Genomic DNA, 72,089 nt, shown 5'->3' on the forward strand with positions numbered 1-72,089 from the left:
ACCTGTGGTGATAGACACTGCAATGCTGGGATTTGTAGTGCCTTTGATAGATCCTGCAATGCTTGGACTTGTTGTGTCATTTCAGAGAAACCTGTGGTGATATATCATGCAATGCTGGGACTTTTAGTCCCTATGATAGATCCTGCAATGCTGGGACTTGAAGGGCCTATTCAGAGCAACAAGTGGTGATAGACCCTGCAATGCTGGGACTTGCAGTGCCTTTGATAAATCCTGCAATGCTGGGACTTGTTGTGTCTTTCCAGAGCAACCTGTGCTCATAGATCCTGCAATGCTGGGACTTGTAGTGAATATGATAGATCCTGCAATGCTGGGACTTGAAGGGCCTATCCAGAGGAACAAGGGGTGATAGACCCTGCAATGCTGGGACTTGTAGTGCCTTTGATAAATCCTGCAATGCTGGGACTTGTAATGCCTTTCCAGAGCAACCTGTGATGATAGATCTTGCAATGCTGGGACTTGTAGTGCCTATCCAGAGTAACAAGTGGTGATAGACCCTGCAATGCTGGTACTTGTAGTGCCTTTGATAGATCCTGCAATGCTGGGACTTGTAGATCCTTTCCAGAGCAACCTGTGGCGATAGATCCTGCAATGCTGGGACTTGTAGTTCCCTTCCTGAACAACCTGTGGTGATAGATCCTGCAATGCTGGTACTTGTAGTGTCTTTGATAAATCCTGCAATGCTGGGACTTGTAGTGCCTATCCTGAGCAACCTGTGGTGATTAATTCCTGCAATGCTGGGACTTGTAGTGTTTATCCTGAGCAACCTGTGGTGATAGATCCTGCAATGCTGGGACTTGTAGTGCCTATGATAGATATTGCAATGCTGGGACTTGTAGTGCCTATGATATATCCTGCAATGCTGGGTCTTGTAGTACCTATCCTGAGCAACCTGTGGTGATAGATCCTGCAATGCTGGGACTTGTAAAGCCTATGATATACCATACAATGCTGGGACTTGGAGTGCCTATCCAGACCAACCTGTGGTGATAGATCCTGCAATGCTATGACTTGTAGTGCCTATGATAGATGCTGCAATGCTGGGACTTGTAGTGCCTATCCTGAGCAACCTGTGTTGATAGATCTTACAATCCTGGGACTTGTAGTGCCTATTCTGGGCAACCTGTGGTGATAGATCATGCAATGCTGGGATTTGTAGTTCCTTTCCTGAGCAACCTGTGGTAATAGATCATGCAATACTGGGAATTGTATTGCCTATGATATATTATGCAATGCTGGGACTTGTAGTGCCTATGATAGATCCTGCAATGCTGGGTCTTGTAGTGCCTATGATAGATCCTGCAATGCTGGGAATTGTAGTGCCTATCCTGAGCCACCTGTGGTGATAGATCCTGCAATGCTAGGACTTGTAGTACCTATAATATATCCTGCAATGCTGGGCCTTGTAGTGCCTATCCTGAACAACCTGTGGTGATAGAAACTGCAACGCTAGGACTTGCAGTGTCTATGATAGGATCCTACAATGCTGGGATTTTTAGTGAATATCCTGAGCAACCTGTGTTGAGAGATCCTGCAATTCTGGTACTTGTACTGCCTATGATAGATCCTGCAAAGCTGGGACTTGTAGTATCTTTGATAGATCTTGCAATGCTGGGACTTGTAGTGCCTTTCCAGAGCAACCTGTGGTGATAGATTCTACAACGCTGGGAATTGTAATTTCTTTTCTGAGCAACCTGTGGTGTTAGATCCTGCAATGCTAGGAATTGTAGTGCCTATGATATATCCTGCAATGCTGGGACTTGTAGTGCCTATCCTGAGCAACCTTTGGTGATAGAAACTGCAAAGCTGGGACTTGCAGTGCCTAAGATAGATCGTACAATGCTGCGACTTGTAGTGAATATCATAAGCAACCTGTTTTTGATATATCCTGCAATGCTGGGACTTGTAATGCCTTTGATAGATCTTGCAATGCTGGGAATTGTAGTGCCTTTCCAGAGCAACCTGTGGTGTTAGATCCTGCAATTCTGGTACTTGTATTGCCTATGATAGATCCTGCAATGCTGAGACTTGTACTGCCTGTCCAGAGTAACAAGTGGTGATAGATCCTTCAATGCTGGGACTTGTAGTGCCTTTGATAGATCCTGCAATGCTGGGACTTGTAGTGCCTTTCCTGAGCAACCTATGTTGATATATCCTTCAATGCTATGACTTGTAGTGCCTATGATAGATCCGGCAATGCTGGGACTTGTAGTGCCTATGATACATCCTGCAATGCTGGGACTTGTAGTGCCTATCCAGAGCAGGCTGTGGTGATACATCCTGCAATGCTATGACTTGTAGTGCCTATGATAGATGCTACAATGCTCGGACTTGTAGTGCCTATCCTGAGCAACCTGTGTTGATGGATCTTGCAATGCTGGGACTTGTAGTGCCTATTCTGGGCAACTTGTGGTGATAGACCCTGAAATTCTGGGACCTGTAGTGCTTTTGAGAGATCCTGAAGTGCTGGGACTTGTTGTGCCTTTCCAGAGCAACCTGTGGTGATAGATCCTGCAATGCTGGGAGTTGTAGGGCCTATCCAGAGCATCAAGTGGTGATAGATCCTGCAATGCTGGGACTTGTAGTGCCTTTCCAGAGCAACTTGTGGTGATAGATCCTTCAATGCTGGGACTTGTAATGCCTATCCTGAGAAACCTGTGGAGATAGATCTTGCAATGCTGTGACTTGTAGTGCTTATGATAAATCCTGAAATGCTTGGACTTTTAGTGCCTATCCACAGCAACCTACGGTGATAGAAACTGCAATGCTGGGACTTGCAGTGCCTATGATAGACCCTACAATGCTGGGACTTGTAGTGAATATCCTGAACAACCTGTGTTTATATATCCTGCAATGCTGGGACTTGTAGTGCCTATCCTGAGCAACCTGTGGTGATAGACCTTGCAATGCTGGGACTTGTAGTGCCTGTGATAGATCCTACAATGCTGGGACTTGTAGTGCCTATGATAGATCCTGCAATGCTGGGACTTGTAGTGCCTATTCTGGGCAACTTGTGGTAAGAGATCCGGCAATGCTGGGACTTGTAATGCCTATGATTGTTCCTGCAAAGCTGGGACTTGTAGGGTCTATACAGAGCAACAATTGGTGATAGACCCTGCAATGCTGGGACTTGTAGTGCCTTTGATAGATCATGCAATGCTGGGACTTGTAGTGCCTTTCCAGAGCAACCTGTGGTGATAGATCCTGCAATGCTGGGATTTGTAGTGCCTATTCAGAGCAACAAGTGGTGAAATAGCCTGCAATGCTGGGACTTGTAGTGCCTATGATAGATCCGGCAATGCTGGGACTTGTAGTGCCTATGATAGATGCTGCAATGCTGTGACTTGTAATGCCTATTCTGAGCAACCTGTGTTGATAGATCTTGCAATGCTGGGACTTTTAGTGCCTATTCTGGTAAACCTGTGGTGATAGATCCTGCATTGCCGGAACTTGTAGTGCCTATGATAGATCCTGCGATGCTGGGACTTGTAGGGCCTATCCAGAGCAACAAGTGGTGATAGACCCTGCAATCCCGGGACTTGTAGTGCATTTGATAGATCCTGCAATGCTGGGACTTGTAGTGCCTATGATAGATCCTGCAATTCTGGGACTTGTAGGGCCTTATCCAGATACCTGTGCTGATATAACTAGCAATTCTTGGACTTGTAGTGCCTATGATAGATCCTGCAATGCTTGGACGTGTAGTGCCTATGATAGATCCTGCAATGCTGGGACTGGTAGTACCTACACTGAGCAACCTGTGGTGATAGATATTGCAATTCTGGTACTTGTACTGCCTATGATAGATCCTGCAATGCTGGGACTTGTAGTGCCTATTCTGAGCAACCTGTGGTGATAGAAACTGCAATGCTAGGACTTGTAGTATCTATGATATATCCTGCAATGCTGGGACTTGTAGTGCCTGTCCTGAGCAACATGTGGTGATAGAAACTGCAATGCTGGGACTTGCAGTGCCTATGATAGATCCTACAATGCTGGGACTTGTAATGCCTATCCTGAGATACCTGTGGTGATAGATACTGCAATGCAGGGACTGTAATGCCTAAGATAGATCCTGCTATGCTTGGACATGTAGTGTCTATGATAGATCCTGCAATGCTGGGACTTGTAGTGCCTATCCAGAGCAACCTGTGGTGATAGATCCTGCAATTCTAAGACTTGTAGTGCCTATGATATATCCTGCAATGCTGGGACTTGTAGTGCCTATCCTGAGCAAACTTTGGTGATAGAAACTGCAAAGCTGGGACTTGCAGTGCCTAAGATAGATTGTACAATGCTGGGACTTGTAGTGAATATCCTAAGCAACCTGTGTTGATATATCCTGCAATGCTGGGACTTGTAGTGCCTATCCCGAGCAACAAGTGGTGATACCTCCTGCAATGCTGGGACTTGTAGTGCCTTTGATAGATCTGGCAATGCTGGGAATTGTAGTGCCTTTCCAGAGCAACCTGTAGTGTTAGATCCTGCAATTCTGGTACTTGTATTGCCTATGATAGATCCTGCAATGCTGAGACTTGTAGTGCCTGTCCAGAGTAACAAGTGGTGATAGATCCTGCAATGCTGGGACTTGTAGTGCCTTTGATAGATCCTGCAATGCTGGGATTTGTAGTGCCTATCCTGAGCAACCTGTGGTGAGTGATCCTGCATGCTGGGACTTGTAGTGCCTATCATAGATCTTGCAATGCTAGGTCTTGTAGTGCCTATGATAGATCCTGCAATGCTGGGAATTGTAGTGCCTATCCTGAGCCACCTGTGGTGATAGATCCTGCAATGCTAGGACTTGTAGTACCTATGATATATCCTGTAATGCTGGGCCTTGTAGTGCCTATCCTGAACAACCTGTGGTGATAGAAACTGCAACGCTAGGACTTGCAGTGTCTATGATAGGATCCTACAATGCTGGGATTTGTAGTGAATATCCTGAGCAGCCTGTGTTGGGAGATCCTGCAATTCTGGTACTTGTACTGCCTATGATAGATCCTGCAAAGCTGGGACTTGTAGTACCTTTGATAGATCTTGCAATGCTGGGACTTGTAGTGCCTTTCCAGAGCAACCTGTGGTGATAGATTCTACAATGCTGGGAATTGTAGTTCCTTTTCTGAGCAACTTGTGGTGTTAGATCCTGCAATGCTAGGACTTGTAGTGCCTATGATATATCCTGCAATGCTGGGACTTGTAGTGCCTATCCTGAGCAACCTGTGGTGATAGATCCTGCAATGCTGGGATTTGTAGTGCCTGTCCTGAGCAACATGTGGTGATAGAAACTGCAATGCTGGGACTTGCAGTGCCTATGATAGATCCTACAATGCTGGGACTTGTAATGCCTATCCTGAGAAACCTGTGGTGATAGATACTGCAATCCTGGGACTGTAATGCCTAAGATAGATCCTGCAATGCTGGGACGTGTAGTGTCTATGATAGATCCTGCAATGCTGGGACTTGTAGTGCCTATCCAGAGCAACCTGTGGTGATAGACCCTGCAATTCTAAGACTTGTAGTGCCTATGATATATCCTGCAATGCTGGGACTTGTAGTGCCTATCCTGAGCAACCTTTGGTGATAGAAACTGCAAAGCTGGGACTTGCAGTGCCTAAGATAGATCGTATAATGCTGCGACTTGTAGTGAATATCCTAAGCAACCTGTGTTGATATATCCTGCAATGCTGGGACTTGTAATGCCTATCCCGAGCAACAAGTGGTGATAGCTCCTGCAATGCTGGGACTTGTAGTGCCTTTGATAGATCTGGCAATGCTGGGAATTGTAGTGCCTTTCCAGAGCAACCTGTGGTGTTAGATCCTGCAATTCTGGTACTTGTATTGCCTATGATAGATCCTGCAATGCTGAGACTTATAGTGCCTGTCCAGAGTAACAAGTGGTGATAGATCCTTCAATGCTGGGACTTGTAGTGCCTTTGATAAATCCTGTAATGCTGGGACTTGTAGTGCCTATCCTGAGCAACCTATGTCGATATATCCTTCAATGCTATGACTTGTAGTGCCTATGATAGATCCGGCAATGCTGGGACTTGTAGTGTTTATGATAGATCTTGCAATGCTGGGACTTGTATTGCCTATCCAGAGCAGGCTGTAGTGATACATCCTGCAATGCTATGACTTGTAGTGCCTATGATAGATGCTACAATGCTCGGACTTGTAGTGCCTATCCTGAGCAACCTGTGTTGATGGATCTTGCAATGCTGGGACTTGTAGTGCCTATTCTGGGCAACTTGTGGTGATAGACCCTGAAATTCTGGGACCTGTAGTGCCTTTGATAGATCCTGAAATGCTGGGACTTGTTGGGCCTTTCCAGAGCAACCTGTGGTGATAGGCCCTATAACTCCCAGCATTGCAGGATCTATCACCACAGGTTGCTCTGGAAAGGCCCAACAAGTCCCAGCATTTCAGGATCTATCAAAGGCACTACAGGTCCCAGAATTTCAGGGTCTATCACCACAAGTTGCCCAGAATAGGCACTACAAGTCCCAGCATTGCAGGATCTAGCACCACTTGATGCTCTAGATAGGCCCTATAACTCCCAGCATTGCAGGATCTATCTAGAGCATCAAGTGGTGCTAGATCCTGCAATGCTGGGACTTGTAGTGCCTTTCCAGAGCAACTTGTGGTGATAGATCCTGCAATGTTGTGACTTGTAGTTCCTTTCGTGAGCAACTTGTGGTGATAGATCCTTCAATGCTGGGACTTGTAGTGCCTATCCTGAGAAACCTGTGGAGATAGATCTTGCAATGCTGGGACTTGTAGTGCTTATGATAGATTCTGAAATGCTTGGACTTTTAGTGCCTATCCACAGCAACCTGCGGTGATAGAAACTGCAATGCTGGGACTTGCAGTGCCTATGATAGACCCTACAATGCTGGGACTTGTAGTGAATATCCAGAGCAACCTGTGGTGATATATCCTGCAATGCTAGGTCTTGTAGTACCTATCCTGAGCAACCTGCAATGCTGGGACTTGTAGTGCCTTTGATAGGTCCTGCAATGCTGGGACTTGTAGTGCCTATCCTGAGCAACCTGTGGTGATAGATCTTGCAATGCTGGGTCTTGTAGTGCCTGTGATAGATCCTGCAATGCTGGGACTTGTAGTGCCTATGATAGATCCTGCAATGCTGGGACTTGTAGTGCCTATTCTGGGCAACTTGTGGTGAGAGATCCTGCAATGCTGGGACTTGTAATGCCTATGATAGTTCCTGCAAAGCTGGGACTTGTAGGGTCTATACAGAGTAACAATTGGTGATAGACCCTGCAATGCTGGGACTTGTAGTGCCTTTGATAGATCATGCAATGCTGGGACTTGTAATGCCTTTCCAGAGCAACCTGTGGTGATAGATCCTGCAATGCTGGGATTTGTAGTGCCTATCCAGAGCAACAAGTGGTGAAATAGCCTGCAATGCTGGGACTTGTAGTGCCTTTGACAGATCCTGCAATGCTGGGACTTGTAGTGCCTATGATATATCCTGCAATGCTGGGTCTTGTAGTACCTATCCTGAGCAACCTGTGGTGATAGATCCTGCAATGCTTGGACTAGTAATGTCTATGATATAACATACAATGCTGGGACTTGTAGTGCCTATCCAGACGAACTTGTGGTGATAGATCCTGCAATGCTATGACTTGTAGTGCCTATGATAGATGCTGCAATGCTGGGACTTGTAGTGCCTATCCTGAGCCACCTGTGTTGATAGATCTTGCAATGCTGGGACTTGTAGTTCTTTTCCTGAGCAACCTATGGTAATAGATCATGCAATACTGGGAATTGTAATGCCTATGATATATTATGCAATGCTGGGATTTGTAGTGCATTTGATAGATCCTGCAATGCTGGGACTTGTAGTGCCTTTCCAGAGCAACCTGTGGTGATAGATCCTGCAATGCTGGGACTTGTAGTTCCTTTCCTTAGCAACCTGTGATGATAGATCCTTCAATGCTGGCACTTGTAGTGCCTGTCCAGAGCAACCTGTGGTGATTAAATCCTGCAATGCTGGGACTTGTAGTGCCTATGATAGATCCTTCAATGCTGGTTCTTGAAGTACTTATCCTGAGCAACCTGTGGTGATAGATCATGCAATGCTGGGATTTGTAATGCCTATGATATATCATACAATGCTGGGACTTATAGTGCCTATCCTGAGCAACCTATGTTGATATATCCTTCAGTGCTATGACTTGTAGTGCCTATGATAGATGCGGCAATGCTATGACTTGTAGTGCCTATGATAGATGCTACAATGCTCGGACTTGTAGTGACTATTCTGAGAAACCTGTGTTGATGGATCTTGCAATGCTGGGACTTGTAGTGCTTATTCTGGGCAACTTGCGTTGATAGACCCTGAAATTCTGGGACCTGTAGTTCCTTTGATAGATCCTGAAATGCTGGGACTTGTTGTGCCTTTCCAGAGCAACCTGTGGTGATAGATCCTGCAATGCTGGGACTTGTAGTTCCTTTCCTGGGCAACTTGTGATGATAGATCCTTCAATGCTGGGACTTGTAGTGCCTTTCCTGAGCAACCTGTGGAGATAGATCTTGCAATGCTGGGACTTGTAGTGCTTATGATAGATCCTGAAATGCTTGGACTTTTAGTGCCTATCCACAGCAACCTGCGGTGATAGAAACTGCAATGCTGGGACTTGCAGTGCCTATGATAGACCCTACAATGCTGGGACTTGTAGTGAATATCCTGAACAACCTGTGTTGATATATCCTGCAATGCTGGAACTTGTAGTGCCTATCCTGAGCAACCTGTGGTGATAGATCTTGCAATGCTGGGACTTGTAGTGCCTATGATAGATCCTGCAATGCTGGGACTTGTAGTGCCTATGATAGATCCTGTAATGCTGGGACTTGTAGTGCTGATCCAGAGCAACCTGTGGTGATAGATCCTGCAATGCTAGGACTTGTAGTGCCTATGATATATCCTGCAATGCTAGGTCTTGTAGTACCTATCCTGAGCAACCTGCAATGCTGGGACTTGTAGTGCCTTTGATAGATCCTGTAATGCTGGGACTTGTTGTGCCTTTCCAGAGCAACCTGTGGTGATAGATTCTGCAATGCTGGGACTTGTAGTGCCTATGATAGATCCTGCAATGCTGGGAGTTGTAGGGCCTATCCAGAGCATTAAGTGGTGATAGACCCTGCAATGCTGGGACTTATAGTTCCTTTGATAGATCCTGAAATGCTGGGACTTGTAGTGCCTTTCCAGAGCAACCTGTGGTGATAGATCTTGCAATGCTATGACTTGTAGTGCCTATCTAGAGCAACAAGTGATGATAGACCCTGCAATGCTGTAACTTGTAGTGCGTTTGATAGACCCTGCAATGCTGGGACTTGTAGTGCCTTTCCAGAGCAACCTGTGGTGATAGATCCTGCAATGCTGGGACTTGTAGTTCCTTTCCTGAGCAACTTGTGGTGATAGATCCTTCAATGCTAGGACTTGTAGTGCCTATGATAGATCCTGCAATGCTGGGATTTGACGTGTTTATGATAGATCCTGTAATGCTGGGACTTGTAGTGCCAATCCAGAGCAACCTGTGGTGATAGATCCTGCAATGCTACGACTTGTAGTGCCTATGATATATCCTGCAATGCTGGGTCTTGTAGTACCTATCCTGAGCAATCTGTGGTGATAGATCCTGCAATGCTGAGACTTGTAGTGCCTATCCTGAGCAACCTGTGTTGATATATCCTTCAATGCTATGACTTGTAGTGCCTATGATAGATCTGGCAATCCTGGGACTTGTATTGCCTATGATAGATCCTGCAATGCTGGGACTTGTAGTGCCTATCCAGAGCAAGCTGTGGTGATACATCCTGCAATGCTATGACTTGTAATGCCTATGATTATGCTGCAATGCTGGGACTTGTAGTGCCTATCCTGAGCAACCTGTGTTTATAGATCTTGCAATGCTGGGACTTGTAGTGCATATTCTGGGCAACCTGTGGTGTTAGACCCTGCAATGCTGGGACTTGTAGTGCCTTTGAGAGATTCGGCAATGCTGGGACTTGTAGTGCCTTTGAGAGATCCTGCAATTCTGGGACTTGTAGTGCCTTTCCAGAGCAACCTGTGGTGATAGATCCTGCAATGCTAGGACTTGTTGTGCCTATCAAGAGCAACAAGTGGTGATAGACACTGCAATGCTAGGACTTGTAGTGCCTTTGATAGATCCTGCAATGCTGGGACTTGTAGTGCCTATCCTGAGCAACCTGTGGTGATAGATCCTCCAATTCTGGTACTTGTATTGCCTATGAAAGATCCTGCAATGTTGAGACTTGTAGTGCCTATCCAGAGCAACAAATGGTGATAGATCCTGCAATGCTGGGACTTGTAGTGCCTTTGATAGAGCGCGCAATGCTGGGACTTGTAGTGCCTATCCAGAGCAACCTGTGGTGATAGATCCTGCAATGCTGGGACTTGTAGTGCCTATCCTGAGCAACCTGTGGTGAGAGATCCTGCAATGCTGTGACTTGTAGTGGCTATTATAGATCCTGCAATGCTAGGACTTGTAATGCCTATGATAGATCCTGCAATGCTGGGAATTGTAGTGCCTATCCTGAGCAACCTGTGGTGATAGATTGTGTAATGCTGGGACTTGTAGTGCCTATCCTGAGCAACCTTTGGTGAGAGATCCTACAATGCTGGGACTTGTAGTGCCTATTATAGATCCTGTAATGCTAGAACTTGTAGTAACTATGATATTTCCTGTAATGCTGGGACTTGTAGTGCCTATCCTGAGCAACCTAAGGTGATAGAAACAGCAACACTGGTACTTGCAGTGCCTATGATAGATCCTACAATGCTGGGTTTTGTAGTGAATATACTGAGCAACCGGTGTTGATATATCCTGCAATGCTGGGACTTGTAGTGACTATCCTGAGAAACCTGTGGTGATTAAATCCTGCAATGCTGGGACTTGTAGTGCCAATCCTGAGCAACCTGTGGTGATTAAATCCTGCAATTCTGGGACTTGTAGTGTTGATCGTGAGCAACCTGTGGTGATAGATTCTGCAATGCTGGGACTTGTAGTGCCTATGATAGATCCTGCAATGCTGGGACTTGTAGTGCCTATGATAGATCCTGTAATGCTGGGACTTGTAGTGCTGATCCAGAGCAACCTGTGGTGATAGATCCTGCAATGCTGGGACTTGTAGTGCCTTTGATAGATCCTGTAATGCTGGGACTTGTTGTGCCTTTCCAGAGCAACCTGTGGTGATAGATTCTGCAATGCTGGGACTTGTAGTGCCTATGATAGATCCTGCAATGCTGGGAGTTGTAGGGCCTATCCAGAGCATCAAGTGGTGATAGACCCTGCAATGCTGGGACTTATAGTTCCTTTGATAGATCCTGCAATGCTGGGACTTGTAGTGCCTTTCCAGAGCAACCTGTGGTGATAGATCTTGCAATGCTATGACTTGTAGTGCCTATCTAGAGCAACAAGTGATGATAGACCCTGCAATGCTGTAACTTGTAGTGCGTTTGATAGACCCTGCAATGCTGGGACTTGTGGTGCCTTTCCAGAGCAATCTGTGGTGATAGATCCTGCAATGCTGGGACTTGTAGTTCCTTTCCTGAGCAACTTGTGGTGATAGATCTTTCAATGCTGGGACTTGTAGTTCCAATCCTGAGCAACCTGTGGTGATTAAATCCTGCAATTCTGGGACTTGTAGTGCCTATGATAGATCCTGCAATGCTGGGACTTGTAGTGCCTATGATAGATCCTGTAATGCAGGGACTTGTGCCGATCCAGAGCAACCTGTGGTGATAGATCCTGCAATGCTAGGACTTGTAGTGCCTATGATATATCCTGCAACGCTGGGTCTTGTAGTACCTATCCTGAGCAACCTGTGGTGATAGATCCTGCAATGCTGAGACTTGTAGTGCCTATCCTGAGCAACCTGTGTTGATATATCCTTCAATGCTATGACTTGTAGTGCCTATGATAGATCTGGCAATCCTGGGACTTGTATTGCCTATGATAGATCCTGCAATGCTGGGACTTGTAGTACCTATCCAGAGCAAGCTGTGGTGATACATCCTGCAATGCTATGACTTGTAGTGCCTATGATTATGCTGCAATGCTGGGACTTGTAGTGCCTATCCTGAGCAACCTGTGTTTATAGATCTTGCAATACTGGGACTTGTAGTGCATATTCTGGGCAACCTGTGGTGTTAGACCCTGCAATGCTGGGACTTGTAGTGCCTTTGAGAGATTCGGCAATGCTGGGACTTGTAGTGCCTTTGAGAGATCCTGCAATTCTGGGACTTGTAGTGCCTTTCCAGAGCAACATGTGGTGATAGATCCTGCAATGCTAGGACTTGTTGTGCCTATCAAGAGCAACAAGTGGTGATAGATCCTGCAATGCTGGGACTTGTAGTGCCTATCCTGAGCAACCTGTGTTGATATATCCTTCAATGCTATGACTTGTAGTGCCTATGATAAATCCGGCAATGCTGGGACTTGCAGTGCCTATGATAGATCCTGCAATGCTGGGACTTGTAGGGCCTATCCAGAGCAACAAGCGGTGATAGACCCTGCAATCTTGGAACTTGTAGTGCCTTTGATAGATCCTGCAATGCTCGGACTTGTATTGCCTATCCAGAGCAAACTGTGGTGATATATCCTGCAATGCTGGGACTTGTAGTGCCAATGATAGATCCTTCAGTGCTTGGACTTGTAGTGCCTATGATAGATCCTGCAATGCTGGAACTTGTAGTGCCTACCCTGAGCAACCTGTGGTGATAGATACTGCAATTCTGGTACTTGTACTACCTATGATAGATCCTGCAATGCTTGGACTTGTAGTTCCTATCCTGAGCAACCTGTGGTGATAGAAACTGCCATGCTGGGACTTGCAGTGCCTATGATAGATCCTACAATGCTGGGATTTGTAGTGAATATCCTGAGCAACCTGTGTTGATATATCCTGCAATGCTGCTACTTGTAGTGCCTATCCTGAGCAACCTGTGGTGATAAATCCTGCAATGCTGGGACTTGCAGTGCCTATCCGGAGCAACGTGTGGTGATAGATCCTGCAATGCTGGGACTTGTAGTGCCTATGATAGATCCTGCAATGCTGGGACTTTTAGGGCCTTATCCAGCAACCTGTGGTGATAGATCATGCAATGCTGGGACTTGTCGTGCCTATGATAGATCCTTTAATGCTGGGACTTGCCGTGCCTATGATAGATCCTACAATGCTAGGAAATGTAGTGTCTATCCAGAGCATTTATGCATGTACCTCCACTGTGGGGACACTCATATTTTAGTGTTAGGATCACAGATATCAGGGTGCCGTGACAAGGCTCTGTGGCTTACGCATGCATTTGCAAATACATGCGGACTAAACCCTTGTTTTTAACGCATACTGTTAGACAGGTTACTTTGGTTGTCTGCGAGCTGGTGGTAAGTAGGCTTGGAATTTTTTCCTGGGTATTCCCCAAGCCTTGTTATATCTGTTTGTAACCCTCCAATGCCGCTTACTGCAATAGCCTGCCATAAATGACTGTGGTGGCAAGTTTTTTGAGATCACCTTGGTGTGTGTATTGGTGCAGCAATGCACCAGCACCTTTGCAGCCATTGTGCTATTTGCTGGGTGTCTGGTGTGCTCCTGTACCTTTAAGAAGGGGTGGGCTGCCCTTCAGTCCACCTGCTCTCATTTATCCATCAGATTGCATGTGCCTCCACTGTAGGGACACTTATATTTTAGTGTTAGGACCACAGATATCAGGGTGCCGTGACGAGGCTCTCTGGCTTACGCATACGTTTGCAAATGCGTGTGGACTAAACCCCTGGTTTTAATGCATACTGTTAGACAGGTTAATTTGTTTGTCTGTGAACTGGTGGTAAGTAGGCTTGGAATTTTTTCCTGGGTATTCCCCAGGCCTTGTTTATATCTGTTTGTAGCCCTCTAATGCTGCTTACTGCGATAGCCAGCTATAAATGAGGGTGGTGGTAAGTTTTTTTTAGATCACCTTGGTGTGAGTATTGGTCCAGCAATGAAGCAGCACCTTTGCAGCCATTGTGCTATTTGTTGGGTGTCTGGTGTGCTCCTGTTACCTTTTAAGAAGGGATGGGCTGCCCTTCAGTCCACCTGCTCTCATTTATCCATCAGAATGCATGTGTCTCCACTGTGGGGACACTCATTTTAGTGTTAGGACCACAGATATCAGGGTGCCGTGATGAGGCACTGTGGCTTACGCATGCATTTGCAAATGCGTGCGTTCTAAACCCCTGATTTTAACTCATACTGTTAGAAAGGTTAATTTGGTTGTCTGTGAGCTGGTGGTAATAAGACTTGGAATTTTTTCCAGGGTATTCCCCAGGCCTTGTTTATACCTATCCAGAGCAACCTGTCATGATAGATCTTGCAGTGCCTATGATAGATCCTACAATGCTGGGACTTGTAGTGAATATCCTGAACAACCTGTGTTGATATATCCTGCAATGCTGGGACTTGCAGTGCCTATCCTGAGCAACCTGTGTTGATATATCCTTCAATGCTATGACTTGTAGTGCCTATGATAGATCCTGCAATGCTGGGACTTGTAGTGCCTATGATAAATGCTGTAAAGCTGGGACTTGTAGTGCCCATCCTGAGCAACCTGAGTTGATAGATCTTGCAATGCTGGGACTTGTAGTGCCTATGAAATATAATGCAATGCTAAGACTTCTAGTGCCTGTCCTGAGCAACATGTGGTGATAGAAACTCCAATGCTGGGACTTGCAGTGCCTAAGATACATCTTACAATGCTGGGACTTGTAGTGAATATCCTGAGCAACCTGTGTTGATATATCCTGTAGTACTGGGACTTGCAGTGCCTATCCAGAGCAACAAGTGGTGATAGATCATGCAATGCTGGGACTTGTAGTGCTTTTGATAGATCCTGCAATGCTGGAACTTGTAGTACCTATCCAGAGCAACCTGTGGTGATGGATCCTGCAATGCTGGGACTTGTAGTGCCTATCCTGATCAACCTGTGGTGGGTGATCCTGCAATGCTGGGACTTGTAGTGTCTATTATAGATCCTGCAATGCTAGGACTTGTAGTACCTATGATATATCCTTCAATGCTGGGACTTGTAGTGCCTATCCTGAGCAACCTCTTTTGATAGACCATGCAATTCTGGTACTTGTACTGCATAAGATAGATCCTGCAATGCTGGGACTTGTAGTGCCTATCCTGTGCAACCTGTGGTGATAGAAACTGCAATGCTGGGACTTGCAGTGCCTATGATAGATCCTACAATGCAGGGTCTTGTAGTGCCTATACTGAGCAACCCGTGTTGATATATCCTTCAATGCTATGACTTGTAGTGCCTATGATAGATTCGGCAATGCTGAGACTTGTAGTGCCCTTCCAAAGCAACCTTTGGTGATAGATCCTGCAATGCTGGGACTTGTAGTGCCTATCCAGAGCAACCTGTGGTGATAGATCCTGCAATGCTATGACTTCTAGCGCCTATGATAGATGCTGCAATGCTGGGACTTGTAGTGCCTATCCAGAGCAACCTGTGTTGATAGATCTTGCAATGCTGGGACTTGTAGTGCCTATCCTGAGCAATCTTTGGTGATTAAATCCTGCAATTCTGAGACTTGTAGTGCCTATGATAGATCCTGCAATGCTGGGACTTGTATTGCCTATGATATATCATACAATGCTGGGACTTGTAGTGCCTATCCTGAGCAACCTGTGTTGATATATACTTCAATGCTATGACTTGTAGTGGCTATGATAGATCCGGCAATGCTGGGACTTGTAGTGCCTATCCAGAGCAACAAGTGGTGATAGACCCTGCAATGCTGGGACTTGTATTGCCTATGATATATCTTACAATGCTATGACTTGTAGTGCCTATCCTGAGCAACCTGTGTTGATAGATCTTGCAATGCCTATTCTGGCCTACCTGTGATGATAGATCCTGCAATGCTGGGATTTGTAGGGCCTATCCAGAGCAACCTGTGGTGATAGATCCTGCAATTCTGGGACTTGTAGGGCCTTATCCAGATACTTGTGGTAATATATCCTGCAATGCTGGGACTTGTAGTGCCAATGATACATCCTGCAATGCTGGGACTTGTAGTGCTTATGATAGATCCTGCAATGCTGGGACTTGTAGTGCTTGGAAGATCCTGCAATGCTGGGACTTATAGTGCCTTTCTAGAGCAACCTGTGGTGATATATCCTGCAATGCTGGGACTTGTAGTTCCTTTCCTGAGCAACCTGTGGCGATAGATCCTGCAATTCTGGGACTTGTGGGGCCTTATCCAGATACCTGTGGTGATATATCCTTCAATGCTGGGAATTGTAGTGCATATGATACATTCTGCAATGCTGGGATTTGCAGTGAATATCCTGAGAAACCTGTGTTGATATATCCTGCAATGCTTGGACTTGTAGTGCCTAATCTGAGCAACCTTTGGTGATAGAAACTGCAATGCTGGGACTTGTAGTGTCTATGATAAATCCTGCAATGCTAGGACTTCTAGTGCCTATGATAGATCCTGTAATTCTGGGACTTGTAGGGCCTTATCCAGATACCTGTGGTGATATATCCTGCAATGCTGGGACTTGTAGTGCATCTGATACATCCTGCAATGCTGATACTTGTAGTGCCTATCTTGAACAACCTGTGTTGATAGATCTTGAAATGCTGGGATTTGTAGTGCCTATTCTGGGCAACTTGTGGTGATAGATCCTGCAATGCTGGGACTTGTAATGCATATGAAAGTTCCTGCAAAGCTGGGACTTGCAGGGTCTATCCAGAGCAAAAATTGGTGATAGACCCTGCAATGCTCCGACTTGTAGTGCCTATGATAGATCCTGCAATGCTGGGACTTGTAGTGTCTTTCCAGAGCAACCTGTGGTGATAGATCCTGCAATGCTGGGACTTGTAGTGCCTATCCAGAACAACAGGTGGTGATAGACCCTGCAATGCTCCGACTTGTAGTGCCTATGATAGATCCTGCAATGCTGCGACTTGTAGTGCCTTTCCAGAGCAACCTGTGGTGATAGATCTTTCATTGCTGGGTCTTGTAGTGCCTATGATATATCCTGCAATGCTGGGATTTGTAGTGCCTATACAGAGCAAACTGTGGTGATAGATCCTGCAATGCTCAGACTTGTATTGCCTATGATAGATGCTGCAATGCTGGGACTTGTAGTGCCTTTGCAGAGCAACCTGTGGTAATAGATCCTGCAATGCTGGGTCTTGTAGTGCTTTTGATAGATCCTGCAATGCTGGGACTTGTAGTGCCTTTCCAGAGCAACCTGTGGTGATAAATCCTGCAATGCTGGGACTTGTATTGCCTATACAGAGCAACCTGTGGTGATATAACCTGCAATGCTGGGACTTGTAGTGCCTATGATAGTTCCTGCAATGCTGGGACTTGTAGTGCCTATCCAGAGAAACCTGTGGTGATAGATCATGCATTACTGGGACTTGTAGTGCCTATGATATATCATGCAATTTTGGGATTGTAGTGCCTATCCTGAGCAACCTGTGTTGATATATCCTTCAATGCTATTACTTGTAGTGCCTATGATAGATCCGGCAATGCTTGGACTTTTAGTGCCTACAAAAGTTTCTGCAATGCTGGGACTTGTAGTGCCTATCCTTAGCAACCTGTGTTGATATATCCTTCAATGCTATGATAGATCTTGCAATGCCGGGACTTGTAGTGCCTATTCTGGGCAACCTGTGGTAATAGATCCTGCAATGCTGGGACTTGTAGTTCCTTTCCATAGCAACCTGTGGTGATAGATCCTGCAATGCTGGGACTAGTAGTGGCTATCCTGAGTAACCTGTGGTGATTAAATCCAGCAATGCTGGGACTTGTGGTGCCTAACCTGAGCAACTTGTGGTGAAAGATCCTGCAGTGCTGGGACTTGCAGTGCCTATGATAGATCCTATAATGCTGGGACTTGTAGTGCCAATCCTGAGCAACCTGTGGTGATAGATCCTGCAATGCAGGGGCGTGTAGTGGCTATGATAGATCCTATAATGCTGGGACTTGTTTTGCCTATCCAGAGCAACAAGTGGTGATAGACCCTGCAATGCTGGGACTTGTAGTGCCTTTGATAGATTCTGCAATGCTGGGACTTGTAGTGCCTTTCCAGAACAACTTGTGGTGATAGATCCTGCAATGCTAGGACTTGTAGTGCCTATGATATATCCTGCGATGCTGGGACTTGTAGTGCCTATACAAAGCATCCTGTGCTGATAGATCCTGCAATGCTTGGACATGTAGTGCATATCCTGGGAAACCTGTGGTGATTTAACCTGCAATGCTGGGACTTGTTGTGCCTATGATAGATCCTGCAGTGCTGGGACTTGTATTGCTTATCCAGAGCAACCTGTGGTGATATAACCTGCAATGCTGGGACTTGTAGTGCCTATGATAGTTCCTGCAATGCTGCGACTTGTAGTGCCTATCCAGAGAAACCTGTGGTGATAGATCATGCATTACTGGGACTTGTAGTGTCTATGATATATCATGCAATGCTGTGACTTGTAGTGCCTTTCCTGAGCAACCTGTGGTGATAGATCCTGCAATATTGAGACTTGTATTGCCTATGATATATCATGCAATGCTGGGACTGGTTGTGCCTCTCCTGAGCATCCTATGGTGATAGATCTTGCAGTGCTGGGACTTGTAGTGGTTATGATAGATCCTGAAATCCTTGGACTTTTGGTGACTATCCTCAGCAACCTGTGGTGATAGATCTTGCAATGCTGGGCTTGCAGTGCCTATGATAGATCCTAAGATGCTGATACTTGTAGTGCCTAGCCTGAACAACCTGTGTTGATAGATCTTGCTATGCTGGTACTTGTAGTGCCTATTCTGCGCAACTTGCGGTGATCGATCCTACAATGCTGGGACTTGTAATGCATATGATAGTTCCTGCAAAGCTGGGACTTGTAGGGTCTATCCAGAGCAACAATTGGTGATAGACCCTGCAATGCTGGGATTTGTAGTGCCTTTGATAGATCCTGCAATGCTTGGACTTGTTGTGTCATTTCAGAGAAACCTGTGGTGATATATCATGCAATGCTGGGACTTTTAGTGAATATGATAGATTCTGCAATGCTGGGACTTGTAGTGCCTTTGATAAATCCTGCAATGCTGGGACTTGTAGTGCCTTTCCAGAGCAACCTGTGATGATAGATCCTGCAATGCTGGGACTTGTAGTGCCTTTGCAGAGCAACCTGTGGCGATAGATCCTGCAATGCTGGGACTTGTAGTTTCCTTCCTGAACAACCTGTGGTGATAGATCCTGCAATGCTGGTACTTGTAGTGCCTTTGATAGATCCTGCAATGCTGGGACTTGTAGTGCCTATCCTGAGCAACCTGTGGTGATTAATTCCTGCAATGCTGGGACTTGTAGTGCTTATGATAGATATTGCAATGCTGGGACTTGTAGTGCCTATGATATATCCTGCAATGCTGGGTCTTGTAGTACCTATCCTGAGCAACCTGTGGTGATAGATCCTGCAATGCTGGGACTTGTAAAGCCTATGATATACCATACAATGCTGGGACTTGTAGTGCCTATCCAGACCAACCTGTGGTGATAGATCCTGCAATGCTATGACTTGTAGTGCCTATGATAGATGCTGCAATGCTGGGATTTGTAGTTCCTTTCCTGAGCAACCTGTGGTAATAGATCATGAAATACTGGGAATTGTGTTGCCTATGATATATTATGCAATGCTGGGACTTGTAGTGCCTATGATAGATCCTGCAATGCTGGGTCTTGTAGTGCCTATGATAGATCCTGCAATGCTGGGAATTGTAGTGCCTATCCTGAGCCACCTGTGGTGATAGATCCTGCAATGCTAGGACTTGCAGTGTCTATGATAGGATCCTACAATGCTGGGATTTGTAGTGAATATCCTGAGCAACCTGTATTGAGAGATCCTGCAATTCTGGTACTTGTACTGCCTATGCCTTTCCAGAGCAACCTGTGGTGATAGATTCTACAATGCTGGGAATTGTAGTTTCTTTTCTGAGCAACCTGTGGTGTTAGATCCTGCAATGCTAGGACTTGTAGTGCCTATCCTGAGCAACCTTTGGTGATACAAACTGCAAAGCTGGGACTTGCAGTGGCTAAGATATATCGTACAATGCTGCGACTTGTAGTGAATATCATAAGCAACCTGTGTTGATATATCCTGCAATGCTGGGACTTGTAATGCCTATCCCGAGCAACAAGTGGTGATAGCTCCTGCAATGCTGGGACTTGTAGTGCCTTTGATAGATCTTGCAATGCTGGGAATTGTAGTGCCTTTCCAGAGCAACCTGTGGTGTTAGATCCTGCAATTCTGGTACTTGTATTGCCTATGATAGATCCTACAAATGCTGAGACTTGTAGTGCCTGTCCAGAGTAACAAGTGGTGATAGATCCTTCAATGCTGGGACTTGTAGTGCCTTTGATAGATCCTGCAATGCTGGGACTTGTAGTGCCTATCCTGAGCAACCTATGTTGATATATCCTTCAATGCTATGACTTGTAGTGCCTATCCAGAGCAGGCTGTGGTGATACATCCTGCAATGCTATGACTTGTAGTGCCTATGATAGATGCTACAATGCTCGGACTTGTAGTGCCTATCCTGAGCAACCTGTGTTGATGGATCTTGCAATGCTGGGACTTGTAGTTCCTTTCCTGAGCAACTTGTGGTGATAGATCCTTCAATGCTGGGACTTGTAGTGCCTATCCTGAGAAACCTGTGGAGATAGATCTTGCAATGCTGGGTCTTGTAGTGCTTATGATAAATCCTGAAATGCTTGGACTTTTAGTGCCTATCCACAGCAACCTGCAGTGCTAGAAACTGCAATGCTGGGACTTGCAGTGCCTATGATAGACCCTACAATGCTGGGACTTGTAGTGAATATCCTGAACAACCTGTGTTGATATATCCTGCATTGCTGGGACTTGTAGTGCCTATGATAGATCCTGCAATGCTGGGACTTGTAGTGCCTATGATAGATCCTGTAATGCTGGGACTTGTAGTGCCTATGATAGATCCTGCAATGCTGGGACTTGTAGTGCGTATTCTGGGCAACCTGTGGTGATAGATCCTGAAATGCTGGGACTTGTAGTGCCTATGATAGATCATGCAATGCTGGGACTTGTAGTGCCTATTCTGGGCAACCTGTGGTGATAGATCCTGCAATGCTGGGACTTGTAGTGCCTATGATAGAACCTGCAATTCTGGGACTTGTAGGGCCTTATCCAGATACCTGTGCTGATATATCTAGCAATTCTTGGACTTGTAGTGCCTATGATAGATCCTGCAATGCTGGGACTTGTAGTGCCTATTCTGAGCAACCTGTGGTGATAGAAACTGCAATGCTAGGACTTGTAGTATCTATGATATATCCTGCAATGCTGGGACTTGTAGTGCCTATCCCGAGCAACAAGTGGTGATACCTCCTGCAATGCTGGGACTTGTCGTGCCTATTCTGGGCAACCTGTGGAGATAGATCTTGCAATGCTGGGACTTGTAGTGCTTATGATAGATCCTGAAATGCTTGGACTTTTAGTGCCTATCCACAGCAACCTGCGGTGATAGAAACTGCAATCCTGGGACTTGCAGTGAATATCCTGAACAACCTGTGTTTGATATATCCTGCAATGCTGGGACTTGTAGTGCCTATCCTGAGCAACCTGTGGTGATAGATCCTGCAATTTTCGTACTTGTACTGCCTATGATAGAGCCTGAAATGCATGGACTTTTAGGGCCTATCCAGAGCAACCTGTGGTGATAGATACTGCAATGCTGGGACTGTACTGCCAATGATAGATAATGCAATGCTGGGACTTGTAGTGCCTATCCAGAGCAACCTGTGGTGATAGATCCTGCAATGCTAGGACTTGTTGTGCCTTTGATATATCCTGCAATATTGGGTCTTGTAGTACCTATCCAGAGCAACCTGTGGTGATAGATACTGCAATGCTGGGACTGTACTGCCTATGATAGATCCTGCAAAGCTGGGACTTGTAATGCCTATGATATATCATACAATTCTCGGACTTGTAGTGCCTATCCTGAGCAACCTGTGTTGATATATCCTTCAATGCTATCACTTGTAGTGCCTATGATAGATTTGGCAATGCTGGGACTTGTAGTGCCTATGATAGATCCTGCAATGCTGGGACTTGTAGTGCCTATCCAGAGCAACCTGTGTTGATAGATCCTGCAATGCTGGGACTTGTAGTGGCTATGATAGATCCTGCAATGCTGGGACTTGAAGGGCCTATCCAGAGCAACAAGTGGTGATAGATCCTGCAATGCTATGACTTGTAGTGCCTTTGATAGATTCTGCAATGCTATGACTTGTAGTGCTTATGATAGATGCTGCAATGCTGGGACTTGTAGTGCCTATTCAGAGGAACCTGTGTTGATAGATGTTGCAATGCTGAGATTTGTAGTGCCTATTCTGGGCAACCTGTTGTGATCCTGCAATGCTGGGACTTGTAGTTCCTTTCCTGAGCAAGCTGTGGTAATAGATCATGCAATACTGGGACTTGTATTGCCTACGATATATCATGCAATGCTGGGACTTGTTGTGCCTCTCCTGAGCATCCTGTGGTGATAGATCTTGCAATGTTGGGACTTGTAATGATTATGATAGATCCTGAAATGCTTGGACATTTGGTGACTATCCTCAGCAACCTGTGGTGATAGATCTTGCAAAGCTGGGACTTGCAGTGCCTATGATAGATCCTACGATGCTGATACTTGTAGTACCTATCCTGAACAACCTGTGTTGATAGATATTGCTATGCTGGTACTTGTAGTGCCTATTCTGGGCAACTTGTGGTGATAGATCCTGCAATGCTGGGACTTGTAATGCATATGATAGTTCCTGCAAAGCTGGGACTTGTAGGGTCTATCCAGAACAACAATTGGTGATAGACCCTGCAATGCTCTGACTTGTAGTGCCTTTGATAGCTTCCTCAATGCTGGGACTTGTAGTGCCTTTCCAGAGCAACCTGTGGTGATAGATCCTGCAATGGTGGGACTTGTAGTGCCTTTCCAGAACAACAAGTGATAGACCCTGCAATGCTGGGACTTGTAGTGCCTTTGATAGATCCTGCAATGCTGGGACTTGTTGTGTCTTTCCAGAGTAACCTGTGGTGATAGATCCTGCAAATGCTGGGACTTGTAGTGTCTATGATTGATCCTGCAATGCTGGGACATGAAGGGCCTATCCAGAGCAACAAGTTGTGATAGACCCGGCAAATGCTGGGACTTGTAGTGCCTTTGATAAATCCTGCAAATGCTGGCACTTGTAGTGTCTATGATAGATCTTGCAATGCTGGGACTTGTAGTGCCTATCCAGAACAACAAGTGGTGATAGACCCTGCAATGCTGGGACTTGTAGTGCCTTTGATAGATCCCGCAATGCTGGGACTTGTAGTGCCTTTCCAGAGCAACCTGTGGCGATAGATCCTACAATGCTGGGGCTTGTAGTGCCTGTCCTGAGCAACCTGTGGTGATTAAATCCTGCAATTCTGGGACTTGTAGTGTTTATCCTGAGCAACCTGTGGTGACAGATTCAGCAATGCTGGCACTTGTAGTGCCTATGATAAAACCTGCAATGCTGGGACTTGTAGTGCCTATGATAGATCCTGTAATGCTGGGACTTTTAGTGCCTATCCAGAGCAACCTATGGTGATAGATCCTGCAATGCTAGGACTTGTAGTGCCTATGATATATCCTGCAATGCTGGGTCTTGTAGTACCTATCCTGAGCAACCTGTGGTAATAGATCCTGCAATGAAGGAATTGTAATGCCTATGCTATACCATACGATGCTGGGACTTGTAGTGCCTATCCTGAGCAACCCGTGTTGATATATCCTTCAATGGTATGACTTGTAGTGCCTATGATAAATCCAGCAATGCTGGGACTTGTAGTGCCTATGATAGATCATGCAATGCTGGGACTTGTAGTGCCTATCCAGACCAACCTGTGGTGATAGATCTGCCAATGCTATGACTTGTAGTGCCTATGATAGATCTTGCAATGCTGGGACTTGTAGTGGTTATGATAGATCCTGAAATGCTTGGACTTTTGGTGACTATCCTTATCAACCTGTGGTGATAGATCTTGCAATGCTGGGTTTGCAGTGCCTATGATAGATCCTAAGATGCTGATACTTGTAGTGCCTAGCCTGAACAACCTGTGTTGATAGATCTTGCTATGCTGGTACTTGTAGTGCCTATTCTGCGCAACTTGTGGTGATAGATCCTACAGTGCTGGGACTTCTAATGCATATGATAGTTCCTGTAAAGCTGGGACTTGTAGGGTCTATCCAGAGCAACAATTGGTGATAGACCCTGCAATGCTGGGACTTGTAGTTCCTTTGATAGATCATGCAATGCTGGGATTGGAGTGCCTATCCAGAGCAACAAGTGGTGAAATAGCCTGTAATGCTGGGACTTGTAGTGCCTTTGACAGATCCTGCAATGCTGGGACTTGTAGTGCCTATGATATATCCTGCAATGCTGGGTCTTGTAGTAGCTATCCTGAGCAACCTGTGGTGATAGATCCTGCAATGCTTGGACTTGTAATGCCTATGATATACAATACAATGCTGGGACTTGTAGTGCCTATCCAGACCAACCTGTGGTGATAGATGCTGCAATGCTGGGACTTGTAGTGCCTATCCTGAGCAACCTGTTTTGATAGATCTTGCAATGCTGGGACTTGTAGTGCCTATGATATATTATGCAATGCTGGGACTTGTAGTGCCTATGATAGATCCTGCAATGCTGGGAATTGAAGGGCCTATCCAGAGCAACAAGTGGTGATAGACTCTGCAATGCTGGTACTTGTAGTGCATTTGATAGATCCTGCAATGCTGGGACTTGTAGTGCCTTTCCAGAGCAACCTGTGGTGATAGATCCTGCAATGCTGGGACTTGTAGTTCCTTTCCTTAGCAACCTGTGATGATAGATCCTTCAATGCTGGCACTTGTAGTGCCTGTCCTGAGCAACCGGTGGTGATTAAATCCTGCAATGCTGGGACTTGTAGTGCCTATCTTGAGCAACCTGTGGTGATAGATCCTTCAATGCTAGGTCTTCAAGTACTTATCCTGAGCAACCTGTGGTGATAGATCATGCAATGCTGGGACTTGTAATGCCTATGATATATCATACAATGCTGGGACTTGTAGTGCCTATCCTGAGCAACCTATGTTGATATATCCTTCAATGCTATGACTTGTAGTGCCTATGATAGATCCGGCAATGCTGGGACTTGTAGTGCCTATGATAGATCCTGCAATGCTGGGACTTGTAGTGCCTATCCAGAGCAGGATGTGGTGATACATCCTGCAATGCTATGACTTGTAGTGCCTACGATAGATGCTACAATGCTCGGACTTGTAGTGCCTATCCTGAGCAACCTGTGTTGATGGATCTTGCAATGCTGGGACTTGTAGTGCCTATTCTGGGCAACTTGTGGTGATAGATCCTGAAATGCTGGGACTTGTAGTTCCTTTCCTGAGCAACCTGTGGTAATAGATCATGCAATACTGGGATTTGTGTTGCCTATGATATATTATGCAATGCTGGGACTTGTAGTTCCTTTCCTGAGCAACCTGTGGTAATAGATCATGCAATACTGGGAATTGTGTTGCCTATGATATATTATGCAATGCTGGGACTTGTAGTGCCTATGATAGATCCTGCAATGCTGGGACTTGTAGTGCCTATTCTCGGCAACTTGTGGTGAGAGATCCTGCAAAGGTGGGACTTGTAATGCCTATGATAGTTCCTGCAAAGCTGGGACTTGTAGGGTCTATACTGAGCAACAATTGGTGATAGACCCTGCAATGCTGGGACTTGTAGTGCCTTTGATAGATCATGCAATGCTGGGACCTGTAGTGCCTTCCCAGAGCAACCTGTGGTGATAGATCCTGCAATGCTGGGATTTGTAGTGCCTATCCAGAGCAACAAGTGGTGAAAGAGCCTGCAATGCTGTAACTTGTAGTGCCTTTGACAGATCCTGCAATGCTGGGAATTGAAGTGCCTATCCTTAGCAACCTGTGTTGATATATCCTTCAATGCTATGACTTGTAGTGCCTATGATAGAAATTGCAATGCCGGGCCTTTTGGTGCCTATTCTTGGCAACCTGTGGTGATAGATCCTGCAATGCTGGGACTTGTAGTTCCTTTCCATAGCAACCTGTGCTGATAGATCCTGCAATGCTGGGACTTGTAGTGAGTATCCTGAGCAACCTGTGGTGATTAAATCCTGCAATGCTGGGACTTGTAGTGTTTATCCTGAGCAACCTGTGGTGATAGATTCTGCAATGCTGGGACTTGTAGTGCCGATCCAGAGCAACCTGTGGTGATAGATCCTGCAATGCTAGGACTTGTAGTGCCTATGATATATCCTGCAATGCTAGGTCTTGTAGTACCTATCCTGAGCAACCTGCAATGCTAGGACTTGTAGTGCCTTTGATAGATCCTTGTTAGGGAAATAATTCACCGTCTCAGACCGTCCTCGGGCATCAAGGTAATATTTATTGCATATGCAAGAGAAATGAATTACACGTTCACGCAGCCTTCATCATTTCTAAGGAATATACTGTGGTACATGTTTTTTATAAGCCCTGGACACCCCCCTTTCCTGTCTTAAAACATGCCCAGTCTCATGTATTTTCAACTTTATTCTGGACAGAACAGGAAAGGTGGAAGTGTCTGTTACAGACTGTTATCTTGATATAACAATGCTTACAGGATACTGACTTGAAAACTCCCCAAGTCAACACAAAAATACAGGATACATTCAAAACTGCACATCTAAGCATATTATATTGCTGAGTATATATATATATTGCTGACTCCATATTATCACTATAACTTATTTCTAGGCCATGATAATCCAAAATGGCGTCTTTCATAACTGACATTTAAAGTATAATTTCTCTAACATCTCCCCCCTTTTATACTCATAATGTCAATACTTCAAATATCCAGGTTATTTTATTTTACCAGGTATTATCATTTAGACAGATGAGTCTTTAGCGAGAGTTGTAAATTCATCATCAGGTTCGGAGTATAGTTGCGTGTCGCTCTGGAGGAGCATAGTTTTTGTTAAAGATGTGTCAATCAGTCTTTGAAGAATTCCCCTAATACAGGGAATGCAGCAACATCCACACAATGTAAGAACTGCGGCTGCCATGACAATAGAGATAAGCAAACTTTTTGCAAGATCACCCCATTTACCAAACCATTTTTCGAAAAGTCCTGTCAGGGGATTCTCTACACCAGAGTTCTCAGCTAATTCTTCAGATAGCATTTGTAGGCCTTGTAAGGCTTTGGTGATACTTCCATTAGGTGCCGTATTGTTTGGAATAAAAGTGCAGCAGAAGGTGCCGAACATTTTCCATACCCCGCCCCTTTCTGCCAGCAACATATCCAACGCTATACAGTTCTGCCACGCTGTCAAAGAGGTGGCGTCCAATTGTGCTGCTATACCTTTGATAGCATCTCTGGTGTAATTCACAAACCTCTGCTGGTTGTAGTAGATGTAGTTTATCCAGTCGACGTTCTTGTTGGGCTGGACCCATATGAAGAGTGAGGTGAGTCCTGCTGTTATTTGATTCTGCGCTTTAAATTCATCTGGAACTCCTCGTGGAACACCTATTTCGTCTATATACACTCGGTTGTCAATTGAGCCTTGTGGTGTTTCTCTCTTAATTCGTTTAAAAAAGTATTTACCTGGTAATTTCATTGATTTATCACTTATAGGAACTATATAAAAGGGAAGCAGCAATCGGGTAAGGGCACAACTACCCCCCCATCTGGCTGGCAGTCTGGGCCTTAGTCCCTTATCTCCACACAGCCACCAAACATCAGCCAATTGCCGTTTCTGTTCCTGAAACCATTTTAGTTGGTACTTAATGTCTGTAGTAAGGATTGTAGTTGCACAGTATTCCGTGGATAGGGTGCCAACATTTGTACCATTACTATCATTGTTAGAAAAACAAGTAAAATTTCCTGGTAATGCTTGTACTGATGGGGGTATACTTTGCATTTTAGTCTTTGGGTATCTCTTTTTCTCATTTGCACATTCCGACCCAGTAATATTTTCTGAAAACATTCTTATTATACAAGTCAAGTCAGTTTCCTCTTCAGGGAGAGGAACGGTGGCTAATTGTGGTCTTGGATTTGCACAAGAAATACAATCACCTAACCCACTCATTTTTGTCTCCAAATCCTGTTTCTATACTTAATTGTTCTTTATAGGTAAAATCTGTTTTGACCAAAGAGGGATTAAGTTTAAACTGTGTTGGTTCTGGGGCTGGGGTGATTTGACCAGGGGTTACAACCTTAATAGTAATTCTCCCTAGTAGATCACCCTGACTTGCCCTATATACTCCTAGTCCATAAACTCCAGCATCTGATACCTGTGGGTTTTTTATTGTTATTGAAATGGGATTACACTTCCCACGTATAGTACGGTACTGGCAGCTCCCAGTCCACCCCCGGCGGCTATATATTGATATACGTTCTACCTGATCCTTCCTCTGTTCAGGGATCACGGCAGAACTAGAAAGCCATCCGTCATCATCGGATGAACACCATACATCAGCCCATGTACTGCATTCTGGAGTAGAGCATAGATATTTGCCATCAAAGACATACCTTTGATGCCCAATGTCTATGACCTGACTGAGATCAAATCGTATGGTGGTGGTCTTACCCTGTGTAACAGTTATAGTGGCACCGTCTGGTCCCTTTGTCATCTGTCTTTCCCCCCTTTGACCCATTATGCTCAACATCGGGATAAGGTCAAGAAGCACATAAATTCCCACAACTATGCCCACTATTATCAATATGGCAAAAAGTATTCTCCCCCTCCATGTCTTGGTAAAATACCCTGGCTCGAACAAAAGTCTCTCTCTGGGTCTTTCCTCCACCCCTATGAGTCCATATTGCACCATGTTCTTCCTCTGTTGTGTGGTAGTTAATTCTTAATCAGTTTTTTACTCAAATAGTGTGCCTTCTTGCAGTGGGTGAGATGTATCCAAGGTATCTGTTCCACGATTTTTACTGCAGTAGGGGTAGATAACAATACTTGATAGGGTCCTTCCCACCTGGGGTCAGACCAAGTCTTTCTCTTTATTATTTTTATCCAGACCCAATCTCCAGGTTTTACAAGATCTTCCTGCTCTGATTTAGTCTCTTGACCTGTAAGAGAATTTGGGCATAGGAGTTCTTTAGTTGTTAGCAACTTCCTCATATAATTTGCCAGTTCATAGTCCATTTCCTCGTCATCTCTAGTAAATGCTCTAAGTTGTGGAATATAATAAGGTTTACCATACAGCATTTCATACGGTGTTAGTCCTTTAACAGTAGGGGTAATTCTTGTACTCAACAATGCCATTGGCAAACACTGAACCCAGTTTTTCCCTGTCTCTATCAATTTTCTTAGTTTACTCTTTAAGGTACCATTGTGTCTCTCCACTGTGCCCGCAGATTGTGGGTGGTAGACACAGTGGTTCTTTAGGTCAATATTGTACCATTTACCAATTTGTTGTATCGTTCGGTTTACAAAATGGGAGCCGTTGTCACTGTAAATCACAGAGGGGATTCCTTGACGTGGAATCACCTCTTTGATTAGTACTTTGGCCACTGACTGCCCATCTGGGCAGGGGCGGATCCAGAGTCTAGTCTCGGGAGGGGCACTGCCAGAAAATATATTTTTTTGGGGTACATCTATCGGGGAAAAGGCTGGTGTTGGCGCTTCAATCATCACGGCACCATGGTTGTTATGGTGTCAGGATGATTGAAGCGCATTATTACTATTATTACATTGTTGTAAAAAATTAAATAGTTTAACTCACCATAATGCAGAATCAGTGGAAGCCCCGAGTGTGTCACTTGCCACGTCCCCTGTCACCAGATGCAGATTGTCACTTGCCACGTCGCCTGCCACATGTTGCGGATTGTCTCTTGCCACATCGCCTGTCACCAGATGAAGATTGTCACTTGCCACTTGCTAAGGTGGTCTCGTGTCCCAGAGACAGGCAGCAGAGAAATGTTGTAATCCCCATTAGTATAGAATCCCCCCTCAGTACAGAGCCCCCATTAGTATAGAATCCCCCCTCAGTGCAGAGCCCCCATTAGTATAGAATCCCCCCTCAGTGCAGAGCCCCCATTAGTATAGAATCCCCCCTCAGTGCAGAGCCCCCATTAGTATAGAATCCCCCCTCAGTACTGAGCCCCCCATTAGTATAGAATCCCCCCTCAGTACAGAGCCCCCCATTAGTATAGAATCCCCCCTCAGTGCAGAGCCCCCCATTAGTATAGAATCCCCCCTCAGTGCAGAGCCCCCATTAGTATAGAACCCCCCCCTCAGTGCAGAACCCCCATTAATATAGAATCCCCCGTCAGTGCAGAACCCCCATTAATATAGAATCCCCCCTCAGTGTAGAACCCCCATTAATATAGAATCCCCCCCTGCACATGTCAACCCACATATACATGGACGTGTGCTGTGCTGTGCAGTGCACTCATACTTGTTAGTTAGTAAGTTACTGCTGTCTGCTGTATTATAGTAAGGAGGCGCCACTTCAGGCTGTGTCACGCTGTCACCGGCGTCATGTCGGGACCGGGTAGGTCGGCTCTGAGAGACTCGAGTCCGACCTCCGACGTGACGCCGTGACTCACTCACACACTGCAGTGTGACTGACGTCACTCGTTGCTAACGCCAGGGCCGCCTGGCGTCTAGCAACGAGTGCAGGGAAGAGGCTCCACCCACCTCTTTCCTTCAGTGTCAGACAGTGACCGCCGCTGCCCGTACCACACGCGAGTCTCTCTCTCGGCGCCGCTGATCGGCACATGTGAGAGAGAGACTCGGGCCGGCAGCGGAGCGGCAGCCAGGATACAATAATTCAGAGTGTGCTATTATTTCGGGGGGGGGGCAATTGCCCTGTTGCCCCCCCCCCTGGATCCGCCCCTGCATCTGGGTGTGTCATAGGAAAAGCTTCCACACATTTCGTAAACATGTCAACAATAATCAGACAGAACTTTTTATTCTCACATTTGTTCAATTCAATAAAATCCATGCATATCGTGTGAAATGGATAAGGGGGTTTTGGGAAATGGCCCCTTAAGGGTCTTAGAGCACCTTGGGCATGGTATCTGTTACAAAGCGGACATGTGAGGCAAAAATTTCTAGAATAGTTCGTAAACCCATATGTTGTGAACACCTTGTTGATCACCTGCACCATCCCTTCTTTTGAGATATGGGCATGCCCATGACTCAATAATGCAGCATATCTAAAAAGTGATGTAGGTAAGATGGGTTTACCTTCTGTACTTGTGTATATACCATTGACCAGCGTTGCCCCTTTAGATAACCACTTTTGTTTTTCACCTGTCGGTGATGTTTTCTGCATTTCTGATAACCATGTTTTATCAATAGCTTTCCGTACCCCATCATTTTCTTGGGGACCTGTATAGTATATGTGTGTTTTTTGCGGTTCTGTAGCAGCTTCCCTTGCGGTCTTGTCTGCTAGTGCATTCCCTAGAGTAATTGGATCTGTTCCCTTTCTGTGTGCTGTACATTTACAAATAGCCACTTGTGTTGGTTTTTGTACATTTTTCTAGAAGGGCAAGGATAAGATCTCTATGTGAGATTGGTTTACCTGTGGACGTAATCATACCCCTATTTTTCCATTGCTGGGCAAATATGTGTATAGTAGAAAAAGCGTATTGACTGTCTGTATAAATATTTATTTTCTTCCCTTCCCCTAGACTACAGGCCCTGGATAGGGCAATAATTTCAGCTTGTTGTGCGGAGTATGAACTAGGAAGGGGTCTGGCTTCAATGACCTGGTCATGTGTTACTACAGCGTATGCCGTTTGATTTACCCCTTTATCGTCCTTTTTACAAGACCCATCAACAAAAAAGGTAATGTCAGCATCGGGAAAGGGAATATCAGTGAGATCCTTCCTAGGGAGTACCCGTTCATCAATTTGTGCTATACAATCATGTGGATCCCCATCACTAGGTGTTGGTAACAGTGTGGCTGGGTTCAATGTGGTACACCTCTCGATTGTAATGTGAGGCTGTCCCAAAAGAGTAGTCATACATGATAGATGCCTGGCAGGAGATAAATAGGAGATTTTGTCTTGCAGTAAGATTACTGAAATGGCATGTGGGACTTTAAGTACCAGGGGGTGGAACAGTACTATCAGTGCAGAGGACTGTATGGCCAATGAGGCTGCTACTACAGCTTGTACACAGTGGGGCAAACTCCGGGCTACTGGATCTAATTTAGTGGAATAGAATGCAATTGGTTTGTGCTTGTCCCCATAAACTTGTGTAAGAACAGAAGTCATGTACCCTTCCTTACAATCTACAGTCTGAAAAAAGGTTTTACTGTAATTCGGAAGGCTAAGTACAGCGGAACCTACAATGAGGTGCTTTATCTTTGTAAATGCATCCTCTGCTTGCACATTCCACTGAATGGAATCTTTTGCAGCCATTAGTGAACCATAGATGAGATCAGAAAGAGGCGCCACCTCCGTAGCATAATTTGCTATCCATGCTCTACAGAAATTTGCTATGCCAAGAAATGACATCATTTCTTTTTTGGTACGTGGTTTGGGGGCTTGAAGGATGGCCTCTTTTCGGATCTCATCCAAATGTCTACCTTCTTGAGATAAAATATAACCCAGGTATTTCACCTTTTCTTTCCACAGTTGCAATTTGTCTTTGCTGACTTTGTGACCTTGGTCTGCGAGGAAATGCATGAGAGCCAAGGTGTCAATTTTACATTGTTGCTCTGTAGGAGCCGCTACCAGAATGTCATCCACATACAAGAGAATTTGGCTCCCACTGGGAGGTACAAACCGAGACAAATTATTGGACATTTCTTGTGAGAATATAGTTGGACTTTCACAATATCCCTGGGGTAACCTGGTGTATGTGTATTTTTTTTTTTTTTTTTTTTTTGTACGTAAATGCAAACCAGAACTGACTATCTTTGTGTAAGGGAATGGAAAAGAAGGCATTACTGATATCGATGACAGAAAATACCTTATTCTCTGGGTGGAGGGCGTTCAGGAGGACATGCGGGTCTGGGACCACCGGGGCCCTCGGTAATACGGCCCTATTGACCGCCTGTAAATCCTGCACGAGTCTCCACCCATCTTCCCCTCCCTTCTGCTTCCTAACTGGGAACAAGGGCGTATTGCATGGTGAAATTGGGCATTCAATGATGACACCTTTTACTAATAATTCCTTTATCAAGGGATCTACACCCTCTTCAGCGTCTTTCCTCAGTGGATATTGTTTTTGGTGAGGCCTCATTGTACTCTTAGGGGTTATTTGGACTTCACTGGCTGTTTTAATTAGGCCCACGTCCGTCTTTCCTCTTGACCACAAGATATCGGGGACGTCTTTTAGGGCATCCTCTTCCTCTTGGGTCAAAAGTGTCAGTCATTGTCTTTTGTCACAAATTGTAATCATGTGAGTTCTGGGTATACACTTAACAAACCACGTCAATTTGTACCTCCAAATCCCTCTAGATTTTAGTTCCTTGTCTGTCAATTGGACCCAGTCCGTGATAAGTTCTCCCAGCTCATGCCATGATACCTTGGGGTTCCGGGTGACCGAAACATGAGGTACAGTATCCTGCCTGTATATTTGCAGAATAGGCTGTGGTAGGAGACAAGTAGCCACGCTATTTCCTTCCTTATCACAGTACAAGTATTTTAAGAGAACCTCAGTGTTAGTGAGACTCATTAACTGTTTCTCATAGGACTTATCGGGCCCAGAGGTCTTTTTGTAATACATGGTGCAATAGAGGTTTGTCTGGACCTTATACCTTTTCCTCTCAGGCTCTTCTTCAATTATTTCTGTCAGGGTTTTGGGTATATTTAAGCCCTCAGTTTGCAAATCCAGGCTGTACCAGTATCGGGGCTCATTATCCACGGCTGTGTTGTTTTTCACACAGCCGATGGGCTTTGAGACCTCCCTCCACTGGTACGACAGAAATATCAAGAGCGTGTAACATGTCTCTACCCAACAAATTAACAGGACATTTAGTTGAAATTAAAATTTTACACTGAGCCTTTTTACCTGTCTGTGGATCTTCCACAGTAAGGCCTTCGGACACGGCCTCCTGGTGCATCAACCCATTTGCAGATTTCACATATACTACACCTTTTTTCTTTACCCCTGGGGGCATATACAGTGGGTGTATCAGGGTCCTGCAAGCCCCAGTGTCACAAAGAAATGTTACTCATCTACCCTTCACAACCAAGGTTATTTCTGGTTTGACTTCAGCATGCAAACAAGTTTCAACAGCGCATACATCCAAAATTTCAGATTCTTTCTCATCCTTTTCTTCTGTATCTCTCTCTGCAGACATACCAACATCTAGTCATGCTTCTTCCTCTCTGTTTGACCTACATTCTTTTGCCAAGTGACCTCTTTTACCACACAGGAAACACTCCCCTCTCTCTTCTTTTTCCCCTCATAATCTTGAATGCGGGGCCTTGTTCGAGTGTTTCCCATCCTTCTGTTCTCCTTCTCAATGACATACACATCATTACCTTCATCTACCATAAGCACTTTCCCTTTCTTTACTCTCTTTTTTGATTGGAAGTGCCGCTCAGCATGCCTCGCATACTCAATCAGCTCCTGAAGTCTGCAGATCCTATGGTTGATCATGTGTTTGGTAACAAAACTTGATATAGGGGGAAGCAGCCCCTTCAAGATTGCATTCTTTAACTGTTGTTCATATGGGCTATCGTTTACTTGATTTACTGGGACTTCTATTCCAGAGTGATTATTGAAAATCTCCCTCATCCTAACAATGAAATTGTCCACTGTTTCCTCTTCTCCCTGCACACACTGATTTATCATGGACCAGTCGGCTCGACGTATCCATCTATTCTCTATCCTTGCTATAAGAGCATTTCTCCTGTTTTCCAGTGCTGCATCATCATGAGGCAACACAACTCCCTGATTGTTTAATCCACTCCAATCTCCCACTACATGATGCCAGTCGGGACCCAGGATCTGTCTGATGACCTGCTCTATTTCCCTCCCATTGAGATGATAGCTAGCAATCATTCCCATGATACCATCTCTGAATTGAGCTATGTTGACCTTGGGATGTGGTATCCCTTCAGTAGCTTTTTTAACATCCTCAGGGGTCCAGGGACGATAGACCATCATAGTGTTGGGGACTACTATACCTCCTACATTTTGTCCTGCCCTAGGGTTGGGAACTTCAATTAGTGGAAATTCTTCCTCTCCACATTCTGTTTGTTTCCCTGTTGTGGGGGTTATCAATTTGTTCACCAGGTCCCCAAGAAATTTTGTAACCGTTGCTGTAAGGGGCGTCCCTTGTGGACTCCTCTGGACAGCAAGGGTCATCTTGAGAGGGGGTTTAGCTACAGCCATAGGAGGATCGATTGCATCTGCAGGTGACCCAGGTGACCACGGGGGAACAACAAACAGTGGAGAGTCAGGTTGCATGGTAAAAGGGTTATTCGTCGATAGTCGGGAGGTCAATGGGGGTGACTTATTGCATGCCTCTGTCCCATATGGTGGTGGGGACTGCAGGTCTGCAATAGGATATAGGGAATTGGGAGCGGGTATTGAAGTCAGAGGGGGAGCAGCAACTGTCAGTGGGGTTGGAGAGGTCTCCAAAGTATGTGCGGGGGCTGTCGGGTGCATTTGGTTTGTTACGTTTTGTTCAGTCAATACTTGCTGAACTAAACTTCGGAGGATGGTCATATTATTGTCCTCCTCTTTGTCCAAAAACAAGAATTTAACCTACGGTTAGCCTCCTCAAGCCATTTCTTTGCCTGGGGAAGGCCTAATTTCTTCTGTTTCCTTATTTTCGTGCCGGCATCATTTTTAAGCTTTCTACACAACAATCCTTATTTAAAGATGCATCAAAATCATACTTTGTTTTCCACATTTTAAGAAATTTCACATTCTCTTTGTCTAGACTACACATATACTTAGCATCCTCATTCATACCAACAGATTTTCCATGGATCATACCCATTTTGTTTATCGTGCACACGGAGCTCTTTTTTTTGTTAATGTCTTCTCACAATGACACAACACACGCACACAGTATCTTAGCACTTGCAGTCACTCACAGACTTTCTAGTCGTGATATATCACTTCTAGATTACTGATCTTGTGTATTGCTAAAACACTGGTGTCTTAGAGAATTTACAGAATTACGAGGAGACTGAATTCTCCCGACTGTTTTTTCATCCTATTAAAACATTTAATATTTCAGTCCTTGATCCAAGGGTATTTATGTGCCTACTCAGGATTAATACAACATATGAGGCTGGCATGAACACTGCGGTCCGCCAAATGTCCTCTGTTTGTTACCTGGAAATCTATCAGGCCACACCCTTGTATCAACGGAGGGGGGGGGTTCTTTATCTGGAAGTATTTTTGATCCAAGGGTATTTATATGCCTAGAAATCTATCAGGCCACACCCTTGTATCAACAGGGGGTTCTTTAGGTTTTGATCTAGGAGTATTTATGTGTCCCCAAGGGATTTTCTGCAGTTTACAAGGCTGTCTGGATCTAAGATCCAATCGACAAATTTCCTTTATCTGCACCCGGATATTAGTATGGGACCATACCCCTATATCAAATGACAATTAACCAGAAGAATCAAACAAGAACACACAAGAGAGAACACCCGCAATGCTCGACTGCCGCCAGGTCGCCCTGAGCGCGTCTTCCCAAAACGCGGGCTAGTCACTAGGTCTGCCCATCCAGGATGGCCACAGACGGATCTATACGGGGAATACGTGACCACTTATTTCCCCTCAACAAGAGTAAAGCAGATAGGACAGAAACAGATAAACATTCAATCAATCTCTATATTGTATGTATATATATATTCAAATCCCTTATTCTTCAATTCCTAATCAAGCCTAACACAAAAGGTTAATAATAAAATAAAAATAATAATCTTACCTTGTCCCGAGAGCGGTCTCTTGTGCTGATCCGGTAAGTCGCTGCCCGGGAGGCACTAGTTCAGCAGACCGGCCTCTTTTTAACATCTAATTTGAGATGGAGGACTTACAGTTTTGCCGTACGGTCATCGGTCACTGTTGGCCAGTGCGTCTCGGGGAATTGGACTCCCGGCTCGAAAGACCAAATTGTTAGGGAAATAATTCACCGTCTCAGACCGTCCTCGGGCATCAAGGTAATATTTATTGCATATGCAAGAGAAATGAATTACACGTTCACGCAGCCTTCATCATTTCTAAGGAATATACTGTGGTACATGTTTTTTATAAGCCCTGGACACCCACCTTTCCTGTCTTAAAACATGCCCAGTCTCATGTATTTTCAACTTTATTCTGGACAGAACAGGAAAGGTGGAAGTGTCTGTTACAGACTGTTATCTTGATATAACAATGCTTACAGGATACTGACTTGAAAACTCCCCAAGTCAACACAAAAATACAGGATACATTCAAAACTGCACATCTAAGCATATTATATTGCTGAGTATATATATATATTGCTGACTCCATATTATCACTATAACTTATTTCTAGGCCATGATAATCAAAATGGCGTCTTTCATAACTGACATTTAAAGTATAATTTCTCTAACAATCCTGCAATGCTGGGACTTGTAGTGCCTATCCTGAGCAACCTGTGGTGATACATCCTGCAATTCTGGTACTTGTATTGCCTATGAAAGATCCTGCAATGCTGAGACTTGTAGTGCCTATCCAGAGCAACAAATAGTGATAGATCCTGCAATGCTGGGACTTGTAGTGCCTTTGATAGAGCGTGCAATGCTGGGACTTGTAGTGGCTATTATAGATCCTGCAATGCTAGGACTTGTAATGCCTATGATAGATCCTGCAATGCTGGGACTTGCAGTGCCTATCCTGAGCAACCTGTGTTGATATATCCTTCAATGCTATGACTTGTAGTGCCTATGATAGATCCTGCAATGCTGGGACTTGTAGTGCCTATTATAGATCCTGTAATGCTAGGACTTGTAGTAACTATGATATTTCCTGCAATGCTGGGACTTGTAGTGCCTATCCTGAGCAACCTAAGGTGATAGAAACAGCAACACTGGTACTTGCAGTGCCTATGATAGATCCTACAATGCTGGGTTTTGTAATATACTGAGCAACCTGTGTTGATATATCCTGCAATGCTGGGACTTGTAGTGCCTATCCTGAGCAACCTGTGGTGATACATCCTGCAATTCTGGTACTTGTATTGCCTATGAAAGATCCTGCAATGCTGAGACTTGTAGTGCCTATCCAGAGCAACAAATAGTGATAGATCCTGCAATGCTGGGACTTGTAGTGCCTTTGATAGAGCGTGCAATGCTGGGACTTGTAGTGCCTATCCAGAGCAACCTGTGGTGATAGATCCTGCAATGCTGGGACTTGTAGTGGCTATTATAGATCCTGCAATGCTAGGACTTGTAGTAACTATATTTCCTGCAATGCTGGGACTTGTAGTGACTATCCTGAGAAACCTATGGTAAAGGAACCTGCAATTCTGGTACTTGTACTGCCTATGATAGATCCGGCAATGCTGGGACTTGTAGTGCCTATCCAGAGCAACCTGTGCTTATAGATTCTGCAATGCTATGACTTGTAGTGCCTATGAGAGATGCTGCAATGCTGGGACTTGTAGTGCCTGTTCTGGTAAACCTGTGGTGATAGATCCTGCATTGCCGGAACTTGTAGTGCGTATGATAGATCCTGCGATGCTGGGACTTGTAGGGCCTATCCAGAGCAACAAGTGGTGATAGACCCTGCAATCCCGGGACTTGTAGTGCCTTTGATAGATCCCGCAATGCTGGGACTTGTAGTGCCTATCCAGAGCAACCTGTGGTGATAGATCCTGCAATGCTGGGACTTGTAGTGCCTATGATAGATCCTGCAATTCTGGGACTTGTAGGGCCTTATCCAGATACCTGTGCTGATATATCTAGCAATTCTTGGACTTGTAGTGCCTATGATAGATCCTGCAATGCTTGGACGTGTAGTGCCTATGATAGACCCTGCAATGCTGGGACTTGTAGTACCTACACTGAGCAACCTGTGGTGATAGATATTGCAATTCTGGTACTTGTACTGCCTATGATAGATCCTGCAATGCTGGGACTTGTAGTGCCTATTCTGAGCAACCCGTGGTGATAGAAACTGCAATGCTAGGACTTGTAGTACCTATGATATATCCTGCAATGCTGGGACTTGTAGTGCCTGTCCTGAGCAACATGTGGTGATAGAAACTGCAATGCTGGGACTTTCTGTGCCTATGATAGATCCTACAATGCTGGGACTTGTAGTGCCTATCCTGAGCAACCTGTGGTGATAGATCCTACAATGCTGGGACTGTAATGCCTATGATAGATCCTGCTATGCTGGGACGTGTAGTGTCTATGATAGATCCTGCAATGCTGGGATTTGTAGTGCCTATCCAGAGCAACCTGTGGTGATAGATCCTGCAATTCTAAGATTTGTAGTGCCTATGATATATCCTGCAATGCTGGGACTTGTAGTGCCTATCCTGAGCAACCTTTTGGTGATAGAAACTGCAAAGCTGGGGCTTGCAGTGCCTAAGATAGATCGTACAATGCTGCGACTTGTAGTGAATATCCTAAGCAACTGTGTTGATATATCCTGCAATGCTGGGACTTGTAATGCCTTTCCAGAGCAACCTGTGGTGTTAGATCCTGCAATGCTGAGACTTGTAGTGCCTGTCCAGAGTAACAAGTGGTGATAGATCCTTCAATGCTGGGACTTGTAGTGCCTTTGATGGATCCTGCAATGCTGGGACTTGTAGTGCCTATCCTGAGCAACCTGTGGTGATAGATCCTGCAATGCTAGGATTTGTAGTACCTATGATAGGATCCTGCAATGCTGGGACTTGTAGTGCCTATCCTGAGCAACCTGTGGTGAGTGATCCTGCATGCTGGGACTTGTAGTGCCTATTATAGATCTTGTAGTGCCTATGATAGATCCTGCAATGCTGGGAATTGTAGTTCCTATCCAGAGCCACCTGTGGTGATAGATCCTGCAATGCTAGGATTTGTAGTACCTATCCTGAGCAACATGTGGTGATAGAAACTGCAACGCTAGGACTTGCAGTGTCTATGATAGGATCCTACAATGCTGGGATTTTTAGTGAATATCCTGAGCAACCTTTGTTGAGAGATCCTGCAATTCTGGTACTTGTACTGCCTATGATAGATCCTGCAATGCTGGGACTTGTAGTTCCTTTTCTGAGCAAGCTGTGGTGATAGATCCTGCAATGTTAGGACTTGTAGTGCCTATGATATATCCTGCAATGCTGGGACTTGTGCCTATCCTGAGCAACATGTGGTGATAGATACTGCAATGCTGGGACTGTAATGTCTATAATAGATCTTGCTATGCTGGGACTTGTAGTGCCTATGATATATCCTGCAATGCTGGGACTTGTAGTGCCTATCCTGTGCAGCAAGTGGTGATAGATCCTGCAATGCTGGGACTTGTAGTGCCTTTGATAGTTCCTGCAATGCTGGGACTTGTAGTGCCTATCCTGAGCAACCTGTGGTGGGTGATCCTGCATGCTGGGACTTGTAGTGTCTATTATAAATCTTGTAATGCTAGGACTTGTAGTGCCTATGATAGATCCTGCAATGCTGGGAATTGTACTGCCTATCCTGAACCACCTGTGGTGATAGATCCTGCAATACTAGGACTTGTACTACCTATGATATATCCTGCAATGCTGGGCCTTATAGTGCCTATCCTGAGCAACCTGTGGTGATAGAAACTGCAACGCTGGGACTTGCAGTGCCTATGATAGGATCCTACAATCCTGGGATTTGTAGTGAATATCCTGAGCAACCTGTGGTGAGAGATCCTGCAATTCTGGTACTTGTACTGCCTATGATAGATCCTGCAATGCTGGGACTTGTAGTGCCTATCCTGAGCAACCTGTGTTGATATATCCTTCAATGCTATGACTTGTAGTACCTATGATAAATCCGGCAATGCTGGGACTTGTAGTGCCTATGATAGATCCTGCAATACTCGGACTTGTAGTGCCTATCCTGAGCAACCTGTGGTGATAAATCCTGCAATGCTGGGACTTGCAGTGCCTATCCGGAGCAACGTGTGGTGATAGATCCTGCAATGCTGGGACTTGTACTGCCTATGATAGATCCTTTAATGCTGGGACTTGCAGTGCCTATGATAGATCCTACAATGCTAGGATATGTAGTGCCTATCCAGAGCATTTATCAATCAGAATGCATGTGCCTCCACTGTAGGGACACTTATATTTTAGTGTTAGGACCACAGATATCAGGGTGCCGTGACGAGGCTCTTTGGCTTACGCATGCATTTGCAAATGCGTGTGGACTAAACCCCTGTTTTTAATGCATACTGTTAGACAGGTTAATTTGTTTGTCTGCGAGCTGGTGGTAAGTAGGCTTGGAATTTTTTCCTGGGTATTCCCCAGGCCTTGTTTATATCTGTTTGTAGCCCTCCAATGCTGCTTACTGCGATAGCCAGCTATAAATGAGGGTGGTGGTAAGTTTTTTTTTTTTGTTTTTTTTTTTAGATCACCTTGGTGTGAGTATTGGTCCAGCAATGCAGCAGCACCTTTGCAGCCATTGTGCTATTTGCTGGGTGTCTGGTGTGCTCCTGTACCTTTAAGAAGGGGTGGGCTGCCCTTCAGTCCACCTGCTCTCATTTATCCATCAGAATGCATGTGTCTCCACTGTGGGGACACTCATATTTTAGTGTTAGGACCACAGATATCAGGGTGCCGTGACGAGGCACTGTGGCTTACGCATGCATTTGCAAATGCGTGCGTTCTAAACCCCTGATTTTAATGCATACTCTTAGAAAGGTTAATTTGGTTGTCTGTGAGCTGGTGGTAATAAGACTTGGAATTTTTTCCACGGTATTCCCCAGGCCTTGTTTATACCTATCCAGAGCAACTTGTCTTGATAGATCTTGCAGTGCCTATGATAGATCCTACAATCCTGGGACTTGTAGTGCCTATCCTGAGCAACCTGTGGTGATAGACCATGCAATTTTGGTACTTGTACTGCCTATGATAGATCCTGCAATGCTGGGACTTGTAATGCATGTGATAGATCATTCAATGCTGGGACTTGTAGTGCCTATCCAGAGCAACCTGTGTTGATAGATCGTGCAATGCTGGGACTTGTAGTGCCTATGATAGATCCTGCAATTCTGGGACTTGTATGGCCTTATCCAGATACCTGTGGTGATAGATCCTGCAATGCTGAGACTTGTCATGCATGTGATGGATCATTCAATGCTTTGACTTGTAGTGCCTATTATAGATCCGGCAATGCTGGGACTTGTAGTGCCTATGATAGTTCCTGCAATGCTGGGACGTGTAGTGCCCTTCCAGAGCAACCTGTGGTGATAGACCCTGCAATACTGGGACTTGTAGTGCCTTTGATAGATGCTGAAATGCAGAGTCTTGTAGTGCCTATCCTGAGCAACCTGTGTTGATATATCCTTCAGTGCTATGACCTGTAGTGCCTATGATAGATCCGGCAATGCTGGGACTTGTAGTGCCTATGATAGATCCTGCAATGCTTGGACGTGTAGTGCCTATGATAGACCCTGCAATGCTGGGAGTTGTCGTACCTACACTGAGCAACCTGTGGTGATAGATATTGCAATTCTGGTACTTGTACTGCCTATGATAGATCCTGCAATGCTGGGATTTGTAGTGCCTATCCAGAGTAACCTGTGTTGATATATCCTGCAATGCTGGGACTTGTAATGCCTATCCCGAGCAACAAGTGGTGATAGCTCCTGCAATGCTGGGACTTGTAGTGCCTTTGATAGATCTTGCAATGCTGGGAATTGTAGTGCCTTTCCAGAGCAACCTGTGGTGTTAGATCCTGCAATTCTGGTACTTGTATTGCCTATGATAGATCCTTCAATGCTGGGACTTGTAGTGCCTATTATAGATCTTGCAATGCTGGGAATTGTAGTGCCTATCCAGAGCCACCTGTGGTGAGTGATCCTGCAATGCTAGGATTTATATTACCTATGATATATCCTGCAATGCTGGGACTTGTAGTGCCTATCCTGAGCAACATGTGGTGATAGAAACTGCAACGCTAGGACTTGCAGTGTCTATGATAGGATCCTACAATGCTGGGATTTGTAGTGAATATCCTGAGCAACCTATGTTGAGAGATCCTGCAATTCTGGTACTTGTACTGCCTATGATAGATCCTGCAAAGCTTTGACTTGTAGTACCTTTGATAGATTCTGCAATGCTGGGACTTGTAGTGCCTTTCCAGAGAAACCTGTGGTGATATAACCTGCAATGCTGGGACTTGTAGTGCCTATGATAGATCCTGCAATGCTATGACTTGTAGTGCCTATGATAGATGCAGCAATGCTGGGACTTGTAGTGCCTTTGATAGATCCTGCAATGCTGGGACTTGTAGTGCCTATCCAGAGCAACAAGTGGTGATAGACCCTGCAATGCTGGGACTTGTAGTGCCTTTGATATATCCTGCAATGCTGGGAATTGTAGCGCCTTGCCAGAGCAACCTGTGGTGATAGATCCTGCAATGCTACTATTTGTAGTGCCTGTGATATATCTTGCAATGCTGGGACTTGTAGTGCCTATACAGAGCAACCTGTGGTGATACATCCTGCAATGCTGGGACTTGTAGTGCCTATGATAGATCCTGCAATGCTGGGACTTGTAGTGCCTATCCTGAGCAACCTGTGGTGATTAAATCCTGCAATGCTGGGACTTGTAGTGCCTATCCTGAGCATCCTGTGGTGATTAAATCCTGCAATGCTGGGACTTGTAGTGCCTATCCTGAGCAACCTGTGGTGATTAAATCCTGCAATGATGGGACTTGTAGTGCGTATGATAGAACCTTATGTGCTTTGGACTTTTAGTGCCTATCCAGAGTTACCTGTGGTGATAGATCCTGCAATGCTGTTACTTGTAATGCCTATGATAGTTCCTGCAATGCTGGGACTTGTAGTGCCTATCCTGAGCAACCTGTGTTGATATATCCTTCAATGCTATTACTTGTAGTGCCTATGATAGATCCGGCAATGCTTGGACTTGTAGTGCCTACAAAAGTTTCTGCAATGCTGGGACTTGTTGTGTCTATCCTGAGCAACCTGTGTTGATAGATCTTGCAATGCTGGGACTTGTAGTGATTATCCTGAGCAACCTGTGGTGATTAAATCCTGCAATGCTATGACTTGTAGTGCGTATGATAGATCCTTATGTGCTTTGGACTTTTAGTGCCTATCCAGAGTTACCTGTGGTGATAGATCCTGCAATGCTGTTACTTGTAATGCCTATGATAGATCATACAATGCTGGGAATTGAAGTGCATATCCTTAGCAACCTGTGTTGATATATCCTTCAATGCTATGATAGATCTTGCAATGCCGGGACTTGTAGTGCCTATTCTGGGCAACCTGTGGTAATAGATCCTGCAATGCTGGGACTTGTAGTTCCTTTCCATAGCAACCTGTGGTGATAGATCCTGCAATGCTGGGACTTGTAGTGGCTATCCTGAGCAACCTGTGGTGAATTAAATCCTGCAGTGCTGGGACTTGTGGTGCCTAACCTGAGCAACCTGTGGTGAAAGATCCTGCAATGCTGGGACATGTAGTGCCTACGATAGATCCTGCAATGCTGGGACTTGTAGGGTCTATGCAGAGCAACAAGTGGTGATAGACCCTGCAATACTGGGACTTGTAGTGCCTTTGATAGATCCTGCAATGCTGGGACTTGTAGTGCCTATGATAGATTCTGCAATGCTGGGACTTGTAGGGTCTATCCAGAGCAACAAGTGGTGATAGACCCTGCAATACTGGGACTTGTAGTGCCTTTGATAGATCCTGCAATGCTGGGACTTGTATTGCCTTTCCAGAGCAACCTGTGGTGATAGACCTTGCAATGCTGGGACTTGTAGTGCCTTTCCAGAGCCACATGTGGTCATAGATCCTGCAATGCTAGGACTTGTAGTGCCTATTATAGATCCTGCAATGCTGGGATTTGTAGTGAATATCCTGAGCAATGATAGATCTGATAGAGATGATCGATCTGATAGAGATGATAGAGCTAGAGATGATACGGATATCTCCAGCTCTATCATCTCTGTATAGATAATCAGGGATAGAAATAGAGAGCTGGAAGGTTAGAAAAAAAGAGTGATTCTGCAATGCTGGGACTTGCAGTGCCTATTCTGAGCAACCTGTGGTGATATAACCTGCAATGCTGGGACTTGTAGTGCCTTTGAAAGATCCTACAATGCTGGGACTTGTATTGCCTATCCAGAGCAACCTGTGGTGATAGATCCTGCAATGCTGGGACTTGTAGTGTCTATCCAGAGCAACCTGTGGTGATAGATCCTGCAATGCTGGGACTTGTGCCTATCCTGAGCAACCTGTGGTGACTGATTCTGCAATGCTGGGACTTGTATTGCTTATCCTGAGCAACCTGTGGTGATAGATACTGCAATTCTGGTACTTGTACTGAATATGATAGATCTGGCAATGCTGGGACTTGTAGTGCCTATCCTGAGCAACCTGTGCTGATAGATCTTGCAATGCTGGGACTTGTAGTGCCTATGATACATCCTGCAATGCTGGGACTTGTAGTGCCTATGATAGATCCTGCAATGCTGGAACTTATAGTGCCTATTCTGGTCAACCTGTGGTGATAGATCCTGCATTACTGGGATTTGGACTGCCTGTGATAGATCCGGAAATGCTGGGAGTTGTAGAGCCTATGATAGATCCTGCAATTCTGGTACTGGTATTGTCTATGATAGATCCTGCAATGTTGAGACTTGTAGTGCCTATCCAGAGCAACCTGTGGTGATAGATCCTGCAATGCTGGGACTTGTAGTGCCTATGATAGATCCTGCAATGCTGGGACTTGTATTGCCTAAGATAGATCCTGCAAAGCTGGGACTTGTAGTGAATATCCAGAGCAACAATTGGAGATAGATGCTGCAATGCTGGGACTGGTAGTGCCTATCCAGAGCAACCTGTGGTGATAGATCCTGCAATGCTGGGACTTGTAGTGCCTATGATGCATCCTGCAATGCTGGGACTTGTGGTGCCTATCCTGAGCAACCCGTGGCGATAGAAACTGCAATGCTGGGACTTGTAGTGCCTATGATAGGATCCTACAATGCTGGGACTTGAAATGCCTATCCTGAAAAACCTGTGGTGATAGATCCTACAATGCTAGGACTTGTAGCGCCTATGATTTATCCTGCAATGCTGGGACTTGTGGTGCCTATCATGAGCAACCTGTGGTGATAGAAACTGCAATGCTATGACTTGCAGTGCCTAAGATAGATCCAACAATGCTGGGACTTGTAGTGAATATTCTGAGCAACCTGTTTTGATATATCCTGAAATGCTGGGACTTGTAGTGCCTATCTTGAGCAACCTGTGGTGATAGATCTTGCAATTCTGGTACTTGTATTGCTTATGATAGATCCTGCAATGCTGAGACTTGTAGTGCCTGTCCAGAGCAACAATTGGAGATAGATCCTGCAATGCTGGGACTTGTAGTGCCTATCCAGAGCAACCTGTGGTGATAGATCCTGCAATGCTGGGACTTGTAGTGCCTATCCAGAGCAACAAGTGGCGATAAGCCCTGCAATGCTGGGACTTGTAGTGCCTTTGATAGATCCTGCAATGCTGGGAGTTGTAGTGCCTTTCCAACGCAACCTGTGGTGATATATCCTGCAATGCTGGGACTTGTAGTGCCTATTCTGAGCAACCTGTGGTGATAGAAACTGCAATGCTGGTACTTGCAGTGCCTATGATAGATCCTATAATGCTGGGATTTGTAGTGAATATCCTGAGCAACCTGTGTTGATCTATCCTGCAATGCTGGGACTTGCAGTGCCTATCCTGAGCAAACTGTAGTGATAGATCCTGCATTGCTGGGACTTGTACTGCCTATGATAGATCCGGCAATGCTGGGAGTTGTAGTGCCTATGATAGATCCTGCAATGCTGGGACTGGTAGTGCCTATCCAGAGCAACCTGTGGTGATACATCCTGCAATGCTGGGACTTGTAGTGCCTTTGTAGTGAATGTCCTGAGCAATGATAGATCTGATAGAGATGATCGATCTGATAGAGGTGATAGAGCTAGAGATGATATGGATATCTCCAGCTCTATCATCTCTGTATAGATAATGAGGGATAGAAATAGAGAGCTGGAAGGTTAGAAAAAAAGAGTGATTCTGCAATGCTGGGACTTGCAGTGCCTATGATAGATCCTGCAGTGCTAGGCATTGTAGTACCCATGATATATCCTGCAATGCTGGGACTTGTAGTGCCTATTCTAAAAAAACCTGTTGGGATAGAAACTGCAATGCTGGGACTTGCAGTGCCTATGATAGATCATACAATGCTAGGATTTGTAGTGAATATCCTGAGCAACCTGTGTTGATATAACCTGCAATGCTGGGACTTGTAGTGCCTATCCAGAGCAACCTGTGGTGATAGATCCTGCAATGCTGGGATTTGAAGTACCTATGATATATCCTACAATGCTGGGACTTGTATTGCCTATCCTGAGCAACCTGTGGTGATAGATCCTGCAATTCTGGTACTTGTATTGCCTATGAAAGATTCTGCACTGCTGGGACTTGTAGTACGAATCCAGAGCAACAAGTGGTGATAGATCCTGCAATGCTGGGACTTGTAGTGTCTATCCAGAGCAACCTGTGGTGATAGATCCTGCAATGCTGGGACTTGTAGTGAATATCCTGAGCAACCTGTGTTGATATATCCTGCAATGGTGGGACTTGCAGTGCCTATCCTGAGCAACCTGTGGTGATAGATCCTGCATTGCTAGGACTTGGACTGCCTATGATAGATCAGGCAATGTTGGGACTTGTAGTGCCTATGATAGATCCTGCAATGCTGGGACTGGTAGTGCCTATTCAGAGCAACCTGTGGTGATACATCCTGCAATGCTAGGACTTGTAGTGCCTATGATATATCCTGCATTGCTGGGACTTGTAGTGCCTATCCATAGCAACAAGTGGTAATAGACCCTGCAATGCTGGGACTTGTAGTGCCTTTGATCCTGAAATGCTGGGACTTGTAGTTCCTTTCCTGAGCAACCTGTGGTGATAGATCCTGCAATGCTAGGACTTGTAGTGCCTATGATATATCCTTCAAAGCTAGGACTTGTAGTGCCTATCCTGAGAAACCCGTGGTGATAGATCCTGCAATGCTGGGACTTGTAGTGCCTGTCCTGAGCAACATGTGGTGATAGAAACTGCAATCCTGGGACTTGCAGTGCTTATGATAGATCCTACAATGCTGGGACTTGTAGTGCCTATCCTGAAAAACCTGTGGTAATAGATACTGCAATGCTGGGATTTGTACTGCCTATGATAGATCCTGCAATGCTGGGACATGTAGTTCCTATCCAGAGCAACCTGTGTTGATAGATCTTGCAGTGCTGGGACTTGTAGTGTCTTTTATGGATCCTGCAATGCTGGGACTTGTAGTGCCTTTCGGGAGCAACCTGTGGTGATAGATCCTGCAATTCTATATACTATAAAAAATTTGAAGAACAGCTGACTCCAAAACTATTAGAATATATGAATTCCTTAGGGGAAGATGAAGAAATAAGAAGTGAATCGCTACTAGCTCATATTACAATACTACCAAAAGAAGGGAAAGACAAAGTTAACTGCTCAAGCTACAGGCCAATAGCCCTATTGAACGCTGATACGAAGCTGTACTCCAAGATCCTGGCCACTAGGATAAAAAAACTAATCCCACAGTGGATCAACCCGGACCAGACTGGTTTTGTCCCGGGGAGAGAGGGGCGGGACAACAGCCTAAAATCATTACTGATGTTGCACAAGAAGGTGCAGAATGAGACCCCAGTTCTATTCCTGTCATTGGATGCAGAAAAAGCATTCGACAGGGTAGACTGGGGTTTCATGATGGATACATTGCGGCACTTGGGTATCGGGACAAAAATGATGAAGTGGATAACAAATTTGTATAATGGCCCGACAGCAGTCGTAAAAGTAAGCGGTAGACTCTCTCCAAAAATTAAGATGCAGAACGGAACACGGCAAGGCTGTCCACTGTCTCCACTATTATACGTATTGGCTTTAGAACCATTATTAGCAACACTCCGCAATAACAAAGAGGTAGAAGGAGCGAGACTAGGAGGAAAAGAGCATAAGATCGCAGCTTACGCGGACGACATCTTGATGTACGTATCCAACCCAAGAGTGTCACTCCCAAACATATTGAAAGAAATAAAAAAATACGGAGAACTGTCAAACTTCAAAATTAATCCAATAAAAACGGAAATATTAAACATAGGACTAGAGAAAAAGGAAGTTCAGTTTTTACAAAAAGAATTCCCATTTACGTGGGTAAAAGAACTAAATTACCTTGGAATTAAAATAACTCCTAGAGTGGAAAAAATTTACCAGGCAAATTTTATCCCATTGATCAATGAGGTCAAAGAAGAAATGAAAAAGTTAAGAATACAGCCACTTTCATGGATTGGAAGAATAAATATGTTCAAGATGATGATACTACCCAAAATAAATTACAGATTACAGATGTTACCAGTAAAGATCCCGCAGAGCTTTTTTAAAATAATTAAAACAATTTTGTTAAAATACATATGGTTTAATAAAAAACCAAGAATCAAATACACGCTGATTACAAGGAAAAAGGAGCACGGAGGTCTGGCCGCTCCAGATATAAGTAGGTACTATAAAGCCATAGTCTGAGTCATAGACTGAGAGAGAATAAGATAATAGTGGGTTCATATTTATAGGAGGCGTTTTGTCGTCGATTTTTAAAATTATTAAATAATATCCTAGAAGGGAAAAACAATAAAGATGTGACGGAAACAATCCACAATGATGTGAAAAATGAGAAGAGATAAAGTTTGACATATAAAGTTGAAATAATGTCTCTCAGAAAAATTTTCGCTGAAGTGGGAAAAGAAAAAAAAAAAAAAAAAAAAAGAAAGATCCTGCAATTCTGGGACTTGTAGTGCCTATAATAGCTCCTGCAATGCTGGGACTTGTAGTGCCTTTCCAGAGCAACCTGTGGTGATAGATCCTGCAATGCTATGACTTGTAGTGCCTATAATAGATCCGGCAATGCTTGGACTTGTAGTGCCTATGATAGATGCTGCATTACTGGGACTTGTAGTGCCTTTCCTGAGCAACCTGTGTTGATAGATCTTGCAATGCTGGGACTTGTAGTTCCTTAACTGAGCAACCTGTGTTGATATATCCTTCAATGCTATGACTTGTAGTGCCTATGATAGATCCGGCATTGTTGAGACTTGTAGTGCCCTTCCAAAGCAACCATTGGTGATAGATCCTGCAATGCTGGGACTTGTAGTGCCTATCCTGAGCAACCTGTGTTGATTGATCTTGCAATGCTGGGACGTGTGCCTATTCTGGTCTACCTGTGGTGATAGATCCTGCATTGCTGAAACTTGTAGTGCCTATGATAGTTCCTGCAATGCTGGGATTTGTAGGGCCTATGCTAGATCCTGCAATTCTGGGACTTGTAGAGCCTTATCCAGATACTTGTGGTAATATATCCTGCAATGCTGGGACTTGTAGTGCCTATGATACATCCTGCAATGCTGGGACTTGTAGTGCTTATGATGGATCCTGCAATGCTGGGACTTGTAGTGCCTATCCTGAGCAACAAGTGGTGAAAGACTCTGAAATGCTGGGACTTTTAGTGCCTTTGATAGACCCTGCAATGCTGGGACTTGTAGTGCTTATGGATCTTCCAATGCTGGGACTTGTAGTGCCTATGATAGATCCTGCAATGCTGGGACTTGTAGTGCCTATGATAGATCCTGCAATGCTGGGACTTGTAGTGCCTTTCCAGAGCAACCTGTGGTGATAGATCCTGCAATGCTGGGACTTGTAGTGCCTATGATAGATCCTGCAATGCTGGGACTTGTATTGCCTAAGATAGATCCTGCAAAGCTGGGATTTGTAGTGAATATCCTGTGCAACCTGTGGTGATAGATCTTGCAATGCTGGGACTTGTAGTGCCTGTTCTGGGCAACTTGTGGTGATAGATCCTGCAATGCTGGGACTTGTAGTTCCTTAACTGAGCAACCTGTGGTGATAGATCCTGCAATTCTGGTACTTGTATTGCCTATGATAGATCCTGCAATGCTGAGACTTGTAGTGCCTATCCAGAGCAACAAGTGGTGATAGATCCTGCAATGCTGGGACTTGTGGTGCCTTTGATCCTGCAATGCTGGGACTTGTAGTGCCTATCCAGAGCAAACTGTGGTGAGTGATCCTGCAATGCTGGGACTTGTAGTGCCTATCCTGAGCAAACTGTGTTGATAGAAACTGCAATGCTGGGACTTGCAGTGCCTATGATAGATCCTACAATGCTGGGATTTGTAGTGAATATCCTGAGCAACCTGTGTTGATATATCCTGCAATGCTGGGACTTGTAGTGCCTATCCTGAGCAACCTGTGTTGATATATCCTGTAATGCTATGACTTGTAGTGCCTATGATAGATCCTGCAATGCTGGGACTGGTAGTTCCTTAACTTGTAGTGTCTATGATAGATGCTGCATTACTGGGACTTGTAGTGCCTTTTCTGAGCACTCCTGTGTTGATAGATCTTGCAATGCTCTATCATCTATAGCTCCATCATTTCTAACGCTATCATCGCTATCCTTATCATTTCTGGCTCTATCATCTGTAGCTGTAGATCATCATCATCATCATCTCTATCTCTAGCTCGATCATCTCGAGATGATCTTATGATCTCTAGCATATGTAACTCTATCAGCTCTAGCTCTGTCATGCTGGACGAGAACACCGATGAATGAAGAAAGAAGAAGCATTTAAATAAAGGAATTGTCAAAAACTGTCTCTTGTCATGTTTAACATTTTTGACAGTTTTTTAGTGAAATGGTAGGGGTAATTTTTGTACCCCCTTACCATTTCACACATGAGTGCCGGGATCTGTTAGTCCTTGTCCCCTTAGGAATCTGGAAGCCCCCTTTAACATCAGCCCCCCCGCCCGCAGACCCCCACAACCACCTGCCAACTACCTTGTCCCCACGTTGTCTTCATCAACATAGGGACAAGGTCTTTTGGGGGGCTACCCCAATGTACCTTCCCAATGTTGAAGGCATGTTGCCTTGTACGGTTCAGGAGGGGGGCTGCTCTATCGTCCTCCCTCTTTTACTGCGGCCTGCCAGGTTGCGTGCTCGGATAAGGGCCTAGTGTGGATTATTGGGGGTACCCCACGCCATTTTTTTTTTTGTAATTTTGGCGCGGGGTTCCCCTTAAAATCCATACCAGACCTGAAAGGCCTGGTATGGAATTTAGGGGGACCCCCACGTCATTTTTTTAAAATTTGGTTCGGGGTTCCCCTTTGGGGAATTCCCATGCCGTTTTTATCAATTAACTTTTATGTGTAAAAAAACACGTTTTTAAAACTTTTTTTTTTGCCCCAAACACTTTTTTTATGATAATAACTTGCATATAACCCTTTAAAATTAGCACTTTTGATTTTTCCCATAGACCTTTTTTCCGTGGAATTTGATTTTGCCGCTAACGCACCAAACATGACTCGAACTCGCAGCTCATGCCTAGACAGAGCTAGAGCTGATAGAGCTAGAGATGATAAGGATAGAGATGACAAAGCTAGAAATGAAAGAGCTTGAGATGATTGAAAGAGCTTGAGATGATTGATAGAGTTTAGAGACGATAGAGTTTAGAGACGATAGAGTTTAGAGACGATAGAGTTTAGAGACGATAGAGTTTAGAGACGATAGAGTTTAGAGACGATAGAGTTTAGAGACGATAGAGTTTAGAGACGATAGAGTTTAGAGACGATAGAGTTTAGAGACGATAGAGTTTAGAGACGATAGAGTTTAGAGACGATAGAGTTTAGAGACGATAGAGTTTAGAGACGATAGAGTTGAAAAGTTAGAAAGATAGGGCGTTAGAGATATAGAAAGATCGAGAGACATAAGGAGATATATATATGTATAGAGAGAGATCTAGCTAGAGATACAGAGAAGGTTAGAGATAATGGGAGAGCTAGAGATTTAGATTGATCTAGAGATGCAGAGAGAGCTAGATATACAGAGAGAGCCAGAGATACAGATAGAGGTAAAAGATGGGAGAAAGGGAAATGCGGAGACACCTCTCCATTTCTTACTCTCTATTTGTCTAGCTATACCTCTTTATCTTTCTCTATCACTCTAACTTAATCTATATTTCTATCTCCATATCTCTCTAGCTTTAGCAATATCTATATCTCTAGTTCTAATCACTCTCTCTCTCTCTCTCTCTCTCTCTCTCTCTCTCTCTCTCTTATCTCTCTCTTATCTCTCTCTCTCTCTCTCTCTCTCTCTCTCTCTCCAAATGATAGGGAAAACAGATAGTCATCCCTTGATAGAGCTGATAGAGCTAGAGCCCCATCAAATGCTCCTTACATCAGAGTCCCATCAGCAGCTCCTTACTTCAGAATCCCACTACCAGCCCCTTACATCAAAGTCCTATCACCAGCCCCCTTACATCAGAGTCCCATCACATGCTCCTTACATCGGAGTCCCATCATCTGCCCCCTTACATCAAAGTCCCATCACCAGCCCCTTACAAAGTCTCATCACCTGTCCCCTTACATCAGAGTCCAATCAGCAGCCGCTTACATCAAAGTCCCAACATCAGCCCCCTTACATCAGAGTCCCATTACAAGCCCCCTTACATCAGAGTCCCATCAACAGTGCCTTACATCAGAGAGTCCCATCAGCAGCCCCTTACATCAAAGTGCCATCACCAGCCCCCTAACATCAGAGTCCCATCAGCAGCCTCTTACATCAGAGTCCAATCACCAGCCCCTTACAAAGTCTCATCACCTGTCCCCTTATATCAGAGTCCAATCAGCAGCCTCTTACATAAGTGTACCACCAGCAGCCCCTTACATCAGAGTCCCATCACCAGCCCCTTACATCAGAGTCCCATCAGAGTCCTATTATCAGCCCCCATACATCAGGGTACCATTAACAGCCCCCTTACATCAGAGTCCCATCAGCAGCCCCTTACATCAGAGTCCAATCATCAACCTGGTGAGTACCATCACCAGCCCCTTACAAAGTCTCATCACCTGTCCCCTTACATCAGAGTCCAATCAGAAGCCTCTTACATTAGAGTCCCACCAGCAGCCCTTTACATCAGAGTCCCATTACCAGGCCTTTACATCAGAGTCCCATTACCAGGCCTTTACATCAGAGTCCCATTACCAGGCCTTTACATCAGAGTCCCATCGGCAGCCCCCTACGTGAGAAAGTCTAAGCCTATGACAGAATCTGCAATACTGGGTCTTGTAGTGACTATCCTGAGCAACCTGTGGAGATAGATCTTGCAATGCTGGGACTTGTAGTGCTTATGATAGATCCTGAAATGCTTGGACTTTTAGTGCCTATCCACAGCAACCTACGGTGATAGAAACTGCAATGCTGGGACTTGCAGTGAATATCCTGAACAACCTGTGTTGATATATCTTGCAATGCTGGGAATTTTAGTGCCTATCCTGAGCAACCTGTGGTGATAGATCCTGCAATTTTCGTACTTGTACTGCCTATGATAGATCCTGAAATGCATGGACTTTTAGTGCCTATCCAGAGCAACCTGTGGTGATAGATACTGCAATGCTGGGACTGTACTGCCTATGATAGATCCTGCAATGCTGGGACTTTTAATGTCTATGATAGATCTTGCAATGCTGGGACTTGTAGTGCCTATCCAGAGCAACCTGTGGTGATAGATCCTGCAATGCTAGGACTTGTTGTGCCTTTGATATATCCTGCAATATTGGGTCTTGTAGTACCTATTGAGAGCAACCTGTGGTGATAGATACTGCAATGCTGGGACTGTACTGCCTATGATAGATCCTGCAATGCTGGGACTTGTAATGCCTATGATATATCATACAATTCTCGGACTTGTAGTGCCTATCCTGAGCAACCTGTGTTGATATATCCTTCAATGCTATCACTTGTAGTGCCTATGATAGATTTGGCAATGCTGGGACTTGTAGTGCCTATGATAGATCCTGCAATGCTGGGACTTGTAGTGCCTATCCAGAGCAACCTGTGGTGATAGATCCTACAATGCTATGACTTGTAGTGCCTATGTTAAATGCTGCAATGCTGGGACTTGTAGTGCCTATCCTGAGCAACCTGTGTTGATAGATCTTGCAATGCTGGGACTTGTAGTGCCTATTCTGGGCAACCTGTGGTGATAGATCCTGCAATGCTGGGACTTGTAGTTTCTTTGATAGATTATGCAAAGCTGGGACTTGTAGTGCCTATTCTGGGCAACCTGTGGTGATAGATCCTGCAATGCTGGGACTTTTAGTGCCTATGATAGATGCTGCAATGCTGGGACTTTAAGGGCCTATCCAGAGCAACAAGTGGTGATAGATCCTGCAATGGTATGACTTGTAGTGCCTTTGATAGATTCTGCAATGCTATGACTTGTAGTGCTTATGATAGATGCTGCAATGCTGGGACTTGTAGTGCCTATCCCGAGGAACCTGTGGTGATCCTGCAATGCTGGGACTTGTAGTTCCTTTCCTGAGCAACCTGTGGTAATAGATCATGCAATACTGGGACTTGTATTGCCTATGATATATCATGCAATGCTGGGACTTGTTGTGCCTCTCCTGAGCATCCTGTGGTGATAGATCTTGCAATGCTGGGACTTGCAGTGCCTATGATAGATCCTACGATGCTGATACTTGTAGTGCCTATCCTGAACAACCTGTGTTGATAGATATTGCTATGCTGGTACTTGTAGTGCCTATTCTGTGCAACTTGTGGTGATAGATCCTGCAATGCTGGGACTTGTAATGCATATGATAGTTCCTGCAAAGCTGGGACTTGTAGGGTCTATCCAGAAAAACAATTGGTGATAAACCCTGCAATTCTCTGACTTGTAGTGCCTTTGATAGCTTCCTCAATGCTGGGACTTGTAGTGCCTTTCAAGAGCAACCTGTGGTGATAGATCCTGCAATGCTGGGACTTGTAGTGCCTTTCCAGAACAACAAGTGGTGATAGACCCTGCAATGCTGGGACTTGTAGTGCCTTTGATAGATCTTGCAATGCTGGGACTTGTTGTGTCTTTCCAGAACAACAAGTGGTGATAGACCCTGCAATGCTGGGACTTGTAGTGTCTATGATAGATCCTGCAATGCTGGGACATGAAGGGCCTATCCAGAGCAACAAGTTGTGATAGACCCTGCAATGCTGGGACTTGTAGTGCCTTTCCAGAGCAACCTGTGGCGATAGATCCTGCAATGCTGGGACTTGTAGTGCCTATCCTGAGCAACCTGTGGTGATTAAATCCTGCAATTCTGGGACTTGTAGTGTTTATCCTGAACAACCTGTGGTGATAGATCCTGCAATGCTGGGACTTGTAGTGCCTATGATAGATATTGCAATGCTGGGACTTGTAGTGCCTATCCAGACCAACCTGTGGTGATAGATCCTGCAATGCTATGACTTGTAGTGCCTATGATAGATGCTGCAATGCTGGGAGTTGTAGTGCCTATCCTGAGCAACCTAAGTTGATAGATCTTGCAATGCTGGGACTTGTAGTGCCTATTCTGGGCAACCTGTGGTGATAGATCCTGCAATGCTGGGACTTGTAGTTCCTTTCCTGAGCAACCTGTGGTAATAGATCATGCAATACTGGGAATTGTATTGCCTATGATATATTATGCAATGCTGGGACTTGTAGTGCCTATGATAGATCCTGCAATGCTGGGACTTGAAGGGCCTATCCAGAACAAGTGGTGATAGACTCTGCAATGCTGGTACTTGTAGTGCATTTGATAGATCCTGCAATGCTGGGACTTGTAGTTCCTTTCCTGAGCAACCTGTGATGATAGATCCATCAATGCTGGCACTTGTAGTGCCTATCTTGAGCAACCTCTGGTGATAGATCTTGCAATGCTGGGACTTGTAATGGTTATGATAGATCCTGAAATGCTTGGACATTTAGTGACTATCCTGAGCAACCTGTGGTGATAGATCTTGCAATGCTGGGACTTGTAGTGCCTATTCTGGGCAACTTGTGGTGATAGATCCTGCAATGCTGGGACTTGTAGGGTCTATCCAGAGCAACAATTGGTGATAGACCCTGCAATGCTCCGACTTGTAGTGCATTTGATAGATCCTTCAATGCTATGACTTCTAGTGCCTATGATAGATCCTGCAATGCTGGGACTTGTAGTGCCTATCCAGAGCAGGCTGTGGTGATACATCCTGCAATGCTATGACTTGTAGTGCCTATGATAGATGCTACAATGCTCGGACTTGTAGTGCCTATCCTGAGCAACCTGTGTTGATGGATCTTGCAATGCTGGGACTTGTAGTGCCTATTCTGGGCAACTTGTGGTGATAGACCCTGAAATTCTGGGACCTGTAGTTCATTTGATAGATCCTGAAATGCTGGGACTTGTTGTGCTTTTCCAGAGCAACCTGTGGTGATAGATCTTGCAATGCTGGGAGTTGTAGGGCCTATCCAGAGCATCAAGTGGTGATAGATCCTGCAATGCTGGGAGTTGTAGTGCCTATCCTGAGCAACCTGTGGTGATAGATCTTGCAATGCTGGGACTTGTAGTGCCTGTGATAGATCCTGCAATGCTGGGACTTGTAGTGCCTATGATAGATCCTGCAGTGCTGGGACTTGTAGTGCCTATTCTGGGCAACTTGTGGTGAGAGATATTGCAATGCTGGGACTTGTAATGCCTATGATAGTTCCTGCAAAGCTGGGACTTGTAGGGTCTATACAGAGCAACAATTGGTGATAGACCCTGCAATGCCTGCAACTTGTAGTGCCTTTGATAGATCATGCAATGCTGGGACTTGTAGTGCCTTTCCAGAGCAACTTGTGGTGATAGATCCTGCAATGCTGGGATTTGTAGTGCCTATCCAGAGCAACAAGTGGTGAAATAGCCTGCAATGCTGGGACTTGTAGTGCCTTTGACAGATCCTGGAATGCTGGGACTTGTAGTGCCTATGATATATCCTGCAATGCTGGGTCTTGTAGTACCTATCCTGAGCAACCTGTGGTGATAGATCCTGCAATGCTTGGACTTGTAATGCCTATGATATACCATACAATGCTGGGACTTGTAGTGCCTATCCAGACCAACCTGTGGTGATAGATCCTGCAATACTATGACTTGTAGTGCATATGATAAATGCTGCAATGCTGGGACTTGTAGTGCCTATCCTGAGCAACCTGTGGAGATAGATCTTGCAATGCTGGGACTTGTAGTGCTTATGATAGATCCTGAAATGCTTGGACTTTTAGTGTCTATCCACAGCAACCTGCGGTGATAGAAACTGCAATGCTGGGACTTGCAGTGCCTATGATAGACCCTACAATGCTGGGACTTGTAGTGAATATCCTGAACAACCTGTGTTGATATATCCTGCAATGCTGGGACTTGTAGTGCCTATCCTGAGCAACCTGTGGTGATAGATCTTGCAATGCTGGGACTTGTAGTGCCTATGATAGATCCTGCAATGCTGGGACTTGTAGTGCCTATTCTGGGCAACTTGTGGTGAGAGATCCTGCAAAGGTGGGACTTGTAATGCCTATGATGGTTCCTGCAAAGCTGGGACTTGCAGGGTCTATACAGAGCAACATTTGGTGATAGACCCTGCAATGCTGGGACTTGTAGTGCCTTTCCAGAGCAACCTGTGGTGATAGATCCTGCAATGCTGGGATTTGTAGTGCCTATCCAGAGCAACAAGTGGTGAAAGAACCGGCAATGCTGTAACTTGTAGTGCCTTTGACAGATCCTGCAATGCTGGGACTTGTAGTGCCTTTCTAGAGCAACCTGTGTTGATATATCCTTCAATGCTATGACTTGTAGTGCCTATGATAGATCTTGCAATGCCGGGCCTTTTGGTGCCTATTCTTGGCAACCTGTGGTGATAGATCCTGCAATGCTGGGACTTGTAGTTCCTTTCCATAGCAACCTGTGCTGATAGATCCTGCAATGCTGGGACTTGTAGTGAGTATCCTGAGCAACCTGTGGTGATTAAATCCTGCAATGCTGGGACTTGTAGTGCCAATCCTGAGCAACCTGTGATGATTAAATCCTGCAATTCTGGGACTTGTAGTGTTTATCCTGAGCAACCTGTGGTGATAGATTCTGCAATGCTGGGACTTGTAGTGCCTATGATAGATCCTGCAATGCTGGGACTTGTAGTGCCTATGATAGATCCTGTAATGCTGGGACTTGTAGTGCCGATCCAGAGCAACCTGTGGTGATAGATCCTGCAATGCTAGGACTTGTAGTGCCTATGATATATCCTGCAATGCTAGGTCTTGTAGTACCTATCCTGAGAAACCTGCAATGCTGGGACTTGTAGTGCATTTGATAGATCCTGTAATGCTGGGACTTGTTGTGCCTATGATAGATCCTGCAATGCTGGGACTTGTAGTGCCTTTCCAGAGCAACCTGTGGTGATAGATCTTGCAATGCTATGACTTGTATTGCCTATCTAGAGCAACAAGTGATGATAGACTCTGCAATGCTGTAACTTGTAATGCGTTTGATAGACCCTGCAATGCTGGGACTTGTAGTGCCTTTCCAGAGCAACCTGTGGTGATAGATCCTGCAATGCTGGGAATTGTTGTTCCTTTCCTGAGCAACTTGTGATAGATCCTTCAATGCTGGGACTTGTAGTGCCAATCCTGAGCAACCTGTGGTGATTAAATCCTGCAATTCTGGGACTTGTAGTGCCTATGATAGATCCTGCAATGCTGGGACTTGTAGTGCCGATCCAGAGCAACCTGTGGTGATAGATCCTTCAGTGCTATGACGTGTAGTGCCTATGATAGATCTGGCAATCCTGGGACTTGTATTGCCTATGATAGATCCTGCAATGCTGGGACTTTTAGTGCCTATCCAGAGCAAGCTGTGGTGATACATCCTGCAATGCTATGACTTGTAGTGCCTATGATTATGCTGCAATGCTGGGACTTGTAGTGCCTATCCTGAGAAACCTGTGTTTATAGATCTTGCAATGCTGGGACTTGTAGTGCCTTTGAGAGATTCGGCAATGCTGGGACTTGTAGTGCATTTCCAGAGCAACCTGTGGTGATAGATCCTGCAATGCTGGGACTTGTAGTGCCTATCCTGAGCAACCTGTGGTGATAGATCCTGCAATTCTGGTACTTGTATTGCCTATGAAAGATCCTGCAATGCTGAGACTTGTAGTGCCTATCCAGAGCAACAAATGGTGATAGATCCTGCAATGCTGGGACTTGTAGTGCCTATCCAGAGCAACCTGTGGTGATAGATCCTGCAATGCTGGGACTTGTAGTGCCTAACCTTAGCAACCTGTGGTGAGAGATCCTGCAATCCTGGGACTTGTAGTGGCTATTATAGATCCTGCGATGCTAGGACTTGTAATGCCTATCCTGAGCAACCTAAGGTGATAGAAACAGCAACACTGGTACTTGCAGTGCCTATGATAGATCCTACAATGCTGGGTTTTGTAATGAATATACTGAGCAACCTGTGTTGATATATTCTGCAATGCTGGGACTTGTAGTGACTATCCTGAGAAACCTATGGTAAAAGAACCTGCAATTCTGGTACTTGTACTGCCTATGATGGATCCTGCAATGCTGGGACTTGTAGTGCCTATCCTGAGCAACCTGTGTTGATATATCCTTCAATGCTATGACTTGTAGTGCCTATGATAGATGCTGCAATGCTGGGACTTGTAGTGCCTATCCAGAGCAACCTGTGTTGATAGATCTTGCAATGCTGGGACTTTTAGTGTCTATTCTGGTAAACCTGTGGTGATAGATCCTGCATTGCTGGAACTTGTAGTGCCTATGATAGATCCTGCGATGCTGGGACTTGTAGGGCCTATCCAGAGCAACAAGTGGTGATAGATCCTACAATGCTGGGACTTGTAGTGCCTATGATAGATCCTGCAATGCTTGGACGTGTAGTGCCTATGATAGATCCTGCAATGCTGGGACTTGTAGTACCTACACTGAGCAACCTGTGGTGATAGATATTGCAATTCTGGTACTTGTACTGCCTATGATAGATCCTGCAATGCTGGGACTTGTAGTGCCTATTCTGAGCAACCTGTGGTGATAGAAACTGCAATGCTAGGACGTGTAGTACCTATGATATATCCTGCAATGCTGGGACTTGTAGTGCCTGTCCTGAGCAACATGTGGTGATAGAAACTGCAATGCTGGGACTTGCAGTGCCTATCCGGAGCAACGTGTGGTAATAGATCCTGCAATGCTGTTACTTGTAGTGCCTATGATAGATCCTGCAATGCTGGGACTTTTAGGGCCTTATCCAGCATCCTGTGGTGATAGATCCTGCAATGCTGGGACTTGTAGTGCCTATGATAGATCCTTTAATGCTGGGACTTGCAGTGCCTATGATAGATCCTACAATGCTAGGAGATGTAGTGTCTATCCAGAGCATTTATCAATCAGAATGCATGTACCTCCACTGTGGGGACACTCATATTTTAGTGTTAGGATCACAGATATCAGGGTGCCGTGACAAGGCTCTGTGGCTTACGCATGCGTTTGCAAATACATGCGGACTAAACCCCTGTTTTTAACGCATACTGTTAGACAGATTACTTTGGTTGTCTGCGAGCTGGTGGTAAGTAGGCTTGGAAGTTTTTCCTGGGTATTCCCCAAGCCTTATGTCTGTTTGTAACCCTCCAATGCCGCTTACTGCAATAGCCTGCCATAAATGACTGTGGTGGCAAGTTTTTTGAGATCACCTTGGTGTGTGTATTGGTGCAGCAATGCACCAGCACCTTTGCAGTCATTGTGCTATTTGCTGGGTGTCTGGTGTGCTCCTGTACCTTTAAGAAGGGATGGGGTGCCCTTCAGTCCACCTGCTCTCATTCATCCATCAGATTGCATGTGCCTCCACTGTAGGGACACTTATATTTTAGTGTTAGGACCACAGATATCAGGGTGCCGTGACGAGGCTCTGTGGCTTACACATTCGTTTGCAAATGCGTGTGGACTAAACCCCTGTTTTTAATGCATACTGTTAGACAGGTTAATTTGTTTGTCTGCGAGCTGGTGGTAAGTAGGCTTGGAATTTTTTCCTGGGTATTCCCCAGGCCTTGTTTATATCTGTTTGTAGCCCTCCAATGCTGCTTACTGCGATAGCCAGCTATAAATGAGGGTGGTGGTAAGTTTTTTTTTTTTTTTTTTTAGATCACCTTGGTGTGAGTATTGGTCCAGCAATGCAGCAGCAGCTTTGCAGCCATTGTGCTATTTGTTGGGTGTCTGGTGTGCTCCTGTACCTTTAAGAAGGGATGGGGTGCCCTTCAGTCCACCTGCTCTCATTTATCCATCAGAATGCATGTGTCTCCACTGTGGGGACACTCATATTTTAGTGTTAGGACCACAGATATCAGGGTGCCGTGACGAGGCACTGTGGCTTACGCATGCATTTGCAAATGCGTGCGTTCTAAACCCCTGATTTTAACGCATACTGTTAGAAAGGTTAATTTGGTTGTCTGTGAGCTGGTGGTAATAAGACTTGGAATTTTTTCCAGGGTATTCCCCAGGCCTTGTTTATACCTGTCCAGAGCAACCTTTCATGATAGATCTTGCAGTGCCTATGATAGATCCTACAATGCTGGGACTTGTAGTGAATATCCTGAACAACCTGTGTTGATATATCCTGCAATGCTGGGACTTGCAGTGCCTATCCTGAGCAACCTGTGTTGATATATCCTTCAATGCTATGACTTGTAGTGCCTATGATTGATCCTGCAATGCTGGGACTTGTAGTGCCTATGATAAATGCTGTAAAGCTGGGACTTGTAGTGCCCATCCTGAGCAACCTGAGTTGATAGATCTTGCAGTGCTGGGACCTGTAGTGACTATCCTGGGCAATCTGTGGTGATAGATCCTGCAATACTGGGACTTGTAGTGCCTATGATAGATCCTGCAATGCTGGGACTTGTAGTTAGGGTGACCACATTTCCAAACTGCCATTCAGGGACACCCCGCCCCCCCCCCCCCCCCCGGAAGAATGGAGGGGGAGAGCAGGACAGAGGGGACAACATCAGAACAGAGGGGGACAGCAGCAGGACGGAGGGGGACACCAGAATGGAGAGGGACAGCAGCAGAACAGAGGGGGACACGGAGGAAGAATGGGGGCTACAGCAGGATGAGGGGGGGAACAGCAGCAGAATGGAGGGGGACAGCAGCAGAATGGAGGGGGGTGGGGGACAGCAGCAGAACTGAGGGGGGTGAGGGGAAAGCAGCAGAACAGAGGGGGTGGGGGACAGCAGCAGAACGGAGGGGGAGTGTTGGGGACAGCAGCAGAATGGATGGGGGTGGGGGGGGGGACAGCAGCAGAACGGAGTGGGAGTGTGGGGGACAGCAGCAGAACGGAGTGGGAGTGTGGGGGACAGCAGCAGAACGGAGGGGGAGTGTGCACTGCTCACTGTAAGTGTAAAGTTACACTAACCTGGAAGTTTGTCTGGCGGCGGGCGGCAAACTCATGGACTTCGTGGGAGGGAGGGAGGACTCGGAGACAGGACTGGAGAAGTTGAAGTCAGGCAGCTCGGAGTCGGGTTGCGCTGCTGGCAATGTGCTGCTGCTCTCTGCTGCACCGGCTGCTGGATAGTTGGCGGCCCCGGGACTAGCACTGACTGGGCACAGGGCCAAAGGCTACTAAGTGTGGCTGGCTGCCTGGGCCAGGCTGGCAGCTGCTCTCTCTATCTCTCGGAGTGGAGGACAGAGGCGCGCTGCTCAGCTGTAGCCGTAGGTCACTGCCCAGTGCCCACAATGTGCCTGACTGCCCACGTGACGGTGTCCGCTGACGTCACTGGTTGCTAGACGCGGGGCGGGCGGCCCTAGCCTAGCAACCAGTTAACTGTTAAGCATATGATGATGTGTGTGTTTTACTGTTACACAGTTTATGATTATAAGGGTGGCGGAGTCGGACTGGTGCTGGCGGTGTGTTTTTTTTCCATTCCGGGACACTGTATTATCCCGGATTGAAGGTGCCCGGGATGCGGGACGAAAATCTGAAATAAGGGACAATCCCGGGCAATCTGGGACACGTGGGCACCCTACTTGTAGTGCCTATCCAGAGCAACAAGTGGTGATAGACCCTGCAATGCTGGGACTTGTAGTGTCTTTGATAGATCCTGAAATGCAGGGTCTTGTAGTGCCTATGAAATATAATGCAATGCTAAGACTTCTAGTGCCTACCTGTGGTGATAGATCATGCAATGCTGGGACTTTTAGTGCCTTTGATAGATCCTGCAATGCTGGGACTTGTAGTGCCTATCCTGAGCAACCTGTGGTGAGTGATCCTGCAATGCTGGGACTTGTAGTGCCTATCCTGAGCAACCTGTGGTGAATGATCCTGCAATGCTGGGACTTGTAGTGCCTATTATAGATCCTGCAATGCTAGGACTTGTAGTACCTATGATATATCCTGCAATGCTGGGACTTGTAGTGCCTATCCTGAGCAACCTGTGGTGATAGACCATGCAATTTTGGTACTTGAACTGCCTATGATAGATCCTGCAATGCTGGGACTTGTAATGCATGTGATAGTTCATTCATTGCTGGGTTTTGTAGTGCCCATCCTGAGCAACCTGTGTTGATATATCCTTCAATGCTATGACTTGTAGTGCCTATGATAGATCCGGCAATGCTGGGACTTGTAGTGCCTATAATAGATCCAGCAATGCTGGGACTTGTATGGGCTTATCCAGATACCTGTGGTGATATATCCTGCAATGCTGGGTCTTGTAGTGCCTATGATAAATCCTGCAATGCTGAGACTTGTAATGCATGTGATAGATCATTCAATGCTGGGACTTGTAGTGCCTATCCAGAGCAACCTGTGTTGATAGATCGTGCAATGCTGGGACTTGTAGTGCCTATGATAGATCCTGCAATTCTTGGACTTGTATGGCCTTATCCAGATACCTGTGGTGATATATTCTGCAATGTTGGGTCTTGTAGTGCCTATGATAGATCCTGCAATGCTGAGACTTGTCATGCATGTGATAGATCATTCAATGCTGGGACTTGTAGTGCATATGATAGATGCTGCAATACTGGGACTTGTAGTGCCTATCCTGAGCAACCTGTGGTGATAGATCCTGCAATGCAGGGTCTTGTAGTGCCTATCCTGAGCAACCTGTGTTGATATATCCTTCAATGCTTTGACTTGTAGTGCCTATGATAGATCCTGCAATGCTGGGACTTGTAGTGCCCTTCCAGAGCAACCTGTGGTGATAGACCCTGCAATACTGGGACTTGTAGTGCCTTTGATAGATGCTGAAATGCAGAGTCTTGTAGTGCCTATCCTGAGCAACCTGTGTTGATATATCCTTCAGTGCTATGACCTGTAGTGCCTATGATAGATTCGGCAATGCTGGGACTTGTAGTGCCTTTGATAGATCCTGAAATGCTGGGACTTGTAGTGCCTTTCGAGAGCAACCTGTGGTGATAGATCCTGCAATGCTGAGACTTGTAATGCATGCGATAGATCATTCAATGCTGGGACTTGTAGTGCCTATCCAGAGCAACAAGTGGTGATAGACCCTGCAATACTGGGACTTGTAATGCCTTTGATAGATCCTGCAATGCTGGGACTTGTATTGCCTTTCCAGGGCAACCTGTGGTGATAGATCCTGCAATGCTGGGACTTGTAGTGCCTTTCCAGAGCCACCTGTGGTCATAGATCCTGCAATGCTAGGACTTGTAGTGCCTATTATAGATCCTGCAATGCTGGGATTTGTAGTGAATATCCTGAGCAATGATCGATCTGATAGAGATGATCGATCTGATAGAGATGATCGAGCTGGAGATGATACGGATATCTCCAGCTCTATCATCTCTGTATAGATAATAAGGGATAGAAATAGAGAGCTGGAAGGTTAGAAAAAAAGAGTGATTCTGCAATGCTGGGACTTGCAGTGCCTATGATAGATCCTGCAATGCTAGGACTTGTAGTACCCATGATATATCCTGCAATGCTGGGACTTGTAGTGCCTATTCTAAAAATCCTGTTGGGATAGAAACTGCAATGCTGGGACTTGCAGTGCCTATCCAGAGCAACAAGTGGTGATAGATCCTACAATGCTGGGACTTGTATTGCCTATCCAGAGCAACCTGTGGTGATAGATCCTGCAATTCTGGTACTTGTATTGCCTATGAAAGATCCTGCACTGCTGAGACTTGTAGTACCTATCCAGAGCAACAAGTGGTGATAGATCCTGCAATGCTGGGACTTGTAGTGCCTTTGATAGATCCTGCAATGCTGGGACTTGTAGTGTCTATCCAGAGCAACCTGTGGTGATAGATCCTGCAATGCTGGGACTTGTAGTGCCTATCCTGAGCAACCTGTGGTGATAGATACTGCAATTCTGGTACTTGTACTGCCTATGATAGATCTGGCAATGCTGGGACTTGTAGTGCCTATCCTGAGCAACCTGTGCTGATAGATCCTGCAATGCTGGGACTTGTATTGCGTAAGATAGATCCTGCAAAGCTGGGACTTGTAGTGAATATCCTGAGCAACCTGTGGTGATAGATCCTGCAATTCTGGTACTTGTATTGCCTATGCTAGATCCTGCAATTCTGGGACTTGTAGGGCCTTATCCAGATACTTGTGGTAATATATCCTGCAATGCTGGGACTAGTAGTGCCTATGATACATCCTGCAATGCAGGGACTTGTAGTGCTTATGATGGATCCTGCAATGCTGGGACTTGTAGTGCCTTTCCAGAGCAACCTGTGGTGATAGATCCTGCAATGCAGGCACTTGTAGTACCTTTGATAGATCCTGCAATGCTGGGACTTGTAGTGCCTTTTTAGAGCAACCTGTGGTGATAGATCCTGCAATGGTGGGACTTGTAGTTCCTTTCCTGAGCAACCTGTGGCGATAGAAAGTGCAATGCTGGGACTTGCAGTGCCTATGATAGGATCCTACAATGCTGGGACTTGTAATGCCTATCCTTAAAAACCTGTGGTGATAGATCCTACAATGCTAGGACTTGTAGTGCCTATGATTTATCCTGCAATGCTGGGACTTGTGGTGCCTATCATGAGCAACCTGTCGTGATAGAAACTGCAATGCTATTACTTGCAGTGCCTAAGATAGATCCTGCAATGCTGGAACTTATAGTGCCTGTCCTGAGCAACCTGTCTTGATAGATCTTGCAATCCTTGGACTTGTAGTGCCTATTCTGGTCAACCGGTGGTGATATATCATGCATTACTGGGATTTGTACTGCCTGCAATAGATCCTGTAATGCTGGGACTTGTAGTGCCTTTCCAGAGCAACCTGTGGTGATAGATCTTGCAATGCTGGGACTTGTAGTGCCTATCCAAAGCAACAAGTGGCGATAGGCCCTGCAATGCTGGGACTTGTAGTGCCTATTCTGAGCAACCTGTGGTGATAGAAACTGCAATGCTGGGACTTGCAGTGCCTATCCTGAGCAACCTGTGGTGATAGATCCTGCATTGCTGGGATTTGGACTGCCTATGATAGATCCGGAAATGCTGGGAGTTGTAGTGCCTATGATAGATCCTGCAATGCTGGGACTGGTAGTGCCTATCCAGAGCAACCTGTGGTGATGCATCCTGCAATGCTAGGACTTGTAGTGCCTATGATATGATATATCCTGCAAAGCTGGGACATGTAGGGCCTATCCAGAGCTACAAGTGGTGATAGACCCTGCAATGCTGGGACTTGTAGTACCTTTCCAGAGCAACCTGTTGTGATAGATCCTGCATTGCTAGGACTTGTAGTGCCTATGATATATCCTGCAATGCTGGGACTTGTAGTGCCTTGGATCCTGAAATGCTGGGACTTGTAGTTCCTTTCCTGAGCAACCTGTGGTGATAGATCCTGCAATGCTAGGACTTGTAGTGCCTATGATATATCCTGCAATGCTGGGACTTGTAGTACCTATCCTGAGAAACCCGTGGTGATAGATCCTGCAATGCTGGGACTTGTAGTGCCTATCCTGAGCAACAAGTGGTGAAAGACTCTGAAATGCTGGGACTTTTAGTGCCTTTGATAGACCCTGCAATGCTGGGACTTATAGTGCCTTTCCAGAGCAACCTGTGGTGATAGATCCTGCAATTCTAGAACTTGTAATGCCTATGATATATCCTGCAATGCTGGGACTTGTGGTGCCTATCCTGAGCAACCCGTGGCGATAGAAACTGCAATGCTGGGACTTGTAGTGCCTATGATAGGATCCTACCATTATGGGACTTGAAATGCCTATCCTGAAAAAGCTGTGGTGATAAATCCTACAATGCTAGGACTTGTAGCGCCTATGATTTATCCTGCAATGCTGGGACTTGTGGTGCCTATCCTGAGCAACCTGTGGTGATAGAAACTGCAATGCTATGACTTGCAGTGCCTAAGATAGATCCAACAATGCTGGGACTTGTAGTGAATATTCTGAGCAACCTGTGTTGATATATCCTGCAATGCTGGGACTTGTAGTGCCTATCCTGAGCAACCTGTGGTGATAGATCCTGCAATTCTGGTACTTGTATTGCCTATGATAGATCCTGCAATGCTGAGACTTGTAGTGCCTGTCCAGAGCAACAATTGGAGATAGATCCTGCAATGCTGGAACTTGTAGTGCCTATCCAGAGCAACCTGTGGTGATAGATCCTGCAATGATAGGACTAGTAGTGCCTATTCTGGGCAACCAGTGGTGATAGAAACTGCAATGCTGGGACTTGCAGTGCCTATGATAGATCCTATAATGCTGGGATTTGTAGTGAATATCCTGAGCAACCTGTGTTGATATATCCTGCAATGCTGGGACTTGCAGTGCCTATCCTGAGCAAACTGTGGTGATAGATCCTGCATTGCTGGGACTTGTACTGCCGATGATAGATCCGGCAATGCTGGGAGTTGTAGTGCCTATGATAGATCCTGCAATGCTGGGACTGGTAGTGCTTATCCAGAGCAACCTGTGGTGATACATCCTGCAATGCTGGGATTTGTAGTGAATATATCCTGAGCAATGATAGATCTGATAGAGATGATCGATCTGATAGAGGTGATAGAGCTAGAGATGATACGGATATCTCCAGCTCTATCATCTCTGTATAGATAATGAGGGATAAAAATAGAGAGCTGGAAGGTTAGAAAAAAAAGCGAGATAGAGATATATAGATAGCAGAAGACACAAGGAGCTAGAGATATAAAGAGAGTTAGAGATACAGATAGAGGTAAAAGAATGGAGATAGCTTTCAATATCTTACTCTCTATGTGTCTAGCGATATCTCTCTATATTTCTCTATCGCTCTAACTTAATCTATATCTCTATATCTCTCTATCTCCATATCTCTCTAGCTTTAGCAATATCTCTCTCTGTATATATATTATATAGTTAGAGAGAGCTATCTTTATCCATCTTTCTATAATCGCTATCCTCCATAGCTATGTCATCCATAGTTCTATGATCCATAGTTCTGTCAGCTGTAGCTCTATCAACTCTAGCTTTATTATCTCTAACTCTAATCTCTAACTTTAGCGATATCTATATTTCTAGGTCTATCACTTTCGCTCTTTTATCCCTATCTCACTCTCTTAACCTATATCTACAAGAGATAAGGAAAAGAGATAGAGCTGGATAGAGATTGTCTCTCAGTTTCTATCTATCTCTTTTCATTATCTCTTGTAGACTTAGAAATATAGATATCGCTAAAGATAAAGAGATATAGGGATAGAGAGATAGCTTTAGATATAAAAGCTAGAGAGCTTAAGCTGGATAGAGATTAGAGTGATCCATCTCTATAAATCTCTATCGTTTCTAGCTATCCTCCATATCTCTGTCATAGTTCTATGATCCATAGGTTAGGTTCTGTCATCTTTAGCTCTGTCATATGTAGCTCTATCAACACTAGCTATCTATAACTATCATCTCTGTCATCTGTAACTCTGTCATCTCTAGCTAGATCATCTCTAGCTCTATTATAGAGCTAGGGATGACAGAGATGTAGATGATCTAGTGCTAGTGATGAGCTAGAGATGTTCGAGCTAGAGATGATAAAGATTACAGAGCTAGAGATGATAGAGCTGATAGAGATAGCGATAGAGCTAGAGATTAGGCGGGGCGGGGTGACCTCACGGGGAATGCCACATGGAAGAGCGGGAGCCTCCCCCATGCCATGAAGGTGGAGCGGCCCAGGGAGAAGATAAAAGACGCCGAGGAGGGAGATGCTGGACGAGAACACCAGAAGAAGAACCAGAAGAAGATGAAGGAAAATATAGATAAAAGAAGAAAGAAGAAGCATTTAAATAAAGGAATTATCAAACACTGTCTCTTGTCATTTTTAACATTTTTGACAGTTTTTTAGTGAAATGATAAGGATAATTTTGTACCCCCTTACCATTTCTCACAGGGGGGGTCGGGATCTGTTGGTCCTTGTCCCCCTTGTTGGTCCCCTTGTTAAAGGGGGCTTCCAGATTCCGATAAGCCTCCCCGCCCACACACCCCCACAACCACTGGCTAACCACCTTGTCCCCATGTTGTCTTCATTAACATGGGGACAAGGTGTTTGGGGGGGGGCTACCCCAAAGTACCCTCCCAATGTTGAAGGCATGTTGCCTGGTACGGTTCAGGTGGGGGGGCCGCTCTCTCGTCCCCCCTCTTTTACTGCGGCCAGCCAGGTTATGTGATCGAATAAGGGTCTGGTGTGGATTTTTATGGGGCCCCCATGTCATTTTTTTTATTTTGGCCGGGGTTCCCCTGTGGGGAATTCACATGCCGTTTTTAAGCCGCGAGTAGTTTTAAATTACTTTTTTCCTTTGAAAAATGTTCTAAACATGGGAAACATGCGCCCATTTACATGCATACTATAGACACCCCCCCCGGCTACGAAATTTAAAGGGATATTACACTTTTATTGCTTGATTTATTGAATCACTATTGAAGCATTATTGAAATCACTGCTCCGGAAAAAACGTCCGTTTTTAAAAACCTTTTTTTGCCCCAAACACTTTTTATGACAATAACTTGCATATAAGCCTTTAAAATTAGCACTTTTGATTTCTCGCATAGACTTTTGTTCCGCGGCATTCGAATTTGTGGCGAACTTGCGAACAGCTGATGTTCGAGTCGACAGAGCTTTAGATTTAGATTGATCTAGAGATGCAAAGAGAGCTAGATATAGAGCCAGAGATACAGATAGAGGTAAAAGATGGAGAAAGGGAAATACGGAGATAGCTCTTTCTTACTGTCTATTTGTCTAGCTATATCTCTCTATCTTTCTCTATTGCTCTAACTTAATCTATATCTCTCTATGTCCATACTCTTTATTTTTAGCGATATCTATATTTCTAGGTCTATCACTATCGCTCTTCTATCCCTAACTCTCTATCTACAGGAGATAGGTAAAAGAGATAGATAGAGCTGGATAGATACATCACATGCTCCTTACATCAGAGTCCCATCACCAGCCCCCTTACATCAGCGTCCCATCACATGCTCCTTACATCAGAGTCCCGTCAGCAGCCCCTTACTTTAGAGTCCCACCACCAGCCCCTTACATCAAGGTCCCATTACCAGCCCCCTTACATCAGAGTCCCATCAACAGTCCCTTACATCAGAGAGTCCCATCAGCAGCCCCTTACATCAAAGTGCCATCACCAGCCCATTTACATCAGAGTCCCATCACATGCTCCTTACATCAGAGTCCAATCAGCAGCCCCTTACAAAGTCTCATCACCTGTCCCCTTATATCAGAGTCCAATCAGCAGCCTCTTACATTAGAGTCCCACCAGCAGCCCCTTACAATCAGAGTCCTATTATCAGCCCCATTACATCAGGGTACCATTAACAGCCCCTTACATCAGTGTCCCATCA

General features: G+C 45.3%; 1 long non-coding RNA gene across 1 annotated transcript; it reads right to left on the reverse strand.

Annotated features, from left to right (window-relative positions):
* Nucleotides 1–26,569: 26,569 nt before the first annotated feature.
* Nucleotides 26,570–37,369, reverse strand: LOC141108598 (uncharacterized). The gene is made up of 3 exons (XR_012236091.1): nucleotides 37,053–37,369; nucleotides 29,919–30,039; nucleotides 26,570–29,262 (listed from the first exon to the last, which is right to left on the reverse strand). It is a non-coding gene; the product is annotated as an uncharacterized lncRNA (long non-coding RNA).
* Nucleotides 37,370–72,089: the final 34,720 nt, after the last annotated feature.

Source organism: Aquarana catesbeiana, linkage group LG09 (assembly GCF_042186555.1).
Source record: "Aquarana catesbeiana isolate 2022-GZ linkage group LG09, ASM4218655v1, whole genome shotgun sequence".
In the NCBI taxonomy this organism is placed as follows: Eukaryota; Metazoa; Chordata; class Amphibia; order Anura; family Ranidae; genus Aquarana; species Aquarana catesbeiana.